Source organism: Lissotriton vulgaris, chromosome 3_1, assembly GCF_964263255.1.
Source record: "Lissotriton vulgaris chromosome 3_1, aLisVul1.2, whole genome shotgun sequence".
Taxonomy (NCBI): domain Eukaryota; kingdom Metazoa; phylum Chordata; class Amphibia; order Caudata; family Salamandridae; genus Lissotriton; species Lissotriton vulgaris.
This window is the reverse complement of record NC_141689.1, coordinates 841,467,710-841,539,798: the sequence shown is the minus strand read 5'-3', so window position 1 is coordinate 841,539,798 and position 72,089 is coordinate 841,467,710.

Sequence of the window (72,089 nt, the reverse complement as noted above, 5' to 3'; positions counted from 1 at the left end):
TGTAATGTCATCAGCAGTGAATTACACGCGCAAGTTATAGTGAGTCCAACTAACTATAACGTGGAATTTCATTGGTTTTATGTCAGTAAAATTTCCAGCTAACTATAACTGGTGTCAAACCTATGGTTTTTTCAGTGAATTTCATAGGTTTTTCAAATGCTACTTCCTAACTATAACGTGTGTAAAACCTATGGTTTTTTCAGTGAATTTCATAGTTTTTTTGAATGCTAGTTCCTAAGTATGTAATCACGTTCGTAACTACATAGTGTCACCGCCTACACGTCCTGAGAAGCGCATGTAAAGTCATGTGACTTGAAAACAAAACTTCCAATTGGTTATTAGTAGTTTCTGTTCTGGAATATACACGAAGCACTCCACCCACTTTCCTCACAATCTTTTCTACTCTCAAGAGACAACAACGTCGAGCATCTTCCGGAAGTCTTTGCTGAAATGGCTTCCCTACCAGATTCATCTTCCGAATCTGAAGGAAATGAGCGACCACCGTTAAGAAGAAAAAAGGAATCTTTCATTTGGCAATTTTTCACTTATCCTGAAGATCAAAAGAAAGTGAATGCGCCAAAAGTAACCTGCACGATATGCAATTCGGAGCTCTCAAGGGGAAATCCAAATAAAAAATATTCCTTTTCTGCACACACCATGCAGCGGCATGTTAAACAAAGGCATCCTGAGCATTATGCAAAAGCATCGACAAGAGCCCTGGCCACGCTATTACCATCAGAGGTGGCCAGCACATCTTCTGGTGGACGACCTGTATCTCCATCGAGTGCTGAGATGGACTTGAGACCATATCTTGCGAAGGTGCATATGAAATGCAACGAGTGTGGAGAAATTCTTTTGTATGGAGAGCAGAGCCTCGTTCTTATTAAACTGAAAATTGAAAGTCACAAATGTCCCAAGAAAAGATAAATTTCTTCACTTCATTTTCAAACTATTACATACTGAAAAATGTAGTAGCAACTTTAAGAAATTATAACACTTCTTTCCCCCCCCCAAAAAAAAAAAAAAAAAAGTTCTTTTCAGAACTAACTCTTTCCACCAAAACATGCTCGAAGAGCATATTATAAGATGTTTTTTCGCCGCTTTATTTTAGTGCGAGACCGGGTGCGCGCACCCTTCTATCGCGTACAGGACCTGACACTCCCATGTGAAGTCATGTGACTTCTAAACAACACTTCTAATTGGTTCTTGGTAGTTTCTATTCTGCAATTTACACGCAGCACTCCACCCACTACCATCACTTTCTTTTCTACTCTCAAGAGACAACAACGTCAAACATCTTCCCGAAGACTTCGATACAATGGCTACCGTTCCGCATTCATCTTCCGAATCTGATGAAAATGAGCGACCACTTTTCACAAGAAAAACGGAGGCCACGCTATTACCATCAGAAGTAATCAACACATCTTCCGGTGGACGACCTGTATCTCCATCGAGTGCTGAGATGGACTTGAGACCATATCTGGCGAACGTGCACATGAAATGCACGAACTGTGGAGAACTTCTTGTATACGGAGAGCAAAGCTTTACTCTAATTAAACAAATAATTGAGAGTCATAAATGCTCCAAGAAAAGTTAAATTTCTTCACTTTATTTGGATAGTATGACATACTGAAAAATGTCGTCGCAACTTTAAGAAATAAAAAGCATCATAACACTTGTTTCCAAAAAAAAAAAAAAAAAGTTCTTTTCAGAACTAACTCTTTGTACCAAAACAAGCTTGAAGAGCATATTAGCTGATATTTTCTCGCCGCTTTCTTATAGTGCGCGACCGGGTGCGCGCACCCACCTATCGCGTACAGGCGTTGAGACACGCATGTGCAGTCATGTGACTTTAAAACAACACTTCCAATTGGTTCTTACTAGTTTCTATTCTGCAATTTACACGGAGCACTCCACCCACTTCCCTAGAAAACCAGTTTATCGTAAATCTTTTAAAGCCTCCTCTTATGAAATATTCGACATCAATCACATAGCAGAGTACTAAATAGCACTATATACACTCCGTCCCTTAATTATAAGAGACTTATTGCTATGTAAAATCAACTTTTGCTCTCCAAGATAATGTAAAATGCTGAGCCTATTACATAATTTTATTACACATATATGTTACTAGTCTCCTTCGAGTACTAACACCGTAGAAAATACCACCAATAGTGGTGATATTTTTTACACCGAGAACGGGCGATTTCTATCGCTTACAGCCCTTACAATTATAAAGTTTTATTTCCTAAGTCTCTGATCGCCAACTGTGCAACGTAAATCCCCTGTGTGTCGCAATAAGGTCCATAAACAAAAACTACAGAACCAGCATTATAAACATACACAAAACAACAAAACGACAAGAGCCACCATGCTAATATATATCCTTAATATAATAAACCTCTGAGAATAAATACATATTTCCGTGGCAGCCCATAACACAAATGTGGCGTCCTCTGACTCTGCTCCATTACCAAACACCGTAACTCCCCGCCCCCTCACTTTTCACTAAACTCCCCACTCCACCCCAGCCAAACCCCCTATTACAAACCCCCAACCTACCCTCCCTGCCCAAACCCACCATGAACCTCAAACCGCCCCTAGAAAACTTATAAGACACAGGATTACTAAAACTCAAAGAATACGCAACAGGCACATAATGTAAATAGTACATAAAGACACATATTTTTTCCAAAATACTATTTAAAAACATGTTCTATTTTTAATAAATCTATCATGCATCTGACCCTCTAGAACTGCTTTCAAAACGTGAACTATAAACCTCTACTTTTCATTTTCAAACCATACACTTTCTTCTGACCCTCTAGAACTGCTTTCAAAACATGAACTATAAACCTCTACTTTTCATTTTCAAACCGTACACTTTCAATTACATTATTTTTTTTCCACAATTCATGTAATGTTACAAACCTTTTCTAAAATACACCAGTCCGTATCATTTATAAGGATTTATTTTCAGTCTTCATCAGTGACACTTTCTTCACATACAATAGAAATCACTATAACTTTTTAAACGACAATGCTAACGCGGTAAAAATAACCCTTCATTTACTTTCCTTTAAGAATGCACACTATGTACCCCACGCATGCGTTTCTTAATCTTTGTATTTGGCAGCGAATACCGACCTTGAATCGGAAGACATGAACAAGAGCGCCATTGTCACATTTAAAACTGAACGTTGCATCTGCTCACACACATATCTTTCACTAAGCTAACATTCACAGAAAACAGCATTGATGTAAAAAAAAAATTGACCTTGCTTTACAACTCCCTCAAATCACTCCCTTATTTTTTAACGCATCCTCCAGTTAAAAAAAAGCTACTTTTTTAATAACCACTAAGCAATATATAAGTGACTAGACTCCTAGAAAATGTATCAAGTCATTCTGCTCCTCTCCACTGCATAGCCGACGACCTAATTCTGTGGAGTTGCTATACAACCAGCGGTGCTGCACCGTTTCCTGTACCATCTTGGGAAATTCAAAATGGATGTCCCTCCTGCCTTCGCAAATGAGCCGGGCCACTTAGAACTATTTTGCCAGAGGATGCTTGACTACTACGGCATCTTACCCCTCTCGACTTTGAATACTTCATATCGATTATCATTTCGATATTCGCATTTCACCTGTGTGCAGCCTGTATTTCATTGCCTAAGCTGTGATTTCACGTGGGCCCTGGATTTATGTCTCTGCAATTTGGTACCTCCTGAACCGAATTACAATCACCTCATGAATCCGTTACTTGATCATGAACAGCTTTGTTATAACGGAGGGTTTATGGCCTTTGCAGCGATACAAGGAGTTCTGGGTCATTGGAATATATTCGCAGCGGCGCAAGATTTCCTAACAGAGAGCTACATCGAAAACCCACCGAGCTGCCCAATGATGGTTAAAGACACTCCAATAATGACAGATCATGAATGCTCCTTTCATCTTCTCAATTGGATGGCTGACATGTTTTCAGATGATAACAATGATTTCATGTTAGAGGCACTTGCTGCATACTTTGCCTACACAATGAACACTTAACTCTTTCCTAACAGCGAGCTACATCGAAAACCCACCGAGCTCCCTCTGATGGTAAAAGACGCTCCGATTATAACAGATCATCAGTACTGCTTTACTCTTTTCAATTAGATAGATGACACACTTTCCGGAGGGTTTATGGCCTTTGCAGCGATACAAGGAGTTCTGGGTCATTGGAATATATTCGCAGCGGCGCAAGATTTCCTAACAGAGAGGTACATCGAAAACCCACTGAGCTGCCCTATGATGGTAAAAGACGCTCCAATAATGACAGATCATGAATGCTCCTTTCATCTTCTCAATTGGATGGCTGACATGTTTTCAAATAATAAAACTGATTTCCTGTTACAAGCAGAAGCTACCTATTTTCCCTAAACAATGCTTCAATAACTCTCAAACAAGCCATTGACGTCCTCATTTCCTTTTGGTTTTCTATATTCTTCACGTTCTTTTCCATATTTTCTTTTGAAGAACAGACCTATTTGCTTTACTAACAGTGGACATTATAATTTCGTGTTGTTTGACAGCTGATTCATAAAGTAATGATGTATAACCACTTGCATTTTCATATATCGTTCCCAAACTGAAAGGCCAGAGACCTTCTTCCATTTATTAAAATATAATATACTTCCTTATAAGAGTGTACAATGTTTTTTTCCAACTATATTCATTTTTCTTCAACTATAGCGTTTGTATTCCATGTACTACTGACAATACCAATTACTGTGTTCTTTGCAATTTCTGTACTCATATTACATAATGATTTGCCTTTAAAACAGTACATTTCTAAATAAACATTTCAAATATTCACGGTTTCTCTTTTAATCCATAATCTCAACTGAAATGATTTCATATTGAAAAACTATTCATGGGTTCCACATAACCTTAACTGTAGTCACTGAGGACCTTATTTATGAAGACCAGTGCCTCATTTCTTAAAATGGGAAAAAGTAACGCACCGGTGGCGCAAGGCCTTCATAAATAAAGTCCTGAATGTTTTCTTTTCTCGACCTCACTTACTGATACTAGAACCTGCAAACCAATTACGGCCTGTGAACTCTTTCTTAGTAGGTCGCGCACCGTAAAGACAGTTATACCACTGTTAACATTTTTTTTTTACTGTTACTAAGCACCGACACAGTTCCGCTTCTCTCAGAGTTAATCACTGGTCCCACGCTTCTACAGGCCACACGCTATGTCGTATTTCTCTCCTTATCACCCTTTCATCTCCACAATAACAAACAGTTGTCCGCCAGCCACCAGAGAACAGACTCAGATGCAGAGGCACCAAAGAGTGAACCCATCACCAACTGCCATCTCCGGCTGTTTCCATGGTTACACCTCATTCTGCACCTTCCTGAAGGCACAGGTCAAAAGTTCATGTCTCAACGTTCTACAACAAACTAAGAACACTATTTTCCCTCCAGAAACACCTGCCAATACACAACTCTGTTACATGTCTTGTTTTTTCACACCCAATAGTACTTTTCGTTTAACATAAACATTGACCTGTTCACTCTCCACTTGTTACAATCAACCAATCATTTTTATTTTTTTAACCACACCCAGCCTCTTCCTTTTTCTTTATTTAAAATTTCAACTTCTAACTACCATTCCACTTCCAGAACCGATCGGAGGACGACTACAAATCCCTTGAAAATGAAGGTCTGGCTAATAGGACACAGTTATATTCACTGGAGTGAAAAATATGCAGTAAGCAGACGAATTTGCAACCTCAGCTTACCAAATGTACACATAACATGGATTTCCAAAAGAGGATTGAAATGTCACCAATTGATTCCATTGGTGAAAACTTTTATGCATCTCCCAGAACCAGACCTTATAATTGTGCACAGTGGTGGGAACGATCTAGGCACAATCACTGGGGTAGGTCTGGAAATGCTTCTAAAAGACACCTTTCGACAATTGATGACACTTTTTCCTCGATCTGCCTTGGTATATTCCAATATATGCCAAAGACAGAAATGGAATTGGTCCAATCACCATTGTGCACAATTTGAGAAAGCAAGGAGACATGTAAATAAATCTGTCTCTGCGTTCCTCAGAGATTATAGCATGGGTTCTATTTACCACAACAACTTGCACTACCACATGCAAGACGTCTATAGGAGAGACGGTGTTCATTTCACGAATGAGGGAAACAGAATCTTCCTCTGCAACATCAGGCTCTGCATCGGTACTTACTTATAAATGCAGAAAACACTCAATTAACACAAGGGCTCTTTTCAGAGCCACCTTATATCAAAGCACTCAAACTTCTGATTTACCTCCTTTTCCACACTCTTGTAAATAGGTGTGCGCGACCGGGTGCGCGCACCCCGTATTTTTTTTTCCGGGAAAAATTATATCTTTTTGCGTTTAAGGGCCTTACTGCACACCCCGAGAAAACCTACGCAGGAAGACAATCTCTACCTTCTCCCCTTTCCATGTTTCAACGCTTTGAAATGAACAATATATTTACTCGCAGTGACAAAATGGCGGACAAAACTTCCTGATTTCCTTCGAATCGAACGTTAACAGATGTCACGCAGCAAAATTCCGCTCGCGCGCGCAGCCGCTTGGGTGCGCGCACGTGTGCGCGCCTATAGATATATAATTGACTTTAACTTTAATTTTCTCAACAACTACTGAACGGATTTACACCATTCCAAAAAAAGCGTAATCTGCGAACAAGACTCTACAGTTTTGGCAAATTTCTTATAAATTCATTCACCCGTTCGAACTCTAGCCGAGTCTAAAGGTCCTATGGAAAATAACATTGAGAAAACACGTTTTGGGACCCCCCTTATATCTTAGCCCCCACTTGACCAATCCCCCCCAAACTTTCAGGGAAGGAGTGCAGCGAACCTAGCCATCTTCTTTGAGAAATTCGCAAAGACTCATCCACCAGGGCCAAAGTTATTCCAAATAGAATGTTGAGGATTTCCTATGGAAAACAATCCTAACTATAACTACCTACTGGCGACCGCCAGTAGGTAATATATATATATATATATATATATATATATATATATATATATATGTGTGTGAGGTAGATATGAGGTAGAACTCTTCAGCTTCGCAAATGCCTTCCCCCTAGGGCACAAACGAAGAGCACGGACCACGAAAGTGCAATCTCTTCAATTTTATTCTTTTAAAATTGAATCCATAGTACAACTGGATGGGGCAGCCATGTATATATTACCACACAAAGGATTGCCCTCAAAGAAAATGCCTCACGAGATAGTTCTATATTCCATAATTTTGTTGCAGGCTTCAGAAATGGCCTCATCCCTCTCCAACCAAGTCTTAGGCCAAACGTGTTTCAGACGGTCTTTGTCCTTGATCACTGGTTCACACGAGAACAGCAGTCATTGTGACACACCTGTTAAGTAGTACACTCAGTCCCGCCAATGTGGGCGTGTGCCGCTTTGCATCTTGGAACTTGTGGTGTTCGCTAATTAAATCCTCAGTGGGTGCTCCATTACTCAATGAAAATATCATGTCTTACCCCAGTGGATGGGTTGAAAGCTGGAAGCTGCACATTCTGCTTCGCTTGTGCCTTGCAATATCGGACTCTCCCTCCTTTAAGCAGCCCAAGTGTTGGGCGCCGCAGAGCCGCTCTTCTGCGGCGGGGCAGATTCGCGGCTGGACTAGCCGCTCAAAATTACCACACAAAGGATTGCCCTCAAAGAAAATGCCTCACAAGAGAGTTCTATATTCCATACTTTTATTGCAGGCTGCAGAAATGGCCTCATCACTCTCCAACCAAGTCTTAGGCCAAACGCTTTCAGACAGTGCTTTGTCCTTGATCTCTGGCTCACACGAGAACAGCAGTCATTGTGACACACCTGTTAAGTAGTACACTCAGTCCCGCCCATGTGGGCGTGTGCCGCTTTGCATCTTGGAACTTGTGGTGTTCACTAATTAAATCCACAGTGGGTGCTCCATTACTCAATGAAATTATCATGTCTTACCCTAGTGGGTGGGTTGAAAGCTGGAAGCTGCACATTCTGCTTCGCTTGTTCCTTGCAATATCGGACTCTCCCTCCTTTCAGCAGCCCAAGTGTCGGGTGCCGCAGAGCCGCTCTTCCACGGCGGGGCAGATAGTTAGGACCTATTATCCATAGCATAGGAAAATCGCAACATTCTATTCCCAATAACTTTGATGCTGGTTGACAAATCTTCGCCAAATTTTCAAAACTTGTGGCCCGCTCCAGTTTGCTCCTATCTTGAAAGTTTCGAGGTGATTCGTCAAGCCGGGGCTGAGAAAAAAGGGGGGTCCAAAAACGTGTTTACTCCAGGCAATTTTCTATAGGAAACTTTAGCTGCGGCTACAGCCAAACTGCTGAACGGAATTACACCAAATTTGGCAAAAAAGTAGCCCTTGGTTCAGGAAGAACTTTTTTTGTTAAATGGTTAAATCTGTTCAGTAGTTGCTGAGAAAATCAAACTTAAGAAAATAGTGATATCTAGGGCCGCGTATCCCGATCACAAGCTTTATGCTAATTGACTGTCAACACTCGAAACCAGGAAGTGTTGGTAGCCATCTTGTGCCTCAATAGGACTGAGGCACAAGAAATCAGTAAAACAAATGTGCAAAACACGAAAAGGCGGCAGGGTAGAAACACCCTGACCCCCTAGGCCTGCTGTTTTTAAAAATCGTCAAAATCTGCGGAGGATCCGCGGATCCGGACACAGAAAAAAAAATGATACGTGGGCTCCAGCGCTTCGTTACTATTTAGCCCCCGGGTGGGCCAAATCCCGGGCGCAATCTTATATTGTAATGGGGGTCCAAAGGCGCCCCCCCAACCCCATGAACACCACCACAGGGGCTTTTGAGTTAAATGGGTTGGGAGCTCAAAGGCCCCCCAAGCCACGGGCACCGCCACCCCCAGGGCTTATCTAAAATATTTGCGGGGGCTAATGGCTCCCTGTAGCCCATGGGACCGCAACCCCCCTGGGCTTGTTTTTCTTTTTTTTTTTTTTAAACCTGTGTGGGAGGCTTGCACTCCCCCACACGCCCCGGGGACTGCCACCTCTCCGGGGCTCTAATTATTAAAATTAGGGGTTCTGTGATGGACCCCCAAGCCCCGGGGACCACCACCCCCGGAACTATGTAAATGGCCCCCTTTCTGGAGTCTTGTCATGGCCCCGGGCACCGCCACCCCCCCAGTAAGTGCCATGGAGCTGCGTTGCAGTGTTGTAAAAAGGGGTATGTCCTCCGAACACCTCCCAGCAATGCAGCTCTCAGGCGCATACTGGAGGTACCTGATGGGCCAGTTGGCCCCCAGGGACCCTCAGGATTGAAGAGAAATCAATTCTCCAACTTAAAGCGCACAACAGCCCCGCCCCTTTCCTTATTCATTGTGCAAACGTGCCCCTTGCGAGTTGTAAGTTGAAGAATTAATTCCCCTTCAATACTGAGGGTCCCTGAGGGCCAAAAAGCCCACCAGGTATGCGCCAGTGAGCTGCGTTGCTCAATGCGACCACGACCCTTTTAACAACTCTTTGCAACGCAGCTCTGTGGTGCTTTCTGGAGGTACTTTGTGTGCTGTTTGACCCTAGGGACCCTCAGGATTCATGGGAACTTAATTTACCAACTTAAAACGGCTAAAGGGCGCATTTACACCGTGGTGAAGGGAGGGGACGGGGCCTGAGGTGATGTGTGCAAATACGCCCCTGTGGTGTGTTTTAAGTTAGGGAAATAACTCCCCCTTAATCCTGAGGGCCCCTGGGGGCAACTAGCCCACCAGGTGCTTCCAGTAAGTGCCACTGCACTGTGTTGCAGAGAGGTGGTCCGGGCCGTGCCACTTTGTACGCCTCTCTGCAACGGCACTTACTGGAGGTACCTAGTGCGCTAGTTTGACCCTAGGGACTCTTAGGATTCAATGGGACTTAATTTCCGAACTTAAAATGGCCACAGGGTGTGTTTACACAGTGGGGAAGGGAGAGGACGGGTTTCCTAGTCTGAGGTGATGTGGGCAAACATGCCCTGTGACACATTTTAAGTTGGGGAAATAATTCCCCTTCAATCCTCCAGAGGAGGGCGCAGCGCTATTGGCTGACTCCACTCGCACCGCCCTTAAAACCAGAGGCTCATCATTCACGCAGCTGACGTGCACCGGAGCACAGCAGTCTCCGCTCCTCCTGAAGCTTTTTAAAAGTTTGTGTCTAAAGTTGTATCATTTGTCGCCGCATTTTAATAAATAAGAAGCACGAAGCCTGATAGCACCTACCCGCACTCCTGCACCCTTAGATGCTCGGCTACCCGCACCTCCCCGGTCCACCACGGGATTCTTCCCGACTGATGTGGAGGGAGGCTCAGACTAGTAAAAGCATCTCCGGGTTAGAGAGGAGGAGGGCTCAGAGCTAGTGGCTGACTCCACTCGCACTGCCCCTAAAACCAGAGGCTCATCATTTGCGCAGCTGACATGCGCTGGAGCACAGCAGTCTCCGTTCCTATTGAAGCTTTTTAAAAGTTTGTGTCTAAAATTGTATAATTTTTTGCCGCATTTTAATAAATAAGAAGCACGAAGCCTAATATCACCTAACCGCACTCCTGCACCCTTGGGCGCTCGGCTACCCGCACCTTCCCGGTCCACCGCGGGATTCTTCCGGATTGATGTGGAGAGAGGCGCGGACTAGCAAAAACATCTCCGGGTTAGAGGGGAAAAGGGCGCACCGCTATTGGCTGACTCCACTCGAACCGCCCACAGCCCTCAAAAATGCCTTTCTCTGCGCGTAGCAGACGCGCGCAGAAGGCGCGTCAGTGGCACGCCAAAGGCGCGCCAAAAGTAAGCCTGTCTGCGCCCGTCCGTGACCGGCCGGGGCCAGGGGCCTCAACCCCTGCACGTTCATTCTCCACTATCAGGAGATACAGCCCAATGCTTTTACATCAACTAAGAAGAGGTTCCCCTGTCTATTGCCTCCCCTCCTGGGACCCAGCAGCCCAACACACCATCTGCCCTCAGTGTGGCTTTCGGTTCCACCCCACCTCCCCACCCAAGGTGGCACAGCATAGCATGTACCTATTGAATTGTAGGTCCTTCCCTAAACACTCCCTAGAAATCTCAATGCTGCTAGAAGAGCTCAAACCCGACATCTTGTTCCTAACAGAGACATGGCTGCATTATCAGTCGGAGCCCGACCTCGTTCAAACCCTTCCCCAAGGCTTCCAAATACTCTGTGGTGATCGCAAAGGGGGAAGGGGAGGGGGTTATCAGTCATCTACAAAAATGGTTGTGGATGCCGGAGCTCCTCCATTTCAATCCCAGACTGCGAAAGTCTTTCCTTCACCATAGAGTTTTCCCCCACCAGCACCTTCGCAGGGATTCTCATATACCGCCCGCCGGGCCCACTGGGGCAGTTTCCCAGCACCCTCCCATCAATCATAGCGAAACTAGCCTTCAACCCATCTAACTTCACCCTCCTAGGGGAACTTAATATCCAATTTGATGACCCCACAGACCCTATTGCCCGAGAAATGATCAGCAGCCTCTCGGCTCTGCAGCTAAAACAGCGAGTGCTCGACCCAACCCATAACAAGGGCCATCTCCTTGACTCCATATTTTCCAATTGCTCCGATCTGCATGTAGGAGCACCCTTCCCCCTACCCTGGACAGACCACTTCCTCATTCCGATATCCTGGTGTACTTCCGAACCACACCTCCCTATACCTCCGGGAGCTCGTAGAGGCCGCAATTGGTCGAAACTTCCCCTAGCCGAGTGAAGGGCAGGTCTTGAAACTTCCAGACCTCCCAGCTCCTTCGACCCCCTTCTGGCTAATGAGAAATTCAACAACTGGATCTCCGAGTCACTCGACTCCGTGCTCCCCATCAAACCTACCATACTCAAACGCAGCAACAAGACTGCCCCTTGGTACTCCCCTGAACTTAGAGATCTGAAGCGCACCTGCAAAAAACTAGAAAGGAAATGGCGCCTTGACTACTCTCCTTCCAGAAAAACTGACTACAGATCAGCAATCAAAGCCTATAAAGCCAGTACTAAATGCACGCAGGCATATTTTTTCGAAGAAAAAATTACTGAAGCCGCGTGGAAACCTAAAGAAATATACCGTATCGCAAAAACGTTACTCCAACTACCCGAAAAACAGCAGGTCGTCTCAGATGCTCAAACCCACTGTGACAACTTGGCTGACTTCTTTAACCAAAAAATTTAAAATATATACCTCCTTCCACCAACCCCCGGTCAAAACTAAAACCCCCCCTACAACCAGAGACCCAACCACACACCACACTCGATCACCTCCCCCACTTAGATGCAAGCACCTTAGAACTCATCATGCACCAGGTAAAATCTGGCTCCCCTAATGACCCGGCACCTCCTCGCATCCTACTCTCAGTCGTCACCCACATTATACCCACCATCTTGGAATTACTCAATAATTCCCTTTCCACTGGCATCGTCCCTCTCCCATGGAAGCGAGCAATGGTCAAAGCCCTTTTAAAAAAAACAATTTGGATCAAAATAACCCGACCAATTGCCGACCAATCTCCCTGCTGCCTTGGCTGAGCAAAATCCTCAAAAAACATGTGAACACAGTGTTATCAGACTATTTAGAGTCTAATAACATCTTAGACCCCACCCAGACCGGCCTCCGCCCCCTTCACGGGACCGAGACCGCTCTGGCTGCCGTGACGGAGGAGGCCAGGAAGATCCTGGACAATGAGGGTTCCGCTACCATCATCCTCCTTGACCTAAGTGCCGCCTTCGACACAGTGAACCATAACATCCTACTGCACAGACTCAGCAGTAAGGGAATCTCGTGCTTGGCAATCACCTGGCTTAAATCCTTCCTATTCAATCGCTCTTTCCAGGTCTTTGAGGGTAACAACACATCTCCCAGCAAGCTCCTTGGCTGCGGCGTACCGCAGGGCTCTTCCCTGAGCCTGACATTATTTAATATATACATGAGCCCCCTAGCTGAGATCGCTCGCCCTTTCGGCGTAAAATTCATCACCTACAAGGACGACACTCAGCTAGTGGTGGCTCTTAACCCTTCACAAAATACGCCCAATAACCTTAAGAACTGCCTGGAAGCAGTCCACATGTGTATGACATCCTCCTGCCTCAAGCTGAACGGGGACAAAACAGAGCTCATGCTCCTGGGCAGTCCCATGAATAATACCATCGATTCACTCTGGCCCCTATGCCTAGGAGCTGCCCTCGCACCTAAGGATACAATCAAAAGCCTAGGAATCTGGCTTGACAAGTCCCTCAACTTCAACTGTCAGGTGGCCAAGCTCTCGGCTACCTGTTTTGGCTTGTTAAGGCTCTTGCGCAAAATCCTCCCCCTTCTACCCTTCCATGCAAGACAGACTATGGTTCAGGGTTTAATCCTGTCCCGTCTGGATTTTGGAAACGCCCTCTATCTAGGAGCACCCCAGACCACTCTAAATAAACTGCAAATCATCTAAAACTGTGCAGCCAGAACCCTCCTTCAAATCCCCCGTTGTCTCCCTCTCAAAACCAGACTCAAGGATCTTCACTGGCTCCCAATCAGGGAAAGGTTTCAGTTCAAAGCAATGTGCATTGCACAACGATCCTTCTGGGGGACAGGTGCCATCATCAAAGAACCTCTGATGACCGCCTACCACCCAACCAGACAGCTCAGATCGGGTTCTTCCTTCCTGGCCGTAATACCTACGGTAAAGAGAGCCAGCTCCTTCTCCCACAACGCAGCCAGGCTTTGGAACTCTCGCCCCCTCCAACTCAGATCAGAACCCAAATTGCTTGCTTTCTGCAAACTTTTTAAAAATTGGCTTTTTAACAAACCCGATTAGCTCATGACTGCCGTGGATCAAGTGTGATGTCTGTTGCGCTAGGACGCCTGGTGGTAGCTATTGCGCTATATAAATGGTCTTTTCATTTCATTTAATTTCATTTAATTTCACTCTCACACATAGTCACTCATGCTAATAAAGAATCAATCATCCACTTACTTGCATATACAGTTATTCACACACCACCACACTTACTTCTACAGAAACTTACACATACTTACTCTTCTAAACAATCACTTATAGAAACACATACGTATTCATACAGGAATCTTTCCAATCTCTCACTCTCCATATACTCACTTATATACACCAATACTCACATATACTAGTTCAAAATATATGTAGTTACTTATAAAACACTATTGAGAAAGTCATTCACTCACTGACACACCCATACACACACTCATCCACCCATACACTCCTGCACACATACTGCCTTCAACACATATAAACAGTGACTCACTCATTCATGCATCTATGCACTAAGTAATACCCCCCACTGAGCCATACAGACACTCAGACACTCATACTGATACTCGAAAAACCAAATAATACCCCATATAGACACTATTGTAGCTACTCACCAACCCATGAAGTCACTTATATACAAAGTGAGAGGCTGATACAGATATTTACATATTTAAACATTACTCACTAACCCATGTATTCACTAAGATACATTTAATCAGTCCGTCATACAATCAATTTTACAAAACAAGTCATCCATTTAGACACTTATATACCCATTTATTCTTCCATCGACCTTGAGATATACATATATAAAACATATTTAATTTTCCAAAAAACACACATTCACTGGATGATGTCATCAGTGATGTCATTTGAGATGTCATCAGTGAAGTCGTTTGAGATGTCATCAGTGATGTCATTAGTAATGTCACTAAGCAAGTCAGGAGTGATGTAATATGTGACGTCATCAGCAGTGCATTGCGGGCGCGCAAGTTATAGTTAGCTGAACTAACTATAAAGGGTGAATTTCAATGGTTTTGTATGAGTGAAATGTCAAGCTAACTATAACTGCCCTGAAACCTATGTTTTTTTCAGTGACTATATAATATATATATATATATGGGTCCAGTTGAAGGCTAATTGCAGCCGAAACGCGTTGGCCGTTCTATCTTGTGTGTTTTGCACATGGTGTTTTTGAAAAAATAAAGAAATAAGTAAACTGACCTGACCTGCTGTCATGCCGTGACTTCCGCTGGGAGGAGAGAGAAAGTGAGAGGAAACGAAGGAATATATATATATATATATCAAAATCGGGAGGAATTGAACGTTATATATATATATATATATATATATATATATATATATAGTTAGCTAGAAATTTTACTGACATAAAACCATTGAAATTCCACGTTATAGTTAGTTGGACTCACTATAACTTGCGCGTGTAATGCACTGCTGATGACGCCACATATTACATCACTCATGACATGGTCAGTGACATCACTCATGACATCACTGATGACACCATCCAGTGAATGAGTGCCTTTCTGAAAATAAATATGTTTTATATATGTATATGTAAAGGTCGATGGAAGAATAAATGTTTAAATAAGTATTTCAATGAATGTTTTAAAAAAAAATAGATTGGTTAACTGGCTTATTAAGTGTATCTTAGTAAATACATATATTAGTGAGTAATGTTTAAATATTTAAATATATGTATCAGTGTTTCACTTTGTGTATAATTGGCTGCATGGGTTGGTGAGTAGCTACATGTGTGTGTATATGGGTTATTAGATGTTTTTTTAGTATCAGTATGAGTGTCTGTATGGTTTGGTGGGGGTATTACTTAGCATATAGATGCATCAATAACTGACTCACTGTATGTGTTTTGAAGACAGCATATGTGCAGGACTGTATGGGTGGATGAGTGTGTATATATGTGTGTTAGTGAGTGAATGACTGTCTCACTAGTGTCTTTATCAGTAACGACATATGTTTTAATCTAGTATATGTGAGTATTGATGTTTATAATTGAGTATATGTGAGATTGTAAGACTTCCTGTTTAAATATGTATTTGTTTCTATAAGTAATTGTTTAAGAAAGTGAGTATGTGTAAGTTTCCTTAAAAGTAAGGTGGTAGTGTGTGTATAGCTGTATATGCAAATTAATGGATGCTCAATAGTTTATTTGCATGTGTGATTATGTGTGTGAGTAACTTTTGGATGACAGTCGGTGTGTAATAGGATGTGTAGGTGTTTCACTACATATGATGAGTGAATATATGTATGAGTGACTATGTAGAACTGTTGGTGAATGAGTGGATGTGTATATAGATGGTGGTATTACTGAATTGGTTGTTGTAACTGGTATGGGTAACACCACTTTTTTGGAAAATTTTAGTTTCTATTTTTGAATATATGTTTCAAGGGTTACTTTACAATGAAAGGAGGTCTGTCACTCTGTCATAAGGATGGTGTAATCAGTGATGTCATGAGTGATGTCATGAGTGATGTAATATGTGACGTCATCAGCAGTGCATTACACGCGCAAGTTATAGTGAGTCCAACTAACTATAACGTGGAATTTCAATGGTTTTATGTCAGTAAAATTTCCAGCTAACTATAACTGGTGTGAAACCTATGGTTTTTTCAGTGAATTTAATAGGTTTTTTTAATGCTAATTCCTAACTATAATTGGTGTGAAACCTATGGTTTTTTCAGTGAATTTCATAGGTTTTTTAACTGCTAATTCCTAACTATAACTGGTGTGAAACCTTTGTTTTTTTTCTGTGAATTTCTTAGGTTTTTTTAACTGCTAATTCCTAACTTTTTATAGGGCTTCCTACCGATGTATTTTTTTGTGAATTTCTAAGGTTATTTTTTCGCAAATGTCTATAGCTGTGAAAAGTATGTTTTTCTAAAAATGAACCCTATATTGTATATTAATATAATATATTTTTTTAAAGTGTATTCATTTTTTTATATATTTCACTCTGGTGCGCTCCCGGTGCGCGTACCGGGGCGCGTTCCGTCAGCGCACTTTTGAAAAAAATGAAAAAAATAATAATGAAGGAGTGAGCATGAGGAATGGGGACAAAGAGAGTGGTGTAAAGAGAAAGAGAGCTAGAGGGAGAAACACAGAGGGACTGTGTAATAGATAGTAAAACAGAGAAAAGGTGTAAGAGGAAGTAACTGAGAAAAGGAAAATGAATAAGGGAGCAAAAGAAGAGAAGAAAGAGGAAGAAAACTAAAGCAGAGGTTCTGGGAGAATGTGAATGGGTAATGAAAGTAAAAAGAAGGAATGTAAAGGATGAGGAATGAAAGGTAGTGACGGAACCAGAGAAAAGGAATAGCGGTGACGGAGGGAAAGAAAATAGCAGTGAGTGTAAGTAAAGAGGAGTGAAAGAGGGTGGATAAAAGTGAATAAGGGTAAGACATGGGGAGTGACAGAGAGAAAGAAGAGAGAGAGTAAAAGAAGGAGTGTCAGAAAGTGACTAAGTGAACCAGTAAAAAAGGTAAGTGAAGGAGTGTGGATGAGCAGGGGCACTGAAAGAAGTTGAATGTGGTAGGAAAGTAAGGAAAAGAGAAGTAAACATGGAGGATAGGAATAAGTGAGGGAAGCAGAGTAAGGAAACAGGGGTGAGGTAGGGTGAGAGAAAAGTAGTGAGGTTAAAGCAAAGGGTGATGACAAACTACATTTTGTAGACACACTTACCATATAATTAATGAAAATGTACTTGTATCTGTGAAAGACAAAAGAAAAAACAAGTTATAATTAGTAAAATATATATTTAAAAATAAAAGAAACAGTTCAAGAGGTAAAACATCTTTAAAAATTTACTAAGAAATAAAGCAATAGTGAAGGATACAAAAACAGAAATAAAGTAATGTAGAAAGAGAAAAAAGAGGGAAAAAGAAATAGAAAGAGAACAAATTACTGAAGGTAAGTAAGATACTAAAAGAATGTGAGATACCAAAACGAAATCAGGAAAGATAAGAAAGGAAAAGGAAAATGAGTGAAAAGAAGAGGAGTCTAAATGAGGAACTATTAATAAGAAAGAGGAATAGAAGATGACTGAGAGAGAGTGAAGGGGAGTCACAGAGTGAAAGGATGAAGGGAATGAGGTTAATATAGAACGATGGATAAAAAAGGAGTGAGAGAGTAAGTACACAGAAAAACAAAGGGAAGGACTGAGTGAAATGCAGTACAATGAGTGCGAAAGGAAAAAGAGTAAAGGAGAAAAAGAAAGAAAGAGAGGGGAAGAAAACTAAAGCAATGGTACTGAGAGAATGTGAGAAAGATAAAAAGTGGTGGAAGGGAGAGAGGAAATGCAGACAGTTCAAATTGGATTGAGGAGATGTGAATGAAGTGGAGTAAAGGAACAGCGATGAAACAAAGTTAAAAAAAGGCAGTGTAAATGAGTAAAGAGAGCTAAATAAGGTGAAAAAGGAAAATGAGTGTGAGACAATGTGAATAAGATATAAATTACACAATGCAAACTATAGAATAACTTCTACAATATGTTACATTGTTTATTTTTGCTGTTCTCAGAATGTATTGAATTTCACTTAAATTAGTGAGTTCAAACTCTTCATCATATAACAGCGGGCAAAAAAAAACACAATCTAAAAGATTGTGTTTAAAAAAAAACATACAATCTTACAACTCATATATGTACACTAATCTTTGATTCACTTACTTTTCCGTGAGGCCAAATAGAAGATAGTGAAGGTCCTTTTGGTGGAAAAAAGTCTGCTGTGCTCTATAACTTCCATTTCATCGACTTCCTATGAAAAAAGATCTAAGAACATCATACCTTACACTTTCCTTATGGCCAAATTGTGTCAGATATATGAGTATTTTTTACTATGAGATCCACTTACAGTACCTATATGAGATAAATAATTTTAAACATTAGATTAACTAACTAACTAACTTTTATGAACTATTCCCGTCTTCAAAGGCCAATTCCCTTTACTAAAACGTTGGTTGTAAAAACACTAGGTAAGAATTTCTAAAGTCATAAGGCAAACATTGTTTATAAGTCAAATGAGAATCATTGCAGTAAGTCCAACCTTTTTTACATTTTAAGTAGCATGTATAATGTCCTGATGTTGTCGAAGGACCGTCATGATAAATAATAGCTTCAGTTGTAAAGGTTCTTCCAGAAATTGATAACTTAGAAGCCACAACATTTTTGATACAAGTTGTCAATTTGGTTCCATCAGGTCTACATCGTTGGAAAACTAAAATGATATACTGACCGAAACTTTGTATAAATAATGTGGATAGCATTGGACATTTACATTGGGTACACACCATATTATGATCTGCTGCTTTAACTAGATTTTTAAATGACACTGATTTACAGTCTGGTAAATTCAAATATATAAATCTTTCAGTGTCTATTCTAGTATTACTTGATGAACTACAATTGTGGCAGTCATGCTGCCATTGATAAGAAAGGCTGAAAAGATTATCTACATCTACACCTTCATCTTCCAAAACACCAAACATATACATTAAAAAATCCTGACAATCCTGCTGAATGTTCTGTGAAAATGTATCTTGACCAGAACACATATCTAAAATATTTCAAATTTCTGTAACACTTTCTATTTTTGCTCTATCACTGCTACATTTCTCAAACACAGAATTCAATAAACCACACAATCTTTGATCCCGAATTTCAAAAATCTGTTCTTGTAAAGTTTTAAGAAAAAAAACAACATTAACCACTACATTAGCATAGCAGTTGACACCAGAACTATGTTCAAACTGAAATCCAACAATATTTTCATCACAATCCTTTTTCTTTCTGTTTAGAATTATAGTTTCATCTACTTTTTGTCTTTTTGCTACTACCTCACTCCAATTATCCATATTTCTTCTTTTTCGGCCTACCGCCCTTTCTTCAAACAGAGGATATTGTGGCAAATGTGGAGCATACTCTCTTCTTAACCTATTGTATTCTTTAACACAATCTAGATCTGCACAAATCTTTGTCTCATCACATTCAATCAAGTACAATCCTGATAAAGTTCTGACTCGGGATAATGCCACATATGCCATACCCTCTTTAAACAAAGATCTTCCAATGTTCACCAAAGCACTATCTACACTTAAACCTTGAGATTTATGAATTGTTACTGCATATGCCAAACAAACAGGAAACTGTTTTTGGCGAACATATAAGTCTTTTACAAGTAAAAATCTAGCAGAACAACGACTGATTTGTTGTACTTGCTGAATACCATCAAATTTTATTTTTAAAAATTCAATTCCATCTCTATTTCTATAATTCACAAAATCAACAACATAACCCATTGCTCCATTTACCAGACCTCTTTCAACATTTAAATTCCTTCTCAAAATGATACAACAATTTAAACACACATTCAGAGTCTTTTCAAAACCAGCTGTTTTAGAAATACTTTTCTCTAATGAATCCAATTTTGTTTTCAAATTTTCTGACAAAATATTTGTTGCACCCATATTCTCTATTTTATCTATTGTTTCCAGTTTCACAATCTCTTCATTTTCTAACTTTAACATTTTGTTGCTGAAGATGGAACATTCTTGCAGAGTTGGCATCAAACATATCCCAGAATTCTTCTCAGTCATTTTTTTAAAAATATTCTCTGGCAGAATGTTTTCATTTGGATACAAATTTGAAATTAATCGAGCATGTAAAGCTTCTTTCCCAAGCTCACTTACTTTTCCAATTCTTACAACGTGTAGAATATTTTTATAATCTTCATCCTTTGCCTGTCGCATATTTTGAAGCAGTTCAGCATATTTAAAATGTAACCATATATTAACGTTTCCAATGCTTCCAAGGGACTTCTTGGTATCTTCATGCGTGAGCATTTTAAACACTGGTTGTCCTTTTACTGGAGTCAACTGCAATAGATCTCCAAAAACAATAATGTGTTTTCCTCCAAATAACACATCATACTCTGGTCTAAGAATTTCTTGCATTCTCAAATGCACAAAAGCAAGCATTAGATTTGAGACCATGCTTACTTCATCAATGATAAGAAGTTTAATTTTCTTCAAGACTCTTGAAACTTCAGAAGACGCATCTCCAGATAACTTGTTGTAATGCAATTTATTATCATGCTCAACTGGCAGCATCAGTAAACGATGTAGAGTAATCCCTTTAATGTTATGTGCTGCCAGACCAGTTGGAGCAGTTACAACACAAGACAGCGGTGAATCAGTCCTTTTCTGCAGATAAGTTGAAATGGCTTTAATAAGAAAACTTTTTCCTGTTCCCGCTTCTCCACTTACGTACAGTCGGACAGGCTCAAATGATGTACAAGAGCACTCTTTTTTCTCATCTCTGAATCCATGTTCAATCTGTTCTGTGACTTCGTCATATATCTTTTTCTGCTCAACGTTTAGTTGCTTTATCAAATCTTCTAAGTTAACTCCATCCTCTTGAGCTTTTTCCATAGCTCTTTCCACCTCATCCATGGCAGTTGCAGCTTCATTTTGGATCATTGGTCCTCTTAGTGGATCCTGGCTCAATGAAGTAGAACTCTGACTGTCTTGAGAACTGTCTCTAGCAATCTCTTCAGCAATTGTGGTTTCTTGCTCTATTTCTTCGTTCAACATTTGCAGATAATTTGGAAAAACAGGACATTCTATGGTATCCTTAGTTGCATTAAAAGAGTCTTCATAACATAGAAAATCTCCAAGTAGTTCCTCTTCTGTACGCCATGGCTTAAAGAGTTGCAAAAGAGCTAAATAGTAAAATTCTCTTTTGTCTGGAGCTTCGCAACTCAATTTTCGATGATTAATCTAATGGCCTTTTCTCTGCTTCACTAGACATCCTTCATACCCAATGACAGCATATTTTCCATTATTGATATCTTCTGTGATGTTCTTCTTATAACTGTAGTTTTGCAGAACTTCATACAAACAAGTGTTCTCAAGGTGAGTACTTCTATTTGGATAGTTTGTATCCAACATATTTACCTTCAAAATATCTGTACTGTTTGGTTCTTTCTCCGCCAAATATTCAATTTCTTGTACAGATTTCAAAACTCGGTTTCGTGTTGCAGCAAGTCCTAGACTCACCCAAATGATTGTTCTTGATTTGGCATAGAGACTTGCTGATGATAACCGATCAGAACATTCATATGCTCCAATTTCTTGATCCGACAACATCTTCAGACTGAAACTGTATAATTTCTTGCTTAGACTCTTTTCATGTGAAATGTCCTCTCACATTTCCTTCAGTTCTGTTTTTTCTTTTTTTGTGATGTAAGATGTCACATATCGAGCCACAGCAATAGAGCTGTCAGCAACAAACTGAATATCCATGTTAGCATTCCACATGTAACCAAGTGATGTACAAAGTTCCCCAAGAGGTAATGTTAGTGTGGCAAGGCAGTCTCTCTCTCTACGGATGAATGTGTTATCAATAGTCAGGGAACCGAGGGGGTCCCTTATCGGAACTAGGAAGCCTCAAACAACTAATTAGCTGGATGACTTGTTTTCATCCCGCACGATGGTTGTCTTGCCTCATCAACGGCTTCCTGCTCCAACGTCAAGCCGGCGCTGCAATGCCTGACGGGTAGCACAAAGTGCTACACTTTTATGGAGTTCTTTTGTTCCTTGCCGTTGTTGAGTGTGTATGAGGGGCCTGGGAAGGTGAAGTAGTGAGCGTGGAAAAGTGTGTTTAAAAAAGGTTAGTTTAGTATACTAAGTCAACTTTATTCACGTGGCTAACTGCCTTATTAAAAGAGTGAAGGGAGGGGTACCGAGACGCAAAGTCAATGTAGTTTGGCCTCGTTCAACCCTCGCCTGTGGTCAACATGTTTCATGCCCTATAGGCAATTCTTCAGGACCGAATTGTGCTCATAAACTTATAAGAGACCCGGAGTGGGCTACTGTGTATGCAATATACAACCTGATGGGTCAGTAACCAGAGCAGGCCGTTGGTCCTGCGTGGAAATCAGACCTAGAGGAATAAAAAGAAAGTGTTATATACAGAAGAGTACATGCTAGTTGTTGCATGACAACACGATATAAAGTCTAGACACAACAACCGAGCGTAGCTTATCGCCCAGCGGGGTCATGTGATGTGAACGTGAGAGAGAGACTAGGGATGCCCATCGCATTGTTAAAAAAACAGGTGTATCAACATTTTGTGACTAACTGGGACTTATAGTCTACATCTTATTCATATGCCAAGCTCGATTAGTTAGTATTGCGAAGGTGAGGGGCCATAAGAGCCGAAAAAGGGGTAAGGGTTAGAATACCAAGTGTAGAATGTTTAGAACTAGGATCTTACCCTAAAACCCTGAGAAAAATCCCCGCAGACTGTTCTTGTGGGACCTGTGCTTCTAGGTGATTACCTGCAAAGTGGAGTGAGGAAAAGGCGGGGTTAGTAAACCCAGTCAAGGGGCAGGTGGAGGTCTGGATCCGACCAACAACCCGTCTGAAGTCTCGTCCCACCAACCAGCAGGTGCCCGTTAGATGTACCTCTCGAATCAAGAAGCGGCGCCGGCAACGACGCTGCGAGTACCGGCCGAGACCCAAGCCCTCTCCACTGGAGACCATAGGGATGTGTTGCGGTCCAGCCCACCCCTAATGGTGCCTCCGGGCGTGGTAGGCAGGCACCCCTGGGGACGAAATTGGTAGTCCGCTTGGTAATATCCCAACAAGGCCAGGGGGTGGCATGTGACGTGGAGGCACCACGTGGGTCGCACCAGCGCCGCTAACCCAGGTGAGGGCAGTCTCCAGTCACCACAGAGTGGTGGCGAACCGAGACTCAAACGGCCTCGCTAGAAGGTCCGTGGGCAGGGAAACAAAATTGCATATCCCTACACATAGGCTTACCTGGTCAGCGCGAAACCAATGCCTCTAGGAACCTACCCCCACACTCTGGCGTGGCAAGGCACGCAGAACAGCTGGTAGCACTCTGGGAATACTGCCGCCATTAAGTACGAAAGGCACCGACCCTCGAGCACTTCCTGTGGGGGCGTGTCCCAGGAGACGTCGCTAGGCAACGCAGCTAATTGGATGCCTAATGTGTGTGGAATAAGCAAGAGAGAGAGTCTATGTGAAGTAGCGCCATAAGGGCGCGCCATGTTGAAAAGGGGTTACGTTCTCAGGACTGACAGAGACAGAAGACCCCATCATGTCTACTAGGCTCCTGATGCTGTAATGCGCTCAACCCTGCCCTCAAATTTACTGCCGCCATGAAGTATGAAAGGCACCGACCCTCAAGCCCATCCTATGGGGGAGTGTCCCAGGAGACGTCGCTAGGTGACGCAGCCAATCGGATGCCTAATGTGTGTGGAATAGGCAAGAGAGAGAGTCTATGTGCATTAGCGCCAACAGGGCGCGCCATGTTGGAAAGGGGTTACGTTCTCAGGACTGACAGAGACAGAAGACCTCATCATGTCTACTAGGCTCCTGATGCTGTAATGCGCTCAACACTGCCCTCAGATTTAGGCGACAGTTACTCGAGTTATCTGGCTAACAAATTCCAGGGGACAGAATCATTAAGTCCACGGGTGTCTAATTGTAAACAATGTACCCATCTCTGTTCGATTCTATGTAGTGCTTGCTGACTGATGGAAGGGTGCCATTCCAAAACGACCCATTGCATGCTTTCGGCAGCATGGCCATGTTTTTTTCAGTGTTCATACATACGTGCATGTGTCTTAGCGCAGCAGATGTTGCTATTGTGTTCCATAATGCGCACTTTGACAGTGCGCATCATCATTCCAATGTACTTTAAACCGCAGGGGCAGATCAAAATGTAAATGCATTTGCTACTATTGCAGTTTGTGTGCTTGTTAAGGTGCCATGTGAAAGTGTCAGACAGTATGATGTCTTTTCCTTGTGTAGACTGGGGACAGACGACACAGTTACCACAGCGAAAATGACCTACAACTGGTGGTAACCCCCACAGAGTGTTCTGAGGGAGTGTGCTCGTCTTCTTTGGCTGAGTGTGGATGAGTTTGTCCTTAAGGTTTGTTGTTCTTTTAAAAGCAAAGCGTGGGCGTGGGATATCTAATCCAGACGAATTAAGGATCCCCCAATGAGTGTTCACTGTTTTTTTGATGAATGTAGAGTTTTTTGTGTAAGAAGTTACACAGGTAATGACATCCTTTGTATCCTTCGTGTGTGTTTCCAGTAGAGATTCTCTGTTGTTGTTAAGTGCTCTCTTCACTGATTGTTTCAGGAGTCTCGTAGGGTAGCCCCTATCCTGGAGTTTATGTTGAAGGGTGGTTGCCTCCCGTTTGTAGTCTGTTACCGAGGTACAATTTCTGCGGATCCTCAGAAATTGACCGAACGGCAGATTTTCCCTCAGTGCCCTGGTGTGATGGCTATTGTAGAGCAGGAGGCTATTTCTGTCGGTCTCTTTTCTGTAGAGAGTGGTGGTGATCCCTGTGGGCCCCAGCATGATTGTCAGATCCAGGAAGGGCAATGAGTGTTCAGATATGGTACCCGTGAACTTTAGGAATGGGTTCTGGAGATTAATCCATGTACAGAATGCCTTGCAACTTACCCGGTCACCTTTCCAAAAGTTCAAATATTGTCAATATAGCGTCGCCATAGGGTAAGGTGTTCGAGAAACGGGTTGATGTCGGGTGAGTAGATGAAGTATTTCTCAAAAGTGGCCATGTATATGCATGCCAGGCTCGGTGCGAAGGTTGATCCCATTGAAGTGCGACGGATCTGGTGGTATAGCTGTGACTCATATTTAAAGAAATTCTCCGTTAGGGCTATGTTGGCCAATGCCATGATAAAAGAGATCGGGGTGGGGGATGCCCATTCTTCCGACCTCAAAGCGGACTCAACTGCCTCTAAAGTTGCCTGTTGGGGGATGTTTGTATATAGGGCTTCCACGTCCAATGTCAGTAGAAGGTCGACATCTTCCCTACCATCCACGTCGTTAATCAGGCATTGGACATCTCTGGTGTCCTGGAGAAAGGATGGGATTTTCTTAACTACAGGTTGTAGAAACATGTCACAAAATTGGGAAAGTGGTTCCAGTAGAGACCCTATTCCGGAGACAATGGGCCTGCCAGGGTCAGGGGTGACCCCCTTGTGGATTTTCAGTAGTGTGTAGAAATAGGGCGTTACTGGTTCAGTGGTAATGAGGAAATCGGCTTCCTTCTTGGTTATCCATTCATTTGTCTCGCCCTCAATCACCAGACTCATAATGGTAGTAGTCAGGCGTTTGGTTGGGTCCACGGTGAGAGGTCTGTAATGGGTGCTGTTGGACAGCTGTCGTCTGCATTCTAGATCATAGTCGTCGTAGTCTTGGATCACCGTTTGTGGTATTCAAAAACCTTGGAGTCCTTTAAAAGCAGTGAGAGACTGACACAGAATTCTGAAATATCAAAGGACAATTTATTACACTCATATGAGGTGAGGCTGCGTCGCCCAAAAGCCATGACAAATGAATGAGGCAGTCTGAGGAAGTCGGAAGGCTGGCGCCTTATATAAGTTTTCAGACTTACACAGTAAGCATACATGAAAAGGGGCAGTCTTGGCTCCTGTGAGCACACCAAGAATACCTAATATGGACATATAGAACCAAGTGGGAGGAGCTAACAGTTTTCAGAACGTAGTGAGCACATTCCTATGTAAAACTTAATCAGTAACAGATGCAGACTCTACCAGGCATTTCTGAGCATGCCTGGAAGTGGAGGCGGCTAAATATATCCTGTTACTAGGCAGACTTCAGGCGCAGCTAAAAGGAAGGTAGGACAATGCACATAGTGAGCACATGACAGCACATGGTAGCCAAGATGGCCTCCAGAAACTAAAATGGCTTCTAAAAAATGGATAAGATAAATTCTAAAGGCTAGATGGCTTCTGCTAACGCTAACCCATTTATGCTAATTTACAACAGATGGCCGTTTTAGCGTTTGCTGAAGACATTTGTATGATCTAGTAGGAACATGGAAAACAGGTGCTCATTAATTTGCTAATTCATTGCTAGATAAGCACTGTCCATTCTAAACATTTCAGCAAGGGTATGACCAAAAAAACACTAAAGAACGGAACATTAGGTCATAAGCATACATACAAACAGTAGGGGAAAATAATGACCACTATTACAGAGAAAATTAGCATTTTCACAACCCTAAGCAATAGCAAATCCTAAAATCTTTCAGAAAACACTATATACTCATGTAAAATGGTGGCAATGCAATCCTTCAATGCTCTCAAGTTGGGTATAGATACTTTTCCACAGAGAATAAACTTCTATTCTACCTATACTGAACACAACACTACTCTAAAATACTGCAGGCAAGACAACAAAAATTAATTCCACAGCACCCAGTGTCTTAACTTTTCAGGAATCACTTCTATAACCACGACTTATGCCCAGAGTCCAATTCTAAGTCCCTCTGGCGGACTATTATTGTTCATCGAATCTCTTCATCCATCGCAGCAAAGCCTCTTCATTTCAGACCTTCCATAGAAATGTATCTCAGCATCCGTTGGAGTGCCCTTTTTGGCAAACACTCATAGTTCAGTCAAAAAGTCTCAATGTCTCAATGCAGTGCACCAATGTCTCTCATCTGCGGCAGACACTACGGCAGACACTACAAATGATGTACTCTTCGTGATCAAGGGCACAAAGCATCTCGTGCAGATCCAAGCACTGTCAAGAAAACTCCTTCAGCAAATCAGCAGCACTTTCAAACTCCAACACTCCTTGTTCAGTGTCAGAGGACGCTCAAGCTGTTCGTTCATGGGCACCATAAGATAGTGCCTCTCGCCAATCTTGAATTCTCCATTTCACTGCTCTTCCGGTAGGCAAATGGGGAAAAGGGAACAATGTTGCCAAACTCAGGCAAAGACTCAGACAAAAGGGCTCAAGGGGCTCAGGCCAAAACGTAGGCCAAGGGCTCAGGGGGCTGTACACTGTCAGAGGTTGCCAGTACATAACAGGTACCTTTTTGCTTTTTTTTTTCAATTCAAATTCTGTTGCAAGACCAAAAAGACTCCTTTTCTTCTGTCGTGGAACGCTGGCCAATACAACGAACACAGAACTATACCATTGATGGCGTGCAGATTCCTTACTGGGTGCTGGGACTATAGACCAAAACTTCCTGCTTCTATCTATGGCTGTCAAGGATAGGAATTAGAATTCATCTTTGTCATTCGTTCTGCAGGTGTCACTCTCCCTTTGACTCTGGAGAATCCTGCAGAACCTAGCAATGTAGAAGATATGACACAATTGTTTGTTTCCTTCAATTGTTGTACAAAAACAATTCAATATTTAACAAGGGGATTGCAATCAGTTACCCTACAATCTTCAAGAGAGTGGTCATACGCCATGAGACTATCATAATCTAAAATGCATTATCATTCTCATAGAACGCAAAGCAATGACTCTAGCCTCTTCAATTGTGTTTCCATATGAGAGCATGTCTTCTATCATCTAAAGGTAGATAATTACAAAAACATTCTATCTGAGTGGAAGTCCTTACATATAGGGGCATCATCTAATGGGTAAACATTTTCCTCAATGAAAACAAATCTAAGTGTTCCTAAATCCCTCATCTAGAACACTTCAAAAACGAAATCACATAACAGGTGATCAGGGGCATTCAGACAATGGCTAATTTATCAAAAATGTGAAAACAGAGAAAAAACAAGAGTACAAACTCCTAATGTTTCCATTATTAGAACACATGTGGTCCATCAAACATTAAAACAGCAGCTAAAAGAACTGAGAACCTAATTAGAATGGGCATTACATTTTTTCCACATTCAAGAATGAACATACAGTGTCCCCTATTGAGATGAGAAACTTTCCTTATTATATTATTAAATCAGTTAACCAGTCTATCACTAAGCTGACAGTCAGACTGGAAAGCATAAAAAATATAGGCCTAAAGAAAAAGTCTAAAGAGAAAGAAACAGTCTAGTCAGGTCGTACAAAAGGGAATTATGCATAATGTGGTTGTTCCTATTACATCTCTGCAGTCTGGACATAATGCAACATCTGGGGAGAAACACTACCATATACGGTAATCTCAGCTAATGGTCCAGTTCCTTTTTCAAGGAAAAAATGAAAAATGTAGAAAAAAATGAAAAAGTTAGGTCACCTTTTAACAAGAGCCACAAATCTATAATTGCATCCTTAGGTCCAATCAAAGGATATGTATATAAATCTAGGCCTGCTGTTCCTTTAAGGGAGAAGGGCAGTATTGTGGCGTCTTGTATATCTTTTATTTTTATTTTACTTCAATACTATATGGCCAAATTTTAACATTCACTGGTGAGGCGAATGTATTTTCATGTTTACAGTATACAAATATCATATCTGTGAAATTTAGTATGAACTCAAATATTAACCACGTGGTGTAGAGCGACACATACCGTCATACATGTCTCTTCACAACACAGGCAAATTTGTAATAATATCAAAAAGCAGCTAATAAAACAAAACAACATCATGATCAAGCCATCAAATATACATGCAGTATAATAAGCGCAGAAAGCATAAACAAAGCACAATGGCATTTGTAATCAAGCAGAAAAACACATGCATTCATGCAACTGAAAACCTGAAATCCAGACCTGCTTAATTTGTCAAAAACGAAATCAAAATCAAATTGTACCAAACTTACGCTTTTTAATTTACTCACACCCCGCTTTTACCAGGTGATCACCAGTTGCTGGCTATCAAACTGGTAAATAAACTTACAGTGTCACTTGTGATACACAAGGGTCAGCAAGAACCATGCAGAAGGGAAAAATGCAAAATCATGAAAAAAACACACAAACATTTCATTTCAAAGAAGTCATAATAAAACCCATCTCTTTGCAACATACTACTAACACAGCGCATAACAGAGTAAATCTCAACTGTTAACCAACCATCCTTATTGTAAAACATGCTAACCCACTTTCATATTGACTGTAAAACTTTTTCACAGACACACTGCATCCCTTGCACCAGCCTTTCCATGTGGCCCCTTCAGACCCCCTGCCCTCAAGGCCCTGAGAGCCTGCGGCCCCTCATGGCCCTGGGAGCCTGCGGCCCTTCATAGCCCTGGGAGCCTGCGAGCCCCTCATGGTCCCCCCTCTCCCCAAAGCCCCTGAGGGCCTGCTGTTTTCCTTTCTTCAAGGCTGGTCAAGAATGCACTTCTCAAAAACAAAAGTCTCGTGCAACCCATCTAATGTGCAAGCTTGAATTTTCTGCGAGACAGAGAAGCTTGCTCCAAGCAGTCATTGCTCCATCTGTCTTCACTTACTCCTAAACCCCCTTCTCACTGACCTTAAGGTCAAATTCTGCCAGGCGTACCGTGCGGTCCTCTCAGGCCCTAGATCCTATTTCCTCCCTTAAACTGACAAAGTCAGAAACCCTTCCCCACTCATTCTAAGCTACAAGATCAACCCTGTTGAAAAACACATGTTATATAAATGACTTCTTTTAGGGATAAAATTCATTTAGTCCTATATTATAAAAGCATTTACTATGAACAAGTTGCAGAACATAATAACATAGCATACCAGCATTATATTAAATGTTTGCTACCACCCTTTGCAACTGTACTCATTTATCAATTCCACAAAGATAAAAGACAGAATAAGCCCTGCCGAAATTTGAGTTTTTAATCCTGATATTAAACATAACCCTCTGCACCAGGCACAATAGGTCACTGAGCTATGAAGAACAACCTCGACTAATAACAACCCACAGTTTGTAATATACACAAATATGCATTTTACTGAAAGCCAAAAAACACTGCAAGGCTATGGTAAATGACAAGAATGCTTGTTAAAAAGTCCATTTTAACTAGATTTCGACTTTTGACTTTGGGGTACATAAAAATGAAAATCCTACAATTGCATTACATATTATTCATCCTTAGAATGTGCTTTACATGTTGCAAAGAGCGAACATGAGGCATAGGCATGTAATGCCTTAGAAAAATGAGCTGTTACGTGTGCGCAAAGTAAAGCCCTAACATGCAAATGGCCAAATTATGTAGTCATACATTACTTTAATCAAATTGTAATTTTAGGAGGTCATAGTGTGAGTATTAAGCTTTATAAATATCTAAAAACGATTTTGAAAAACACATATTTTTTTTCAAATAATTTTTCCATGTTTAATAATTTTTTTTTTATTTTTTTTATTTTTTCCCTAAACCCAATCCAAATTGACTTAAATCCACATTTAAAACCCAACTGCATCTTTTACCTATCAGTTTAGATGCAGTCATGTAGGAGCCTATGCGCAGAAGCCTTACTGAAAACATGGCAGATTTTTGCGCCAAAATTTAAAAGAGGACATTGAGCAACATCACCAGAGATAAACCCCCTTTTCATTTTACTGTGTTTAAAAAAACAGAGAACAACCCACAATTGAAATGTCTTCCTGTGATACAAAATAATGCAACTTACTTTTGTAACCCTTTAAAACAGTTATTCTGAATTGCTAAATTCAGCCCGTGTTAAACTACCATCTAGTCTCTGGCTGAATAAACATTCCACTGTCTTTTATTGCCTTTCAAAAACAACACATGCTGTTCTCAAGGCAGGAAATGGCCTGCACAAAGCTGACCCCAGAACTTTCAGGAAACAGACATTTTTCTAGAAAAGTGTGTGCCACAAAATACATTTAAACGTAGCAAAAATTCCCTTTTAGCTGAAACTTTAACATTTTACATGTACGAAAATGCATGTAAGCAAAGGAGGGCTTCAAATTCGTTTTTCCCTACAGAACGCACAATTTAATTTTGAGGCCTTTCATGTTCCTAGTGAATGTAAATTTTAACTTTATGTAATTTAAGCATTTCAACAGTTTGCACATATGTGCTTTTGTTTAGTCTATAATTTAAAAAGCAACATATAGCGATTTTTGCAGGTAACATGGCAAATCACTGCATTCTTATTTAATTTTCACCTAATATCAATTAATGCAATATTTTCCTTAACAGACTGAAAACATCAAGAAATCCACAATCACGCATTGAGCTAATTTCACACAGAAACAGAAATATTTCAAACATACAGGACACACAATACAGCGCTTAAGGCATGTGTTTCATAAATTTGCGCCAACGCTATTCACAAGCAGAAATTACACTAACAAGAAAAAAACCACATTTAAACACACATTAAACCCACAGATCAACACATAAGACTGAGACAAAAAGACACCCCACAAACAGAACTTAAACCAAACCAATTGTAAATGCTAGTTGCATGTCATATTTACAAGAAACGTTTGGCAATGATGTTTCAATTCACAAGTTTTAACTGGCAGAGCACCAAAAACCGCTCTGCATTCCCCATTCAGGAAAGTGCACAGAACAAAGGATCCTTACATGTATTATGGCCATATTTTAGTTCCCTGGGGATACAATATCACCAAGGAAGAAATATGTTTTCACAGCTAAACCTATTTAGGTATCCCTTCTAAGGGAAGCCGGCTCATTTACTTCACATCACATTATGGTACCTTTCACAGAAGCAACACATTTTAACATGTGAGCTTAACCAAAGACAACAGGCATGCCAAAAAATAGTGCAGAGTATACACTACTATCAAAGGTGGAGGAAATATCCTCGCATTACCTGCCTATATGAGTTGCAACACATACATATCAAATCAAATCATATCATATTCTTCAAAGGTCAAACACAATCCAAAGTAGACAAGTCTATCTCAAATTCAAAATATGCCACAGTAAGCGTTCCTAAGACTACCTTACCATACAAAGGCATTCAAAACTTAGAACAGGCGCCGCAAAAGTACTTTTACCAAACATAAGCTATCCAAATTCTAACTGCCAAGTTTCATCTAACAGTCTATCTTTTTATGTTACATTTTAATACTCACGCCAAAAGTGTTCTCAGTCAGGGGGGTGACATCCTTGGGAGGACCAGAGGTCAGGAAGGACAGAAAACACACCGACCTGCAGACACAAGGAATCACCAGAGGCGCGCCGTGCACAGCTACCTTCTTTGCAGAACCCAGTCCCATGCTGTTCAGTAGTTTTCTGCCTCCTAGCAAGTTGATCACTCCTCCAGATTGTCACCTCTCTGATGAGTCCCTTCATCGTGGTCGCCAATTGTGGTATTCAAAAACCTTGGAGTCCTTTAAAAGCAGTGAGAGACTGACAGAGAATTCTGAAATATCAAAGGACAATTTATTACACTCATATGAGGTGAGGCTGCGTCGCCCAAAAGCCATGACAAATGAATGAGGCAGTCTGAGGAAGTCAGAAGGCTGGCGCCTTATATACATTTTCAGACTTACACAGTAAGCATACATGAAAATGGGCAGTCTTGGCTCCTGTGAGCACACCAAGAATACCTAATATGGACATATAGAACCAAGTGGGAGGAGCTAACAGTTTTCAGAACGTAGTGAGCACATTCCTATGTAAAACTTAATCAGTAACAGATGCAGACTCTACCAGGCATTTCTGAGCATGCGTGGAAGTGGAGTAGGCTAAATATATCCTGTTACTAGGCAGACTTCAGGCGCAGCTAAAAGGAAGTTAGGACAATGCACATAGTGAGCACATGGCAGCACATGGTAGCCAAGATGGCCTCCAGAAACTAAAATGGCTTCTAAAAAACGGATAAGATAACTTCTAAAGGCTAGATGGCTTCTGCTAACGCTAACCCATTTATGCTAATTTACAACACGTTGCTCCCCCTTTATCCGCCTGTTTGATGACAATGGTATTGTCATTTCCCAATGCGATGGAGGCTTGTCTCTCCGCATTAGTCAGGTTATGGAATTGGTTGATATGAGGTTTGTTTTTAAGGCTGGCAAGAACTGCTCGCTCAAACGTCAGGACCTCTGGGGGGACCATCCCATCCGCTGGAGTGAAGGTGGAGGGTTTCTGTAGTCCAGTGTCTTCGCTCTTTGGTTCGGGTTTGCCATCAAAGAAAGCCCGCAAGAGTATCTTTCTGAAGAGTTGTCTGATTTCGATCATCTCCTGAAATCTGTCTGGGGTAGGAGTAGGGACAAAACCAAGTCCATTTTCCAGTTGGGGTCAGGACTTTTTTTGAGAGGTTGACAGTTAGACTCTTCTCCCCCTGGTCGTGCTCCTGGTCTCCACCGTGGTCTGCGGTGTGGGCTGGTCTTGCCACTGGACCCCTTTCTGTCCGCCTCGCTTTCGCCCTCTTCCTCTGCCCCAACCTCTGCCTCGAAAAGGTGGCGGGTTCAAAGGGTAAAATTGCGGCGGGCCCTGTGGAAAAAAGGGGTACTGCCATGGAGGTGCCATATGTGGAGGCCCATGGAACATTGGTCCTTGTTGGTAGCCTTGTTGCCAATTGGGGCGTTGTGGGAACCGGTTGTTCTTTGGAGTGTACCCTCCACTGGAGTCGCTACTAGTAGAGCCTCGCCTGTTGTTGTTATCTGAGTTGTCATCCGAGGAGTAGCTGGTCTTTTTACCATTGAAGCCGTCCTTTAGGTATGGGTATACCTTCTCCTTCTCAAACTTCGAAATATCTTTTTGAAGTTTTGCTGTTTTTTGTTTCAGGAGGTATTCATGATGGTCAGCCATTTCCTGATTGATATCAGCTAGTTTGGTGGTGAAGGCGGCTTTACTGTTCTTGTTAACTGCACTCCTCATAGTGGCTTCTATAGCTGTAATTTTCTCTAGAAAGGCATCAGACAGTCGTTTAGCTGTTTGTGTAATTAGGAAGAGTAAGTCCTTGGTGCATTTCCAAGACACCTGACACCAATCAACCTTGAATTGTTTGTCTTCTAAAAAGAGCCTGGGTATGATATTAACGACTAGGCCCTGAGGGGCTATATTGCTTCTCAGGTATTCAGTCATCATAATCCCATGTATGGTGATCCTTATCAGTTCTTTCTTCATCTCAGTCAGAATGCCCCAGTCGTCATTGGTAGTGCCTAAGGCAGAGGCAGTCCAGTTATTGAGCAGGATGGGTGCTGCTCTTAGGGCTTCGGCAATGGCGTCCTCATCAAAGCTAAGACCCGGTACATCTTCCATAATTGGTGGAGTATGGCCGGGTTTATAGATATGTGCTAATGAAAGGTGATCAAGCCACTAATGTGGTCTTCTGAAAGTTAACGAGTATGTGGTGGGCCAAGACAGTGAAGTAGTGTCACTGTTGGTAACCTAAGGGTCCCGTGGGGGGCAGCCCACGCTAAACAAGTGAACAACAAGGAGGGACATAAAAAGGACAATATTTATGGGGGTCCAGTGTACCTGTCCTGGGAGCATATAACCAAGTGATGTACAAAGTTCTCCAAGAGGTAATGTTAGTGTGGCAAGGTAGTCTCTCTCTCTACGGATGAATGTGTAATCAATAGTCAGGGAACCTCACATAACTAATTAGCTGTATGACTTGTTTTCATCCCGCACGATGGTTGTCTTGCCTCATCAACGGCTTCCTGCTCCAACGTCAAGCCGGCGCTGCAATGCCTGACGGGTAGCACAAAGTGCTACACTTTTATGGAGTTCTTTTGTTCCTTGCCGTTGTTGAGTGCGTATGAGGGGCCTGGGAAGGTGAAGTAGTGAACGTGGAAAAGTGTGTTTAAAAAAGGTTAGTTTAGTCCACTAAGTCAACTTTATTCACGTGGCTAACTGCCTTATTAAAAGAGTGAAGGGAGGGGTACCGAGACGCAAAGTCAATGTAGTTTGGCCTCGTTCAACCCTCGCCTGTGGTCAACATGTTTCATGCCCTATAGGCAATTCTTCAGGACCTAATTGTGCTCATAAACTTATAAAAGGCCAGGAGTGGGCTACAGTGTATGCAATATACAACCTGATGGGTCAGTAACCAGAGCAGGCCGTTGGTCCTGCGTGGAAATCAGACCTAGAGGAATAAAAAGAAATTGTTATATACAGAAGAGTACATGCTAGTCGTTGCATGACAACACCATATCAAGTCTAGACACAACAACCGAGCGTAGGTTATCGCCCAGCGGGGTCAGTGTGGAGAAGTGTGGCTCACTGGTTAGAGCAGGCAGACCCTGAAGCAGATGTCAGACCCGGGACCAGGGTTCAATTCCCGACGCGGCAGGGTCTTGAGCGCAAATGTCCACGGACTTGATAATTCTCGCTTCGGTGCCTGACCTAATCATGGGTTCACACTCTGCAACTCTGGGCATTAAGCTTGCTTAATCTCCACAACGGCCCCCCGGGGCGGGATGCCTGGCTTTCACCTTGGGGATGCCCGTTAGGGGCTATCTCACAGGGAAAAGCCAGGACGGGTTCCCAAGGCAAGCGCCGAGATGCCTCCGGGTAGTCGAGCGCTATATAAGAACATACAAAAAAAAAAAAAAATGTGATGTGAACGTGAGAGAGAGACTGGGGATGCCCATCGCATTGTTAAAAAAACTGGTGTATCAACATTTTGTGGCTAACTGGGACTGATAGTCTACATCTTATTCATATGACAAGCTCAGTTAGTTAGTATTGCGAAGGTGAGGGGCCATAAGAGCCAAAAAAGGGGTAAGGGGTAGAATCCCAAGTGTAGAATGTTTAGAACTAGGATCTTACCCTAAACCCTGGGCAAAAATCCCCACAGACTATTCTTGTGGGACCTGTGCTTCTAGGTGATTACCTGCAAGGTGGAGCGAGGAAAAGGCGGGGTTAGTAAACCCAGTCAAGGGGCAGGTGGAGGTCTGGATCTGACCAACAACCCGTCTGAAGTCTCGTCCCACCAACCAGCAGGTGCCCGTTAGACGTACCTCTCGAATCATGAAGCGGCACCGGCAACGACGCCGCGAGTACCGGCCGAGACCCAAGCCCTCTCCACTGGGGACCATAGGGACAAAATCACTGGGTTGTAGTCGTTGATGTACTTGGACTCTTCGTTTCTATTTAAATTATATGTATTTTGGGGAGATTTCCTCGTCACAATATGTCGTAGAGATGACATCAAATTATTTACTCTTCCCTTAGAAATCACTGGTCGTAGAAACGCAAAACGACATTTCGTGTAGTACTTTTCCTTGTTTTTAAATTTTCGACGACAGTACTTTCCACAACGATGAGATTGAAAACGTAAAACTTGTTGCCTTAAACTGTTTTCTTCAGTAGTTTTTGGAACAGCACATGTTGAATACTGTTCAATGAAACTCATCACTGTTTCATCCGAATCTAATCCAAATTTGGGTGCATCTTTAATCCATAACAGCATATGTATATGAGGAGCACCTCTCGCTTGATATTCCTTCCTCCAAAAGAAATCCAAAACCTCTCCAAGGGGAGGATTTTTTTGTTGGTAATAAAAGGCATCATAGCTTCAAATCTATGATTAAAATATCTGCAAACATTCACTGGATCCAAAGAACACAGTTCTCCAGGTGTTTTCAATTCTATATTTTGTATGTTTCCATTTGCCTCTCGTAGAAATTGAAGTAAGTCGTCCCATGCATACTCAGCACAGCTAAGAGTGAGGAACCATGTAGGAGTTCCTAAGTTTCTTAGCATACATTTCAATTCCCCATGACGACGGAACCAATACTCATTTGTTCCACGCTGACATGCCATGAGATTGATTAGCTGAGATTCCAAAATACTGTCTTGCAGATTGACTTTCTCCATAAAGTCCCTTGCTGAAACATTTTGCAGATGAGCTCCACTTTTCAATATATGATTAACTGCATAAGAAAGCCCAGACAAATCACTTTCATACAGTAGATGAAACAAATACGAAATACATTGCCGAAACCTTAGATCTTCAGCATATAATCCTAAAGTCCGGTATTCAGCTGCAGGAATTTGAACTGGTCGATCGTCATATCGTCCACCACGACCTGTTGGAAATAACTGTGGAAAACAACGAGCTTCCAAACTTTCTTTCCATACACTAATGGGTCTTCCTTTTGCTGCTTTTATTTGAAACAAGTCAATTGCATTCTCCATTACTTCTTTGGAATGCAAAGGATGAACAGTATAATGTTCATATATTTCTTCAATTCTAGACACATCAACTTTTTCAATTTGGCCAACTGAACAATCACTGTCTTCTTCTGTAGCTGTTTCCTCTGCTCCAACACTTACATCTTTATAGTACTCATTGTTTTTGACCAAATACAACGTTGCCTTTTTGACTTTCCTAACATCCACTAAATCTTGCCAGATTTTCTTACTCTTTGTCGGAACCCCATTAACTAGAATAACCAGAGGATCCTCTTCTACTCTTTCTATACCAATTGTATCAATATTTTTCTTGATATCTAGAGGCAAATAAACAACTCTTCCCTTTAATCCTCTTTGTAAATCTGTAGGAGGTAATTTCCCTATCTTAGGCTCCATGCGAACAATAGCTTGAAAAGGATGGACACATTGAATCAAAATTGATTCAGAAGTATTTAAATCCATCAATTCAGAAGGAATATCTAGCAACTGAAGATTATTATGAGCAGCTCTAGCAGGCATTCTATTTTCATTTAACTTTTTCAAACAATAATTACAAATACACTGATCAAAACTCAAATCAAAAGAATTCTCCACCAACAAATAACTTACAAAATCCTGCCATTCACTATTATTTTCCAATTCACATTTTGCATATAAATCAACTAACCTAGTCTGAATCTTATAATGAGTCCGTCGACAACACTCACACAAGTTAAATTAGGCCTTTCGCTTGATTTCACCTTAAACTTGGTAATTTCCTCGTCAAACTTTTCTGTACTTGAAATCTGTACATTGTCTTCCACATTACCATCCATTACTATATCCATTTCTACACTGTCCTCTTTGTTCCCAAAATACCAAAACTCAATTTCTTCACAAATAGTCTTCACGTCCACTTCAGATCCATGCAAAAGAGCACTGTTTAACTGTTTGACTGTTTAAGCTTAAGTGCTGGACTTTTTGCATAATACAACCTTCTCACTAATTTCCTCACCTTATTATGATGCACTGCTAACATCCTAAAATGATGAAAAACACTCTGACATCTTTTCTAGAAAGACAAGCCAGTGAATGCCCATGCAAAGCTGTGCTTTCTCTCACTCTGCAAGGATCTAATTCTTGCAAGATCTTCATTTTTTGTTTTAGACTTTTCTTACTGTATGTACGTAAGAAATTTCGAAGCAAATCGATTGAATCCTGTTGCACACTACAAATACTACTGCACTTCCATGTGTACACTGGACCCTTAGTACATCTCCCTAAAACTTCATCACTTAACACCTCTTCTGCATCTCTAGACACAAGTTTCTCTTTTTCCATCACACAACCATCTTTCACCTCTTATGCTCGACCACTGGTGTCAACTGCATGCACCAAATCATTTTCCTGAAAGTAACTCTCCTCATTAAAAAATGGCTCAGAACTTGAACTATGCATCCATTCTCCAGAAAATACTTCACAAAAATGAGTCCGATTAATAATTCTTTTCCATCTACTGTTGAATTTGAAAACATCAATTGCCTTATTAAGTATTCTAATTATATTGATTACTAAAATAAATTATTTTTTCTTAACTTCAAAAGCCTGATTAACAATCTTCTCTACATTTTTCTTTTTCTTGTAAAAAGCAGCTCTCTGTTTATCTTTCTTTTCATTTTGAAGCAAATTTAAAACTACCCTATTGCGAAACATTCATCTACGAATGTCCCTAAATTGATTTAACCTTCTATTGCTATCCATAGTCTTATCTCCTGCTCCAATAGAGAAATTTTTTGAGGGCCTCTCCTTCCTTTTTAAATTTGTTCTCTGCTTCTGGATCTTCTTATGACCATTAACATTACTTTTTGATCTACATAAATTGTGAAGAAAAGACTTAATTATCTTACCAGGAGCTTTTCTGTTGTTTTTTGAAGTACTTGTTGTAGAGGATTCTTTTATTTCCTTTGATGATTTTGTTTTTATACGTATGGTATTTTTTCTATTCCTTTGCCTTGATGGCATTTTTGCTTGCTTTTAAAATGTTGATTTCAATCTGTGGTTCTGAAAAAAATAACACATTAAAGACCACTATTAGCAAACAACAAAGTAATGACAAAAAGAAAACAATATAAACACTAATTTGCAACATATTAAAGTTTATACCACAGCAACTCAGGGCCTTATTTATGAAGGCCTTGCGCCACCAGTGCGTCCCATGTTAAAAGAGACGCACCGGTGCCACAAGGCAGTCATAAATAAGGACCAAATGTAAATACCATTGATTTTCCCCCAAAATCGTTTTTAGAATAACATTTTCAAAATTTTTCGGCTACCCGCACCTCCACGGTCCACCACGGGATTCTTCCCAATTGATGTGGAGAGAGGCGCGGACTAGCGAAAACATCTCCGGGTTAGAGGGGAGGAGGGCGCACCGCTATTGGCTGACTCCACTCGAACCGCCCACAGCCCTCAAAAATGCCTTTCTCCACGCGTACCAGACGCGCGCAGAAGGCGCGTCGGCGGCACTCCAAAGGCAAGCCTGTCTCCGCCCGTCCGTGACCGGCCGGGGCCCGGGGCCTCAACCCCTGCACGTTCATCCTCCACTATCAGGAGATACAGCCCAATGCTTTTACATCAACTAAGAAGAGGTTCCCCTGTCTCTTGCCTCCCCTCCTGGGACCCAGCAGCCCAACACACCATCTGCCCTCAGTGTGGCTTTCGGTTACACCCCACCTCCCCACCCAAGGTGGCACAGCATAGCATGTACCTATTGAATTGTAGGACCCTCCCTAAACACTCCCTAGAAATCTCAATGCTGCTAGAAGAGCTCAAACCCGACATCTTGTTCCTAACAGAGACATGGCTGCATGATCAGTCGGAGCCCGACCTCGTTCAAACCCTTCCCCAAGGCTTCCAAATACTCTGTGGTGATCGCAAAGGGGGAAGGGGAGGGGGGTTATCAGTCATCTACAAAAATGGTTGTGGATGCCGGAGCTCCTCCATTTCAATCCCAGACTGCGAAAGTCTTTCCTTCACCATAGAGTTTTCTCCCACCAGCACCTTCGCAGGGATTCTCATATACCGCCCGCCGGGCCCAACGGGGCAGTTTCCCAGCACCCTCCCATCAATCATTGCGAACCTAGCCTTCAACTCATCTAACTTCACCCTCCTAGGGGAACTTAATATCCATTTTGATGACCCCACAGACCCCATTGCCCGAGAAATGATCAGCAGCCTCTCAGCTCTGCAGCTAAAACAGCGAGTGCTCGACCCAACCCATAACAAGGGCCATCTCCTTGACTCCATAATTTCCAATTGCTCAGATCTGCATTTAGAAGCACCCTTCCCCCTACCCTGGACAGACCACTTCCTCATTCCGATATCCTGGTGTACTTCCGAACCACACCTACCTATACCTCCGGGAGCTCGTAGAGGCCGCAATTGGTCTAAACTTCCCCTAGCCGAGTGGAGGGCAGGTCTTGAAACTTCCAGACCTCCCAGCTCCTCTGACCCCCTTCTGGCTAATGAAAAATTCAACAACTGGATCTCCGAGTCACTCGACTCCGTGCTCCCCATCAAACCTATCATACTCAAACGCAGCAACAAGACTGCCCCTTGGTACTCCCCTGAACTTAGAGATCTGAAGCGCACCTGCAAAAAACTAGAAAGGAAATGGCGCCTTGACTACTCTCCTTCTAGTTCCAGAAAAACTGACTACAGAGCAGCAATCAAAGCCTATAAAGCCAGTACTAAACGCACGCAGGCATATTTTTTCGAAGAAAAAATTACTGAAGCCGCGTGGAAACCTAAAGAAATATACCGTATCGCAAAAACGTTACTCCAACTACCCGAAAAACAGCAGGTCGTCAGACGCTCAAACCCACTGTGACAACTTGGCTGACTTCTTTAACCAAAACATTTTAAATATCTATACCTCCTTCCACCAACCCCCGATCAAAACTAAAACCCCCCCTACAACCGGAGACCCAACCACACACCACACTCGATCACCTCCCCCCCTTAGATGCAAGCACCTTAGAACTCATCATGCACCAGGTAAAATCTGGCTCCCTTAATGACCCGGCACCTCCTCGCATCCTACTCTCAGTCGTCACCCACATTATACCCACCATCTTAGAATTACTCAATAATTCCCTTTCCACTGGCATCGTCCCTCTCCCATGGAAGCGAGCCATGGTCAAAGCCCTTTTAAAAAAAACATTTTGGATCAAAATAACCCGACCAATTGCCGACCAATCTCCCTGCTGCCTTGGCTGAGCAAAATCCTCGAAAAACATGTGAACACAGTGTTATCAGACTATTTAGAGTCTAATAACATCTTAGACCCCACCCAGACCGGCTTCCGCCCCCTTCACGGGACCGAGACTGCTCTGGCTGCCGTGACGGAGGAGGCCAGGAAGATCCTGGACAATGGGGGTTCCGCTGCCATCATCCTCCTTGACCTAAGTGCCGCCTTCGACACAGTGAACCATAACATCCTACTGCACAGACTCAGCAGTAAGGGAATCTCGTGCTTGGCAATCACCTGGCTTAAATCCTTCCTATTCAATCGCTCCTTCCAGGTCTTTGAGGGTAACAACACATCTCCCAGCAAGCTCCTTGGCTGCGGCGTACCGCAGGGCTCTTCCCTGAGCCCGACATTATTTAATATATACATGAGTCCCCTAGCTGAGATCGTTCGCTCTTTCGGCGTAAAATTCATCACCTACACGGACGACACTCAGCTAGTGGTGGCTCTTAACCCCTCACAAAATACGCCCAATGACCTTAAGAACTGCCTGGATGCAGTCCACATGTGGATGACATCCTCCTGCCTCACGCTGAACGGGGACAAAACAGAGCTCATGCTCCTGGGCAGTCCCATGAATAATACCATCGATTCACTCTGGCCCCTATGCCTAGGAGCTGCCCCCGCACCTAAGGATACAATCAAAAGCCTAGGAATCTGGCTTGACAAGTCCCTCAACTTCAATAGTCAGGTGGCCAAGCTCTCGGCTACCTGTTTTGGCTTGTTAAGGCTCTTGCGCAAAATCCTCCCCCTTCTACCCTTCCATGCAAGACAGACTATGGTTCAGGGTTTAATCCTGTCACGTCTGGATTTTGGAAATGCCCTGTATCTAGGAGCACCCCAGACCACTCTAAATAAACTGCAAATCATCTAAAAGTGTGCAGCCAGAACCCTCCTTCAAATCCCCCGTTGTCTCCCTCTCAAAACCAGACTCAAGGATCTTTACTGGCTCCCAATCAGGGAAAGGATTCAGTTCAAAGCAATGTGCATTGCACAACGATCCTTCTGGGGGACAGGTGCCATCATCAACGAACCTCTGATGACCGCCTACCACCCAACCAGACAGCTCAGATTGGGTTCTTCCTTCCTGGCCGTAATACCTACGGTAAAGAGAGCCAGGTGTGGAGGCCGCTCCTTCTCCCACAACGCGGCCAGGCTTTGGAACTCTCTCCCCCTCCAACTCAGATCAGAACCCAAATTGCTTGCTTTCTGCAAACTTTTTAAAAATTGGCTTTTTAACAAACCCAATTACCTCATGACTGCCGTGGATCAAGCTTGCTGTCTGTTGCGCTAGGACGCCTGGGGGTAGCTATTGCGCTATATAAATGGTCTTTTCATTTCATTTAATTTCATTTAATTTCACTCTCACACATAGTCACTCATGCTAATAAAAAATCAAACATCCATTTACTTGCATATACAGTTATTCACACACCACCACACTTACTTCTACAGAAACTTACACATACTTACTCTTCTAAACAATCACTTATAGAAACACATACGTATTCATACAGGAACCTTTCCAATCTCTCACTCTCCATATACTCACTTATATACACCAATACTCACATATACTAGTTCAAAATATATGTAGTTACTTATAAAACAGCCATTCACTCACTAACACACCCATACACACACTCATCCACCCATACACTCCTGCACACATACTGCCTTCAACACATATAAACAGTGACTCACTCATTCATGCATCTATGCACTAAGTAATACCCCCTGAACCATACAGACACTCAGACACTCATACTGATACTCGAAAAACCAAATAATACCCCACATAGACACTCATGTAGCTACTCACCAACCCATGAAGTCACTTATACACAAAGTGAGAGGCTGATACAGATATTTACATATTTAAACATTACTCACTAAACCATGTATTCACTAAGATACATTTAATCAGTCCGTCATACAATCAATTTTACAAAACAAATCATCCATTTAGACACTTATATACCCATTTATTCTTCCATCGACCTTGAGATATTCATATATAAAACATATTTAATTTTCCGAAAAACACACATTCACTGGATGATGTCATCAGTGATGTCATTTGAGATGTCATCAGTGATGTTGTTTGAGATGTCATCAGTGATGTCATGAGTAATGTCACTGAGCAAGTCATGAGTGATGTAATATGTGACGTCATCAGCAGTGCATTGCGGGCGCGCAAGTTATAGTTAGCTGAACTAACTATAACGGGGGAATTTCAATGGTTTTGTACGAGTGAAATGTCCAGCTAACTATAGCGGCCCTGAAACCTATGTTTTTTTCAGTGACTATATAATATATATATATGGGTCCAGTTGAAGGCTAATTGCAGCCGAAACGCGTTGGCCGTTCTATCTTGTGTGTTTTGCACATGGTGTTTTTGAAAAAAATAAAGAAATAAGTAAACTGACCGAACCTGCTGTCGTGCCGGGACTTCCGCTGGGAGGAGAGAGAAAGTGAGAGGAAACGAAGGAATATATATATATATCAAAATCGGGAGGAATTGAGCGTTATATATATATATATATATATATATATATATATATATATATATATATATATATATATATATATATATATATATATATATATATATATATATATATATATATATATATATATATATATATATATATATATATATATATATATATATATATATATGTATATATATATATATATACATGATATTGGACATGATCAGACACTGTCTGGTTAACAACTTCTTTCTGTTCAATGATGACGTTTATATTCATACACATGGCACAGCGATGGGCACATGTTTTGCCCCGAGCTTTGCCAACTTGTTCATGGGCGCATGGGAGGCGGACATCAGACACAGACCAGATCTGAAAGAAGACTTCCAAAAAGTCACTATGTGGCTACGATACATAGACAATATTTTCCTTATCTGGAAAGGAAGTGAAGAAATGGCCACATAATTCATTTCTAAACGCAATATTAACAGTAGCAATATCACTCTTACGAGTAATATTAGCAACACGGAAATTGAATATCTGGACACCAAGGTGCAAGTGCAGAATAAGAAACTTAAAACCGTACTGTTTCGGAAAACAACAGCAGGTAACACACTACTGCACGCGCTGAGCAGCCACCCTGAACCTTTAAAGTGGAGCATCCCTTATGGAGAACTGCTTAGGGCGAAACGAAACTGCAGCACCATGGAAGACTATCTGATGGAAGAAACACTAATGGTGGAAAGATTTACAGCCAGAGGATACCCCAAATGGGTTATCAAACAAGCCATCAATAGAGTGAAACAAGTAGAACGCAAAGACCTACTCAGCAATTTGAGGAAGGATGATGATAAAATGGAGGATGAAAATGTGACCTGTATCATCCTTAATTACAATGGCAACTACAAACAAATCAAAAAAAGTATCACTAGAAACTGGGAAATCCTTAAGAACGATCCTATAATAGGAAATACCATCCCTTTCAGCCCTAGTATCACGTATCGCAGGGGCCGCAATTTGAGTGATCTCTTGGTGCATAACATTATCAGTGATAGTACACCACGAGGGGTCGATCTCCCCGGCTTTTTGCCTTGCGGTCACTGCAAAGCTTGTGCTAACAGGCAGATGGTAAAGGAATATTGGAATCCCAGTACGAGTAAGATGGAAGTGATCAAACAATTTCTAACATGTACTACCATGTTTGTGGTCTATGTGTTGGTATGTCCATGTGATCTAAAGTACATAGGGAGCACCACGAAAATGGCAAAACAACGAATACTTGAACATACCAGAGCCATAACTAATAAGGATAAACAATATCCGATTGCTCGCCATTTTGAGAGCCACCATTTTTCCAATGCCAAACTTTTGAAATACTATATTATTGAACAGGTTATCCTCTCTGCCAGAGGTGGTAACCGTGCTTTGAAACTGAGGCAACGGGAATCGAGGCATATCATAGGTCTCTGTACCCGTTTTCCAAAAGGACACAACTTTGATGAAGAATATAATGTACACTTACATGGCTAATGATTGCATTTTTGTATATTATATAAATGTATAGATACATTCTCTTTCATGTACTTTCTCCAACAAGTTGAAAGGGAGGGACTCTGTCTCAGGCTTTTGACAACTGCACCCTATTCCTTTCAACGTTGGCTTTCTCCATTCTTCGCTCCAAGTATGTTTTTTTAATTTTGTTATTTTGGACTGAATCACGGTGCACTTTGATTTAGGTTGATATTTTACCGTTTGCGGTAAATTGGAGCACGGGTTTTTTGGCCTGATCATATCAGTGTAATCAAAGTTTTGCCTTTTTTGACATAAGTGTGTACTCTTACGGGAAGTTCATATAACATTGTCTTGCCATGTATAACTGTCAATGATGTATTGGATACCAATGTTACAACCCACTATCTAGGGTAATACACCATGCTGCAATTGAAGCATATAGAATAACCCACTATTTAGGGTGACACACTATATACATTTGTATATACATTACTTTCCCACTAACCAGGGGATACAAATCGCGCCTCATAGACATTGTACATATTGAGGTGGAGTCACGTCATATATATGTGCCCCGTTCAGTACATCCAGACTCCCCACATACTAGGGGATGGTATACATTCATTATAGGAATGTATAGAATTTGCATTATGCAAATCATATGCCATCGGCATCTATCGTGTGATCTACATGCACGGCTTATTCGTTCCGATGAGGTTCGAGCTTTATATTAGCCATGGCAACCTTCCATAATAGATGATTGGAAGAAAATGCCCACGTGCCGGTACCGGGTAACAGTTACCGTAACAACCAGTCATCAATGCTTTTGATTGGGCAGGCAGGACATGTGATTCTTCCACGTACGCCGGCTCTTCCCCTGTTCAAACAAAGCATAATTTCAGCTAGATTTTACACACTAAGACACGGCTTTTGTAAACGGACTCACAAAAAACGCCATTATTACAATTACGATGTGACCATCCGGAACCTTTCAGACATCGTATATGTATTGTATATTTGACTGGATTAGTCTGTCAATGAGCTACTATCAGTAATACACCATATTTAGAGATGTACTACAGTATTGTTTATTATAACTTGTACAATTTTGTAAGCTTATGTACATAATGATACAACATCCGATAACTCCAAGATGGCGCTACATATCACAGCATTTGTTTGTAAGTCCGTCATTTATGTTGATACAGAGCACACAGTAAATACAGCAAACTTTGTGATTACCATTGTGTGAACAAGCACTCAAGGAGTGCGAAACGCATCACGTAGGGCTTATGGCGTGACCAAACCCTACCTTTGCTGACAGACCTGCCGTGTAAGTGTGGATAATTTGCATCTGAGAGCACGCTTGGGACGCCGCTTTGTATGGTATATATATATATATATATATATATATATATATATATATATATATATATATATATATATATATATATATATATATATATATATATATATATATATATATATATTTTTTTTTTTTCCAGGGATAATCCAGTACTGCGCAGAGTTCCAAAGAGCTGCAAATACGGACTCGAACCCAAGTATAAGTGCAAAGTGGTGGTTTATTCAGCAAAAGGTTTTCCCAGTCATCACGACGCGTTTCGCGCTACACAGAGCGCTTGATCACATGACACAGTAGATCACCTATCACATGTTTAAATACATTCTACCAATGAAAAGGAGCCTACCAATCCAATAGAAATAGAGGAGTTGAGTCCCTAAAGACTACTAAACACTCCGTATGAAATGGCTACAAATACATTTTAAAGGACCTCATAAAGCAAGATTTGCATATCAATCTTAAATGGCAGGCTGTAGACGTAAAGAAACATGTGAAATGAACATAAAGTGATAGTAAATTAGAAGTGAGTTTAACCAGAAGAATATTTGTAAATAAGAGAAAACAATTTTAAATTAAATGTCAGTTAAAGTGCGGTGCTCTTTTGTGATGCTCGAGATGGTACAGTAATGTAATAATTTCATCATTGGAACCATATTCTAAAATATTTCCATGGCAAGTATAAATGTGGAGCCCAACATGTTCATTCATTGCCAACTGGAATGTGCAAAAATGCAAGCAGTAGGGAATATTTATAAAGTGCTAATGTGAGATAAAAAGACATAATGCCAAACTTTCTGAGGACAGGTACAACACTGGTGTAGGCAGGATTGCACAACAAATATAGGAATGATATCTGTAAAATACATTATGCGTTCCATGCTAGCCGTGTCTACTGGAGATTAAGAAGATATGTACAATGTTTGAGAAGATAAGGTACTATTGATGTTAATGCATATATACAATTTAAGACAATACCCAATACTGTAGAGACATACAATTATTCATAAATTCATATATAGGCCTGTAAACACCTTAAAATGGTTGTTTAAAAAGGCTAAAATACATGAATACAAATGCTATGTCTAAAATCCATATATAAATAGATTATTAAAATCACCAATTGATTATTATACATGGTGTAAAAAAGTATAACTGTCATAAATAATATAAAACACTTCTCATTATTTTCAAGTCCCCTAGAGTAGTTAGTGCAAAGTGTATGTTTAGGAGAAAATCATCCTTTTGTTTGCTCTTCTCATAGGCAAGTATATAAGTCCTCTGTGATATTAAGGCCCGAGGGATGCTTGGTATTGAGTTTAATGATGTATTGTGTTTCGAGGCGGCGTAGTTTGTCTTCCCTGTTGCCTCCCCTTCTACTGGCCTGTACGCAATCAATAACATAGTATTTGAGGTCACTACTTCTAGAGTTGTGCTGGGATTTGAAGTGCCTCACTACAGGGTATGTGTTATCCTGGTTTCCAATTGCTCGAAGATGCTGTAAGATCCTTCTGTGTACAGGGAGTTTGGTACTCCCAACATACAGCAAATTACAGGGACAAATTAGCACGTAGACAGCAAATTCTGTCTTACATGTTAATAATTTGGTAATCTTGTGTTCCCTGCTGTCAAATGGAGAATGGTAGCTTTTCTTGTTGATAGCTTGTTGACAGGCCTTACAGACCTTACAATTGAAAAAGCCTGTGTGCGTTTGGTACCAGGTTGATGCTTCCAGGACCTCGGGACTGGTCTTAACCAGTTCATCTCTCATGGACTGCCCTCTACTGTATGTTATGCTGGGCCTTTTAGGGAGATCCCTCCCTATCACTGGATCACTGAGGACTAATGGCCAATTTTTGCTGATGATTTTGGCTATCTCCTTGTGTTGGGCATTGTACTGTACAATAAATCTGAATTCAGAAGTTTTTTTGGCAGTGTCCTCAGCTCAGAATCTATTGTTGTTGGTAAGTTACCTGCCAATAAAAGAGATCTGTCTTTTTGATTGGCTTTTAAAATTGCTGCATCCACAATTTTAGGAGAGTAGCCCCTGGCTAGAAATCTTAGTTTGCTCTCCCTCTGTGCTTTGTCTAGATCTGTCTGTCTGCTGTGTATTCTTTTGAGACGTAGCATCTCACCATAGGGGATGCTATTGATGAGGTGCTTAATATGGGAGCTAGTGGCGTGAAGGGTAGAGTTACCCGCTGTTGTCTTACGCTGTAGTTTTGTCTCAATTTTACCCTGCTCTATAAACACCTCAGTGTCTAGAAAAGTGATGGATGACTTGCTCAGTGTAGCTGTGAACTGGAGGTTTAAATTGTTGTTATTGAGATCAGAAATGAAATTCTCAGCTGATGACATATCCCCCCTCCAGATCACAAAGAGGTCATCGATGAAGCGTAGCCAAGTGACTACTTGATCCCGCAATGTTGTTGAGTGTTGAACGAAGAGGACCATCTCCTCCCACCAGCCCATGTGAAGACATGCATAGCTGGGGGAGAAGCTGGCCCCCATGGCCACACCCCGCATATGCCTGTACATAAGATTATTAAACATGAAGACATTGCTGTCAAGGCACATTTTGACCATTTCTAACAACATCATTCTGTGATAGGCATATTAGGTAAAGACCTCTGCAAATAGTAATCAAGAGCATTTAAGCCATCCAAATGTACGATGCTGGTATACTGCGAACAGACGTCCAGAGCAATCAATATGTAATTTTCCTGCCACTCAATGTTACTGATTTTATTCAAAAAGTCACTTGTGTCACTAACATATGACGGGAGGTTTTTAACTTCCCCTTGCAGGAAAAAGTCTACATTCTGAGACATATGTTCTAAACAGCTGTTCCTAGCTGAAATTATAGGGCGTCCAGGGGGATTTGTTGGATTTTTGTGCAGCTTTGGCAGAAAGTACATTGTTGGTACCACAGGGTAATCGTTCTTTAGAAATTTGTACTCCTGAGTATTGATAAGGCCCTTGGATTTCCATTTAGAGAGTTTTTTGTTGCAGTTTAAATACATGGTTTTAAGTTCTGCATTGGAAAATCTGATATAACACATTCTGTCGTTCAATTGAGAAAGGGCGTGAATAAACCCTACCTTTGCTGACAGACCTGCCGTGTAAGTGTGGATAATTTGCATCTGAGAGCACGCTTGGGACGCCGCTTTGTATGGTATATATATATATATATATATATATATATATATATATATATATATATATATATATATATATATATATATATATATATATATATATATATATACATATATATATATATATATATATATATATATATATATATATATGTATGTATGTATATATATATATATATATATATATATATATATATATATATATATATATATATGTATGTATATATATATATATATATATATATATATATATATATATATATATATATATATATACACACATTGCTGGATGGTGGTCCACTGTCGGTGATGGTTGAACTGCCATCTTAAACATTCCTTAAGTCCTCTCCCAGTGGGTGCTTATTGCAGCTAAATTTACATGCCCTACAAGAAGAACATTTCTTAAAACCGCTTGCTGGTTGCAATCAGGAAGCAGCTTTTCTAGTCTCTGGAGAGCTTTTGTCAAGAATGGACCCCATTGTCTTTGCCCTTCTAAAAGTAATCATAGGGGTTTCTGCTATTTTGTTACGGAACACATCTGTTAACATGGTGTGCCAATGTTTTTTGATGATAGATCTAATTTTACATTCTTCCTTACTGTAGGTGGTAATCAATCTTTGAGTATCCACGTTGCTTGACCTAGATGCTGTTCCCTGTTCATACTCAAGAGAGTCAACATCATCACCCTTAAACAGACTATGTCTAGGTCATTTGCTAGCCTTTTTCATAGATTGACAGATGATTTTTTTGCTATACCTTCTAGCGTTCAATCTGTCTGACATAGCATGTATTGAAGTCTGCATCATCACTGCAGATGCCCTTAAGTCTATATATATGCACGGCAGTGGTAGCAGGCTCTGCTTGAATTTGAAAAAAGGGTACTTGCAGTGAATCAACCACAAAAAAAGCCTCATTGCACAGTGAAAGGTGACCACCTTTCACTGTGTAACAAGGCTTTGACAAAGACTGCAAGGTCAAAATGCATCAGCTGTCACCATAAACTATTGGTGAACTGATCCCTGGAGTACCAGCTCTTTCTTTTTGGCTGAATAACTACAAGGATCTTTTTCACATATAACTATATTGCCAGTGCAATTGCTCTCCTCCTGCACAGCTCTACCACTGAGTACTGCTCCTTGAGACCTGAGCTCTCTGTTGCAGGGTGTTTGAGGCCCTCTTCCACCCATAGGCTCCTGCCTTTGCCTCATCCCTTGTGGTGCAGTGGGAGAGCACTCTGCTCTTCTGCTGTTGTATGTCTCTTGCCTCTTGCTCTTTTCCATCTATTCTATTTTTCAGTTCTTTCAGTTCTTGACCTTTCCTTTCCTTCTCTGCCTATCTGTGCCCTCTTTTCTCATCCTTCTCTTTAGTTTTCTTTTTCACTTTCTCAGTTTTAGCGGTGCTTTCCGCCCTCGGCTGCTGCCCCTGTGGCCCGTCCTGACCCCTACTTAATGGGGGCTGCTGCGAGGCCACACTGTGGGTGCGTCAAAGACAAGCCTGTCTGCGCCCGTCTGGGACCAATGCCACAGACCCTGGTCCTCCGAACCGCCTCTGCTTTCAAGCTGGGATGCAGCGACAACTTCCAGAAGGCCCCTCTCTGGTCTACACTGCTGCCATACTTTCAGCTACCTCCGTACCCTAGCAGCTGTCACAGCCTTCCTAACCTCACCACCCACAAACCTCTCAACGACACCCTCCTTAAAGTACGTTCCCAATTTAAGCACGCCATAGAAATCTGGGACCTTCTCAACTCCTACTCGCCCGATGTTGCCTTCCTCACAGAAATCTGTACTAAGGCCAACACTGCACCTGCATCGCCACCGCCATTCTCGATGGATACAAGATCCTTGCACAAGGACTACCCCCACCCAGAAGGAGGCATCACCTACTCCGCATGAGGACCACCACCCCTTATGACACAACAACCCTCATGGAGAACCTCCACTTCCAGATCCAGAGCAACACTCAAATGACTCTTCACAGAAATCTCCTCTACAGGCCACCCAGCCGGTGCTTCTTTCACCAATGCCATTACTGACCTCATCACACCCCACACCCTCACCTCCATGGGGATCTAAACTTCCACCTGGACAACCACGCTGACCCAAACACCACCTTCTCCTAAGGAACTTCGCCAACATAGGACTAAATCAACTGTTCACCACACCCAAGCACACAGTGGGACACACACTCAACTGTGTCCTCACAGAAGGAAGCAGCATCTCCTACAACCATACAACAGAACTCCTCTGGACAGATCATCACCGCATCCACTACTCCTTCAAAAATCTACTGTACACAAGCACGCCACCCACCTCCACCACAGAAGCTGGAACAAAATTACCGAAGACCAGCTCACCTCCACCCTCATCAGCCTCTCACCACCTACTGCGCCAGTCACCAACACCACCGCACGCAACCTCCACCGCTGGATCATGAACTGCGCCGACACACTTGCAACTCTTAAGAAAGCTACAGGATAACACAACAAGAAAGCAAGCTGGTTCTTCCCTGCACTCCAAGAATCCAAGAACACCTGCCGACCACTCAAAAAGACATGGAGGAACAGCGAAACCCCAGAAGCATGCACCGCCTACAGAACAGCCACCACAGCACACCACCAACTCTTCATATCATCAAAGAAGGACTTCCTGCAAGACAGAATCCTCACCAATGCAGACAACTCTAAAGAACTCTCATCCATATTCCAGGAATTTGTCAAACCTGGCAGTGAAACAGTAGACGCCCCACCCTCCCAAGACCTCTGCAACAGACTCAGCAACTTTGTTCAGCTCAAGATTAAAACGCTCTACAACAACTTTGACCTCTGAATGCTTCAGCCTCAGCACCCGGCAATGCCAACGAAAAGACGCTAATCACTTGAACCACACTCACAACAGAAGACACCTTAAAGACCTTAAAGAGAATCTACTCCAGAGCACCGTCAGACTCCTGCCCCCCCACAAAGCCACCACTGCCATCCCACCCAAACTATGCCAGATGATCAACTGCTCCCTTGAGACCACCACATTCCCTGACCATGATGACCGGAAACTCTGTGAAGTCAACCCCCTCCTGAACATACCCTCCACAGATCCGACAGATCTCATGCCCATCTCACTGCTTCCTATCGCAGCCAAGTCATCGAAAGGGCCATCAACACCTAGCTTGCAAACGTCATTGAAGCCAACAACATCCTAGACATCTGCAAATCAGGATTCCACAGCAACCACAGCACCAAGACCACCCTACTCTCCGCCATCGACGACATCTGAACCCTCCTTGACCAGGGCCAAATGGCAAACCTTATTCTTCTGGACCTCTCAGCTGCCTTTGACACTGTCTCCCACCGCACACTAGCCACCAGACACCACAATGCCTGCATCCAAGGAAAGGCCCCTGACTGGACATGCTTAGTCCTCACAGGCATAACTCAGTGAGTTAGACTCTTGCAGTTCCCCTCAGAACCGACAGAGATCAGATGTGAAGTACCCCAGGAACCCTCCTTCAGCCCCACCCTTTTCAACAACTACATGGCCCCCCTCAGAATCATCACCTGTGCTATATAAGACTTTATAAATAAACCCACAGGCCCAAAATCGTCTCCTATGCCGATGACACCCATCTCATCCTCTCACTCACCATGTAACCCAACGTCACCAGGCACAACCTCCAAGAGGGGATGAAAGCCATCACTATCTGGATGAAGAGCTGCCTAAAACTCAACTCACAGAAAACAGAAGTCCTCATCTTGGCCACCACCCCCTCAGCATGGGATGACACCTGCTGGCTCCCTGCCCTCAGAAACCCCTCCACTCGACAGACCATGCACAAAATGTTGGCATCATACTGGACTCATCTTTCACTATGAACTACCAGATCAACACATTATCCTCTGCCTGCTTCAACACCCTCTGCATATGCCGACAACTTTCAGATGAATCTCCTCCAAATCCCAAAAAACAATCATGCACGCCCTCATCTCTAGCAGACTGGACTACTGCAAAGCCCTCTATGCCAGAATCAAAAAAGAACTCCTTCAAAAGCTCCAGACATCCTGAAACCCGCAGCCAAACTGATCCTAGACATCCCTCTTCACAATCACATTACCCAGCACCTCTGCAATCTTCACTAGTTTCCCATGGAAAGAAGAATAACCATCAAGCTCCTCACACATGCATACAAGGCCATCCACAACTTTGGCCCAGCATACCTAAACAACCACCCTTCCTTCCAGGCACCCAAGAGAAACCTCCGATCAGCCAACCTCTCTCTGGCCACCATCCCACGCATCTACAAGACCAGAACCGGTGGAAAGTCCTACCTCGAGCGTGGGTGTAACTGCTAAATCAGCACAACCTCTCTGCTTTCTGAAAAGGGACCGGGCCGCCTGCGAAGGAATGCAAGATGGCGGTGCCTCTATTTCAGCCCTCTGTACCTTTTATGTAAGGAAGTCAGTTGTAGCTTCCCCAGCCTTGCGGGCATCTGCAGGGCCTGACACTACCTAAGAGCCTGGAGGTACTTTATCCTGTCGGCACTTCTAGTCCTGCGGATGTGCAGATTCAGTGAGACTGAAACTCATTAGAGGGCTGCTCCCTTGTGTTTCCCCGGGTTGCTGGGCAATACCTCTGTGATCCAAAGCAGGGCTTCTTTTAGTTTGCACACCAGGGGGTAATTGCGATTGGTGCAAGCTGGGGAACATGGACTCAGTGAGCACAAACTATGCAGTGCGAGTGACAAGCGGAATGCACCGGGCTCTGGGCAATACCTCAACTCACCACAAATTCTCCTAAATACACTAGAGGTCTGGTCAGTTTCACTTAGGCGTACCACAGCATCAGTTCCTGCAAGTTAGGACAGCCAGTCCCGTAGAAAGCAACAGTGCTAGATGTTTGTAAACTGCCAAAACGATGAGTCCTTTGGCAGAGGCACCCATGGGAATCATTTATGTCCATAAGATTCCTAACAACACTGTTCAAGCCAGCAAGTCCTTGGAGAATACTCTTGGTGGGGAACACACATGGAGCAGGAAGCAGGCCAGGGCATTAGGCAGACTGTAAGGTAGTAGACTTTTCAACAGCCCAACAGGCAGCAGGCCAGCACAACAAGCAAATCGTCCAAATGTGGTGCCTCCTGGCAGAACAGCAGCCCACTGTCAATATCAAGTCTGTAGACCCAGCAACAAGTCCACACAGTTTTTAAAATCATGGTTTCAGAGCCCCTGTACTTATGCTCAAAATTGTCTTTGTTCGAAGGGGCACTTCAAAAGAACCTTTAGAAGAGCGTAACACACTATTTCATCCCATCCTGGCTCTAGACATCAGTGGGTAATACATCAGCCCTTTGTGTGAGGGCAGGACACAACCTATACAAATGTAAAGTGTGAACTCCTCTCCCTCTTCTAGCCAAGGAAGACCCTCGGTATGCTGATGAATGCAGATGTAATCCCTGTCACTCCCAACCTTTCCTGTGTGGTGGTTGTCTGGAAACCATTCACAGGTGTAGTTGTCACCCAATGGTTGGAGTAAGGCTGCAAAACACAAAGAGTCATAGGCACAAAGAAAAGCCAGCCTTCTAAAAGTGGCATTTGTAAAACAGTAATGTAAAATACAACTACACCAGTAAGCAGAATATATATCTGCAATGCTAAACATACCAAACATGACAACACAACTCCCTACTGGTCAGGAATATCCACTTAAATATATATAAAGGAATACCCAATGCTAGCCTATGAAATGAGTAGGTGTCACAATGAGAAATAAAATAGCCTGTTTGTCACTACACATACATACCACACATACAGGCAAATGTCCTATCTTTAAGGTTGACCTATGTGTAATAAAAGGTCAGTTTCATGCTTTGTAAGTAGTTTTAAATGCCAATCACTCGGTATCTTAATAAAATTGTGTTCTGCAAATATTCTTGTAAGTCAGTTAATAAGTCTTCTTATTGAGTTTCTGTTGCTACAGCACAGGGCTCTGGATATGTTATTTTCTAGTTCAGCAGAGTTTCTTCGGGGTGCCGAACAATTCAATAACACCTGAGAAGTTATCGCAGAGGAATCAAAATGCTGCATAGAACTGGTACTATATTAAACACTCAGACTATGTACTGTGTGCATTCAATCGACAGCGTGCAACATGCTGCTTAATGAGAGGATGTAGCTGGTCTCTGCACATCTTGAGAAGGAACGCTGTATTGAAATACACAGCACTGCTCATGCCTGTGGGAAATCTCCAAGCTTCACTTTTTCCACTGGGCAATCTGCAGCAGCACACATAGAAAGAGGAAAATGACTCATGAAATAATTTTTGTTTCTTTGTTTTTATTGTTCTCCTGCACAAAAACATTTCTCCTTGTGAAGTGGGCACCCTTGTGGTGCAAGGGTGCCTGTGCTGGCACTAGGCTTCCTGAAGTGGGCCAGCACTATGTTACAGCAGAAGTGTGCCATATCTTAGTAGATAGGGTGCATTAGTCATTTTGTAAATGAATGAATGTTTTCTTTGGTTTGCTTGCATAGTATTTATTAGTTGTGAAACATACGTTTCTTAATTCTCAGGATCAACATATTCACTCCCTTTAAGGAGAATTGCAACTATTTCACTTTACAATGTTCCCAACACACCTCTTTTCCACCTATTCAGCTCTAAGGGGCATATTATCAAGGGAGTTTATCTCCGCTTTTTTGGCTTTAAAAGCCAAGAAAGCGGAGATACAATTATCTCCCTAAGATAGCGACCATCTTGGGCCCCACTTTGCATGTCAGTGATATTTATCACTAATGACATGCAAAGTGGGCGTGCCAAGATGTTAGCGACTGAAAACAGTCGCTGACATCGCTGTCTCCTATTACCAACTTTTGGAGATATTCGCACTAAGCGAGAATATCTCCAAAACCTAACACCTGCCCTGAGCAGTTCTTAGCCATGTTATCCAATGGAAGGTGGATAACATGGCTAAGAGCATTAGCTCGGTAATGCATGAATATCGCTGACTTTTCTGTGATATTCATGCATTGCGGCGATTTTTATCGCATTTGCGATAAACCTTGGTAATACCAAGGTTTATTTGCGGTAAAAATCGCCGCAGCTCAGCTGTAAATTTTTGTCTCTAACCAAGCAATAGCGATAATTGTGTAATATGCCCCTCAGTTCTTTAGACACGTGTTGGATCAGAGCATGCAGAGGCTGCTCCCGAAGGGGGTTCGAGAGCCGGCGCCATAACCAGCGCTGCGCCCCTGGACACAAACAACTAGTGGGGGCCGGTTTTTGGCGCGCAAAGTGACCAGGAGCTAAGAAAATGCCCGGCCCCTCCCCCCGCGGCGGCCGCCGAAGAGGAGCCGGCACCTCTGGCCAATGGAGGCCGAGGCAGGCTACGAACTCGCCAATGGGCATGGGGGCCTACCTGGCCTGGAAGGTGAATGGGGGGGCATATAAGCGCTGCTCCCCCAGGCAAGCTCCTATCTTATCGGAGCAGGGGAGCAGCACCGGCGGTGGAGCGCAAATTCTTGTCGAGTCGAGAATCCCATTCATATGCGAAGGTTCTATTGATGAAGGCGAAGCCTTTCACGACTGAGGAACCGGCCGCTGCTGCCCGAAGAGGAACAAGGGGTTACCAGAGAAGTCGGAGTGCACACCCCGTTCCACTTGCAAGAAAGTGAAAGACTCCCGGAGCTCGCCGGAAGCGAAGGTACCCCCTCCGATTCGCAGGACAGAGCAAAGCAGCAGCACGACATCAGAGCTAGGCGGCACCTCGCGGGAACCGGGGTCCAGGAAGTTGGGATCAACTACCAGCGGTGGGAAGACGACCGACGCGGAGCAGGGTGCCAGAACGGCGACCCGTATGCACTTCAAGCCAGAACGGCGGTGCTCATGAGGAAGCGATCCAGGGCAGCTGGCAGGTGTGGCATTTAAGGAACAGCAGCCAAGGCAGAACCAGTCGGGGCGGGCGGTGGTGCCCCCGAGATGACAGAGGCCGGGGCGGGCGGCAGTGCCCCCGCAGCGATCGAAGGAGGTAAGAAACAGGGTGGCAGGAATATTGTTTGCTGCCCGCAACGCAAGGTACAAGGAAATAGGGAGGATAGAAAGCGCCCGATACCGAGCATCCTTGGCATGCCAGAGATCGATGGCGCGGCACCCCCGCAGAAGGACCGGTGCTTCAGGCAATGGTTTCAGCCAATTGTGCTTCTGGCAGGGTTTCTCACATCGCGCTATGGTGGAGGTTCCACCTAGGGGCGCGAGTAAAAGAAAAAAAGAAAAAAAAAAAAAAAGATGGCGATAGTAGCCGGTGGCCCAGGCTGGTCAGGTCATCTCACGCTGCAGCTGCCGTTCTTGGCGGAGGGGTCAGGGTGGAGCCTTAGATCAGCTCCGCGCTGCTTTTACATCAGACACTCATGGGATCTCCGCAAAGAGATACCATGGAAATAAGGTAAATGAAATAAAATAGTGAACGATAGAGGGAGAACTATTTTACTCGATACATGCCCCCGGTGCTCTCATGTCGGGAAACGAGGATTTGAAACCCGCGCTACCGTTGCTTTAAACGTGCTGTTGTTTTGAGAAACACTCCTCACACGCACCATACCCCCACGCTTCATAGGCTGAATATGCACAGATGCCGGAGCCCTTGTGTGCTGGCTCAGCTGCGCACAAGAATCAGGATTGGCTCAGGGAATAGGCCGAAGCCTTGCGGAATGCTAGCTGAGAATCGCGCAATTACAAGATGAGTGACACCATATTAGTGGCAGATAGTTTTTCAGTTCAGGATATAATTGTACTGCTGGCCCCCGACCCCCCTTTTTGTGTGATACAATGCAGGGCTGGAAGTGAACGTTTTTCGGGGAACTTGAGCAGAGGAGCACTCGCACCTGCACCCCAGACGGCCATTACACTGGGGACACGGGGTGGGTCTTGCCCTAAGTATGTTCAGAGCGTGAGATCGCCCCCGGTGTGTCGGCATGCCTGTGCGTGCACTCTACGGCAATAAGACAGTGAAAATTAACCAGGCCATGGTGCAAGAGCCCATGCGGTGCTCCCTTGCGGCTAAGTAATGGCGACAGCAAGAAACTAGACGCTTTCAGAATTTTTATTTATTTATTTATGCAATTTTATATAGCGCGGACTTTACCCGAAGGTGTCAGAGCGCTTCACAATAGGAACAGAAATGATACAAACTGAGAACATTACACGAGCAACAGATTGCAGAGGCATACGTTACGTTACATACGGTAAAGTGATAATTGTGAGCAAACAAGAATACATGAGGTAGTAAAAATTGTGAGAAACCAAAAATACATGAGGTTGAATGCATGAGGGAGAATGAAAGTGATCATGTCATTCTTGGCACAGCACTCACTCTCCCCGCGCCTGAATGCGTAATGTCAAAACGGGGCCCATATAAAGTGCTCCAATACCCCCAGGGCGAGCTATAGCCATATAACAGATACAGTCAGGGTTTGCAGGGTGCTTTTGATAACGCCAGTTAAGACAGCTACCCTTGTACAGGGGTTCTTGGTTCCCGGTCAGTTCAGAAGTACCTTCATGGCGGAAATAATGTTGGGTAATCTGGAGCGTGGTTAATTACTACATTAACCGGTAAATCCTGGTAGGACCAGGGCCACTTTTCTTTCAGCAGGATAGGAATGTATGCCTATAATATCCACCACCCAGGCAACTAGGTGAATAGATCAAGCTGCGTTCTCATAAGGGATACAGGGAGATAGCTTGCTAGGTGATTTTGGGAGCTCAGGCCCGATCCAAAATGACAAAAATGGAGATATGGAGAAAATTCCTTGGCTTTCGCGACTCCCCACGGGTAAAACCATTTACGAGCATGGAGAGACCCTATTTCAGCCTGACCATGGTGATTCGTCTGACGAGGCCAGAGGAGTCCAACACTTGCAACGCTAGAGTCACAGAGGCGACAGATGGTAAATAGGCTTGCTTCAAAGGGCTTGGGCCAGGCAGAGAGCAATGCCCACTATCAGGTTAATGTTAGATGGCGGCCTGGGGGCAGGGGCGCCATTTCCTGTGATGGGAATCACTGAGGTATCAGATTACTGCATAATAAATCAGGCGTGCACATTAGATACCGGACTAATGAACTCCGCCCCGGCTGGGTGCAAGGAGGAGCGAGGCAGCAGCAAACATGGCATGAGTGAGGACGCGCTGGGCTCTACAAGGCACGAGCTCCGATGAGGGGAAGACGGACCCGTCTTTCAGAATACTTCAAAGAGTGGGGAAATAAGTAACTGCACTTAGGGTCTGCCTGAGTGTCGCAGGAAGCGAGAGATGAAAGGCGCATAGGAATCAGACGACGCAAGGTATTGCCCGAGGCCAGGTCACAGCGGGCATTACTGATTTGTTTGCAAAGTGTAGTATGAGGGAGGCCCGAGGTCCCTGCAAGGGACCCCCCATGGGAGGGCAAACCCCGTAGTAGGGCGCAGGGAACCGAGGACAGCCCGTGGGCGGGAAAGGGCGGGGGAGGCGGGTCATGCCAGGTCTAGCCCACTCCCCTTTTCCTGGGAGGTCTTAAGGGAGCTCCTCCCGCCCGGCGCCCTCTTTGCTGCTGCCCCCCTTGCCACTATCACGGTCACCAGGCTGTCCCCTCGCCAGCCTCAGGCCCGCTAGCCCCCCCTCTAGGCCCGCTCCCTCTCCCCTCCATCCCGACGTCGGACGCGAGGCCCGCGGTTTCCAGCTCCCATTGAGGTAAGCGGACGCCCGATTGCCTCCCCCAGGGGCCCCGTCCTTGGGCGAAACCCAGGTTGTACAGGGGCCCGGTGGTTGGAACCACGGGGAGGCATGGGTCCGTGTGTTATGTCGGGCTAGGGGGGGACTAGAATGCGCGGGAGTCGGGGAAGTGTGGGGGGCATGGCCAGGGCACAGGTCGAGTTCACGGAAGGTCGGGGACGGCCTTGCGGGCATACCGTTCCTGTCAAGCCGCCCGCATGCAGATGGGCTGCTGCTCATCCACGCTGACTGTTCCCCAGTAACAAAGTACCAGGTGGACCATGTAATGCAAGGGTGCTTGTTCAGGGCAGGGTACACCTCAAATGGCGCAAAGTTCAGCTCACATTCATTCAGGATAGGAGCGGCCACCACAGCCTTTAGGGTGGGCCTCCCGGCCGATGCAATAAAAAGAGTAGGGCGCTGGGATTCCAACTGTTACAGGAGGTATGTTAGACCATTGAGTGTGATACGCCCGTTGACCAGACCCGTGGTCTAGGACTTGTAATTTGTATATACCCCGCGAACGGGGACAAGAAGCGATATTATGTGCCACAATTAGATGTGAATTGGAGTATTGTGTTTGGATTGCTGTGCTTTACTTTTAATAAACATCAATATCAACACACTGTGTTTTATTGCAGGGGCAGAGGTGTGGGTGATGGGGCACTCTTATGTCACCAGACTGGCGAGATGGGTGAGGGCCAACACCTGGAAACATGGCTTTACCAACACAAACATATTATGGTTCGGCATCCCTGGAATGCGCTGGGCAGCACTATTAGGGACGCTGCGGGGAATCTTGAAGGAGCACAGGCGAAAGCCAAACATCTTAGTGGTGCATCTGGGGGGGAATGATCTGGTGGCTTTAGGCAAAAGGCGTTTATTGGACACAATGAGGAGGGACTTAAGCACCTTGAGCGGCGAATTAGGACAGTGCAGCATATACTGGTCAGAGATATCACCCAGGCCCATATGGCACGGGGCAGTATCACATGGGGCCCTGGAAGTCACTCGCAGGCGAGTCAATGCAGCAATGCGGAAATTCAGCGAACAAATAGGGGTAGGTTTCATTAGGCATGGCTTGCTGCACGCCAAGTCCATCGGGTGCTGGGAATCTGATGGGGTCCACCTGTCCAAAGTTGGTATGGCAATCTTTCTACTAGACCTGGGTGAAGCGCTAGAGTTAGCCGGGTGTAGATAGAGGAAGACTAAGGCTAGGTAGTGGGGGCCCTGGGCGCGGCGGTCGCCACGCCCAAGGCTGTGGATAAAGTGCAAGGCGACCCCCCCCACACATGCAGAACAGGCGCAGGAACAGGACCTGAAGCCCCAGTGCAAGGCACAACTGAGTCATATGTAAGCCGAGGGGCCCTTCTCGGGGACTTGGTTCAACGGCACCCCGTTAGTCCTTAGGGCGGTTGTAAGCCTGAACAACCGGGGGTTTGCTAATAAATGCCCCGCCTGGATGGGCAAGGTGTGAGTTGACTCTCCCTTGTCTGGAGGGCGGGGTAGGTGGACGGTAGGTCCACCGGGGGGAGGCTGGTGCCTCCCGGAATCGACACCTGGCCAGGGCCAGGGTGTCTGCGGTATTGGCTCATCTTCAGGCGCCCTGCAACAAGGGGTTGCGGGGCCAGGGGGGGTCGCCTGTCAGTTAACCCACTCTGTTATTTGGACCGCAATGCATACGGACAGCACAATGAAGTGCAGAAAAGCCACACATCAGCAACTGTTAAAAAATAAATAAATAAATTATGACAATTGGCACCGCCAGAAATGCAGTGATAAAAAAGCGTGTTTAAAGGCTGGCATCAAGTGATTTTCAATGGCCAAGGCCAGTCAAGCGAGCAGTTAACAGTGTTTTTATAAATTTAATGCTTTGTGGCATTAGGCGTGTGGGGAAGGCAAGAGAGACAGGAGAAGACGGAGGGGGCTATTGGTGACATCGAAATTGTGTGAAATAAAAACCCAGAGCCGAGCAAACTGCAGCGTAAATAAATAAGCTAGATTGAAAAGGTTCCTGCAGACCTGCTGTCTGGGCATAAGCTACCCGTTCAGCGCCGATGCCAGTTTAATTTTGTGATTAAGAGCCAGGCTGCCTCATTTCTGCCCTCCAGCAATTTGGCAGGAAACAATCGAAAGGCATGAAATCTCCCAACGGGCTGGCAGGAGCAGAGTCTTGTGTAGTTGGAGTTTTGACTCGGAAGTTCTGGGTTTTAGTCATAGTAAACAGGGCCGAGGGTTAATGTGCCTGCTGCAAGGAACATGGACCATGTGGACCACGAGACTCCCCTTGTTGGTAATAACAGTATACAGTTAGCCAGGAGCTGGCACAGAACTTGCAAAAAAAAAAAAAATAAATAAAAGACTTTGGGTCAAAAACATCCGGCAGCTCTGCAGTCTGGGTAGAATAGGGAAGAAGGAGAAGGTAGAGAGAACACACCCCCCCCCGCCTCAGCGCTAACTGCCTTCATCATATCTATCCCTTTTGGCTAAACCAGCCGTGGAAATTGCAGTCAATATGTTTACAGTAAGTTAAGACAGATCTCGGCGGGGGCTAAAGGGTGCCCGGGTTGTTATCAAGATGCCAGCTAGGGCTGAGGGGTTCCAGAGTGCAAAAGGGGGTCAGTAGCTCACACTCTCGCCGATGAAATGCGAGAGGGCAACAGTTGGCATAAAGCCAAGAGCCTGGTCAGGTATTGAGGTCAATAACAACCATAAAGCAGCTGTTATTCAGCGCAAAGATGTCCTGTGGCAACATGAGCTTTACAAATAGGACGGTTAGGCTTCCTGCCACCCCAGTGGGGCCAACCCATGATTCTATCCTTCCAAGTAAGAAATGAGTACAGTTGAGGGCGGGGTGGCAGGTAAGGAACAATGCCCCATGTGGAAATACCACAATGAAATGCGCAATCGAGTGGGTATATTGGATACTAGTAGAAGCAAAAGCAATGGCAAAAGTGTGAAATAATAAAATGATTATTTGGACAAGATTGCAAGGGAGTAGGCGGTTACAAAGTTAAGCAAATGTCTTACCAATGCAACGTTTACCGAATGGGAATGATGGCTGCATCTCAATAGAACAGGCCCAGACAGCTTGCTGGTAGTGTCCTGGTCCCCGGGGACAAGGGAAAGAGTGCGAGATGGGGTGACCTCAACTTAAGATGTAATTACGCCCGTTATACAGGCTCAGATGGGCAGTATCGAAGACAAGGGCGGCCTACCACCATGGGACAAGTAGAGGCAATGATCCTGCAAGCCCCTCGGGAAGCCTCGCATGGTGGCACCGAGGAAAGAAAATGGAAGAAGACAGTCTCATGAGGGATAGAGAGGGTAGATGCTCAAGTCGGGCCAACCCGTGGGAGGCGATGCTCTTGGCAGGGTGCAAACCAGGAAGAGCAGGGCGTAGTTGGGGGGAGCCGCGGGGAGACGGAAGCCTCCCAGACGGCGTGGCGAAGAACTACGCTGATATCGGTTGGTACCGAGGCACACCGGAGGGCGGTGTGCCAGAATAGGTCCACTCACCTTCAGATGCCTCACGGCTGGGTGAGTTGGCCTAAGGACAGGTGTGTAGGACCACTCTCTCTGGGATGCCTCACGGCTGGGAAGGAAGTTGGCCTACCAATGATGGGGGGGGTAGCAAACGGAGACGGCGCTCGCAGCCCAGCCCCCGCCTGAAGGCAGGGCACAACAAGAGTCGGACAAGGTAGCGAGGGGGCCTAACTCCGGGACAGAAGCTACCCCCTCCCCGCGCAAAGGGAGCGCAAAAACCAACCTACCAAAGAGAACGACCCAGAAGGGCCATGAGACAATAACAAGGAAGTTTTGTCAGGACATAACATGCCAAAATATGCAAAGTATATACATGTTTCTTTGTATTCCTAATAAACTGCGGCCAACAAATGACCACTATGTGACGAATGTGTATGTTGGCCTTTTCTTGTCCGGATAAGGAATACAGTATGGGCGAAGGTGGTATACATGTGGGAATGGGGGCAGAGTGCGGGGGTTAATGCAGAGGCTGCTCCCGAAGGGGGCTCGAGAGCCGGCGCCATAACCAGCGCTGCGCCCCTGGACACAAACAACTAGTGGGGGCCGGTTTTTGGCGCGCAAAGTGACCAGGAGCTCAGAAAATGCCCGGCCCCTCCCCCCGCGGCGGCCGCCGAAGAGGAGCCGGCACCTCTGGCCAATGGAGGCCGAGGCAGGCTACGAACTCGCCAATGGGCATGGGGGCCTACCTGGCCTGGAAGGTGAATGGGGGGGCATATAAGCGCTGCTCCCCCAGGCAAGCTCCTATCATATCGGAGCAGGGGAGCAGCACCGGCGGTGGAGCGCAAATTCTTGTCCCACCCACCCACACCTAAGGAACAGCAATGTCGCAGTGCTGAGGAACAGGCAAAGCGTGGCGAAGAACTACGCTGATATCGGTTGGTACGGAGGCACACCGGAGGGCGGTGTGCCAGAATAGGTCCACTCACCTTCAGATGCCTCACGGCTGGGTGAGTTGGCCTAAGGACAGGTGTGTAGGACCACTCTCTCTGGGATGCCTCACGGCTGGGAAGGAAGTTGGCCTACCAATGATGGGGGGGGTAGCAAACGGAGACGGCGCTCGCAGCCCAGCCCCCGCCTGAAGGCAGGGCACAACAAGAGTCGGACAAGGTAGCGAGGGGGCCTAACTCCGGGACAGAAGCTACCCCCTCCCCGCGCAAAGGGAGCGCAAAAACCAACCTACCAAAGAGAACGACCCAGAAGGGCCATGAGACAATAACAAGGAAGTTTTGTCAGGACATAACATGCCAAAATATGCAAAGTATATACATGTTTCTTTGTATTCCTAATAAACTGCGGCCAACAAATGACCACTATGTGACGAATGTGTATGTTGGCCTTTTCTTGTCCGGATAAGGAATACAGTATGGGCGAAGGTGGTATACATGTGGGAATGGGGGCAGAGTGCGGGGGTTAATACCTTCCTCCATAGCCTAGGTGTCAAATGTAAGAAAAACATTCCAAACTAGTAGGGTACCTTTTGTTCGTAATAACAGTTTATATCCTTTTCTAAGTTTGGAATATTGGTAAACAGGGGTCCTATACGCTACAGTGCTCTCTACTGACACCTCACTCAAGTGGGAAATAAAAGTATATTCAATTTGCAAATGTTGTAGATGAAATATTTGTATTTTTCAAGAAATACACAGATTACATGCAATACATCTTGCCTTTATCTTGAGTAATGTTCCGGATTGATGTGCCTCGCACAAAAAGGTCACTGAAATACCATCAAAAGTTTGTTTGAGGAGAAAATGTGTCCTTCAAGGAGAATGAGTCTCTCCATGAGATATTTTATACTCAAGCCATTCGGCCGTTAAAATAATCCAAAACTGAAATTTCGCAAAATGTCCAAAATATATCTGCCTAATTCGCTCGATCCAACATTTGGGAATTATAGGAGGTCATTGTGGTGTATAAAAATTCACAAAAGCGTAGTGGCAGCCTCGGATTTACAACCCGACTTCTCGTTTCAAATTCACCTGCAAAATCATCTGAACGAATATGTCAAGCTTGCCACTCATTAGTCGAAATGAACATCAGATCTATTTTTCTGATGCAGTGACTGAGGTAAGCAACTACACCAGCCATTATGTGTGTTCGGCAAATTTGCAGGCAACTTCAGTTCAGTAGAGTACGACGCTATAATAAAAGTTCTATTGCTGATTCATTCACCTTTACAATTCTGGGAAGCGCCAATTTAGCCTGCAGTAGATTCCAACAACCAGAACTAATGCCCTTGTTGCGTCTGTACCTAAATAAAACAGATCCAAAAATAGACAGCCTTGTCTTCCAGAGAAATGTATTCGGTTAATGCTTTGAAGCGGTGTTAAACTAAAAGGAAGCTTGCCAGCATTGTTAATCAAATTCGATTTAAATGACAGTGTGAGAGAGGACATTTTTGAAACCTCATATTAAAGCTCAGGGCCTCACCAACTTAAAAGATTTGTGACTTGTTAAATGTGTATTCAAGTTGATTTCATCCTGCTTAATGACTCTATTTTGGGTGCTTGCCATATTCTCTAGTATTAAGGCAGGTCAAATCCGCATAATTAGTCACTAAGGCATGTACGCTATTACTTTAACAAAGTAATTTATTATTAATTTGTACTCCGCTGATCACACATAAGTAGTTTTGTGGAATCAAATAACCTTCATCAGTTAAATGTAATCAGTTTATTAAGAAATACATTTTTGATTAAAATGTAAGTAATCTGTAAACAGATTTGTGTCAGGGAGTGATACATTATATTCACTCCTTCAAAGTTTGATCCCATGTCTTAAACATAAAAACAAAAATTATTTCAGGCTGTTATCGTTCGTTTGTTTAAGGTATATTAAGCAGTGTAAAAAGCCCTGGAGATATCAGCATTTTTGAAAATGCCTACAGCACCATTGGCGACATGTCAAGAGCACCTTTGCAGCCTGTTGCAAGTTGATTGGATGGTCTGGCCTCCCAGTACAACTGCAACAGCCCATGGCCAAAGTTTGTGTGGAGAGGGGGTTGGCATCCTACAGTCTGGCAAAAGGCCATGCATTGCAACCAAAACGTGCTTTGCAGGGCCAAAGGCTATGCGCCTATGGAGGGGTTGGACACAGGGCCTGGCCAAAGGTCAGTTGGTCTGGCCAAGCACCACTAAGCACAGTAAAAGGCCTTGAACTGCAGAGACTGGCTGCTATTGGTTGTTGATTGAGAGGAACTGTTGAACTTTGTATTTGATCAGAAAATGCCATGTTCTGAAAAAACATAAAGGTTAAAGTCAAGCTATAGTTAGCTTTAGTTAGGACACCTCATATGTTTGAAAAAAACCCTTTTAAATTCACTTAAAGTTTACAGTTAAAGTGAGTTATGGTTATGAATTAAAACAGAAACACCACTGAAGTTCCGAAAACTTGGTTAAGACCACAATCCATACCTTGCACATCGGCAATACAAACCATTACTCACGCAGAAAATGCAATGCACATGATCTCACAATATTTTTGGCAATAAATAACAGCACCTAAAATGTAATTTAACAACTTCACCTACTCAAACCAATAAAATATACTACATTCATATCCTTTTATGTCTAGCTGCTAAAGGTAAAGCGATATGTGATATCATCTGTACAGTGATTTGAAACAATTGTAAATGCCTCTATTTAATTATGGGTGAGGTCATGCTCATTGCATTTGGTGTGGGAGTTCTAAAACAATCAGATCAGGCACTGCTCAGACATTTTATTTGTAGTGTCAACTCTCATGGCTGGTTTCCCTGTACAATATCCAAATAATAACTTTGTTTTTGTTTAAACAAGCCAAGTAAGTGGCACTCCACCACTGTATAAAAATATGATTTCTTTATTGTCTTTATTCTTTATTGACAACCGGTACAACATCGCATTAACATCCCACATATTTTGTGCCACATTATTTTATCATGGATGAGTCTTTTTTTCTATTATCATTTTTTATTTATATTCGAAGTCCAGTGTCAATGTTCATTTTCTAATAGTCCCTATCAATTGTGGGACGTATAGGTTCACATAAATAATTGTCTTAGAAAATAAAGTCCTTATTATAATGCCTTTTAAATTCTTTATATACGTTACGCAATTCAGGAAGCATCAAATATGCCTCATTCTATTTAGTCCACTTTGTCTGATACCAATTTTCTATTTTTAATAAATCATTTAGAAAATCTATTTTAGGATATTTCCATTCAATGATTGCAAATTGCTATATATTTCTATATACAAATTATATCAATATGGCTGTAAAGTGTTAAGCCTAAAAATGAACAGCGATTCTATTTTTCATCATTTAAGTCATCTATTGCTGCTTCTTTCATACTGTTCTACATAATCTAATAGAACAACATTTCATTATTCCCATTTTCCTTTATGCACTTGATTATAGTGTCTTGCCATTGGATATATTGAATCGTCATATTTTTAACACATATACATTTCAGAATTCTGCTTTAAGATAACATTTTCTGCTTCCAATGCGATCTTTTTTGTAAGGATACATGAGGGTACAAACAACAGAGGTACTAACACACAATATTCCCAATTTTATGGTAAAAGTCCCTCCTATTATTTTTAACTTATCTTTTATGTATTTCATATTTGTGAACATTTCATATTATTCCACAAAATCTTCTTGCATATCATATTATGGGAATAAATTATGAATAATCCTCAACAACGTTATTGTTTTACCCAAATGTCCAGTTCTTTTTCACCCATGCTGTCTCTATTTCCCAAAATCCTTTTGCAAAATTCACATAGCTGGGAGTTACTGAATTTGCCAGCAAAGCAGTTTAGTTGTTGTTTAAATAGATGAGATTTCCAAAATGATCTTCATATGTTGAAGTATTGTTATCATTATTTTCTTCAAATATCATTTACATGCCTTCAATCACTAGTCATGGGATATGATTATATACAAGGAATTACATCCATGGTACTCAGTTTATATGCTGGGAAAGCTAGTGGTGTCTTTTAGAAATTAAGGCAGTTTTTTTTATCAGAGTCAAAAACAGATATACATATCATGCTGTCTTTGCCACAAGATAACCAATAGCAGATATTTTGGTCTTCAAGGAGAATCACTTAGGTCTTTGTGGATTTTTGGTATAATATATAGTATGGGGTTATCAAACATACAACGTTAACTTTCAATATTGGATGTTTTATCAGTTTCTGATAACTTGAGGTATTATTCAATTTGAATTATGTCTCTGTTAACTTTAGTTTTTATCTCAATCTACTATGTTGCTTCTATCATCTGTATTTTTAATTCTTTAGCCAAATTTAAGTTCATATTCTTAAAATCTCTTTCCTTTTTATTCTCCAGTCCTCCAACATCCTTAAGTAAGTACCTGGTGATATATCTTACCAATTTTCAGGGTGCAGACACACCCACTCACACAATCCTCCGACACCACTTCGTCTTCACACACCTCAAACCTCTGTAGTGTGCAACGTGGCACCTTTAGCCTCCTCCTGCATCTCTGAACCAGCACTGGAAGAGGACTCCGATGTGACCATTTCGAGAAGCGCCCTGGTCTCCGCCCTCTCCTGCTGCTGTGATTCCAAGGAGATAGTGCCATCCACTCTCACCATCACCCTTGCACCAGATCATGTCCTCCTTCTCCATCTTCTTTCTTTTTGTGACTGCGTCTCCAGTTGTACAGCTTTTTAGGATCCGAGCGAAATTTACCTATTCATGCACTTATATAGGCATATAAATCATAACAATATTTAGACATAACCCATGCAGTCCAAATACAGGCATGGCTCCTTCTACTCGTTCCAAAAAGTCACAACGACTTCTTGGAAAACTCGGCTTCAGCAGTCAGGGACATCTCCTTGCTTGAATAGTGATTTGTCCAAGAACTCATGGAGTTTTCAAAGAACTACCATTCCCTTGGGATTCTTTGATGACATTATTATGCCCGACTTTACGTCAAACTAGGCACCTTCAAGGTATAAATATGCCTACACTTGCCCTAGCAAACACACATTGGTTTGGAGCAGATCGACTATCTACTTGCCCAACGCAGCTCGCTACAGCAAGTGCAAAAGGAAGCCGGCCCTACAGCTGATGCACTGATCGAGAGGCTGCATTTCTCTCGCTGAGAATCCAGCTCCAGTATTTAAAAAATCCCCTAGCGGGGTGTTGGGAAATGGAGTCCCGAAACAGAGATACCATACGTCCTTCATTCTAAAACCAAGGTACGGAGCTGATTAGACCCTAAGAGAAATCTTGGTTAGATTCTTGGCAAAGAAAACTAAACCTATGCCACACCACACTTACTTCTTCCCTCGTACTAGACTTATGTTAGGTACATTGAAAAAGGCGTATTTTAGAAGCACCAGTTAAGTACTTTTAGCCTTTGTTATTTATGTATGTATTTAGCTGTGGTTCAGAAACCAAACAATGCTTTTACAGTATTATCTTATAATACTCTTCTTACTGTACGCATTATACTTTGCAACCAGTATTACGATTGTAGCAGTTCACTTTACTTGCATGAGATAGAAGACTGTTCAATAAATTCTTTAATTGAAAACGCATGTCTCTCTATTTCTCTGCACCTATGATGAAACAAAGCATGCACGATTGACTGAGTAAAATATCTATCTATTGTTTCCACGACCCTGAAGATACGTTTATTCTTGGAGAAACAAAGTTGTCATGTTTATGCAGTTGTCAGAAACTAATCCCTTCTTGTTTATTTGAGAAAGTTTCTAGTGACATCTGAGGTAGCTGGCGCTCACAATTAAGTCTAAAATATTTTTGATAGAGACCTAGTCGACCTAAGTCCTAGGTCAAATCTGTAGGATATATTATTCTAAAGCGCAGAACCTATTGGTAATATAGGAACTACACTACATGGCGCCCAACGTTTGGTAAGGCACTAATTTAGCGCTAGATACTAGAGTAACTCAGTCCTGCTATTCACAGAGACCCTTTTTTCCCTTAAAATACTTAAATAGACATCTGGAGTGGGTAAAAGGATAAAATGTCCACCATAACGGAGTAGGACGAAAATCCTATGTATTCGTTTTTGGTTTGATTCAACGTTGAAGCATACAGTGTTCCAAAATATTGTGCGCCTTATCTTTGTTTTCTTGAAACTTGCTCTGCAAAACTTTCAGTCAACAAAATCACTGAAAATGAGACCGGTGGATCTTCACGAACTGCAACTCATCCGGGCTTAGACGTTACAGGTTTTCAACAAAATGACCCGGATGCGATAATCATCCCGGAAAACCTAAGGAAAACCATCACTATAAAGCTTATAACAAATTGCCTATCATCA